The sequence below is a fragment of the Lolium perenne genome, chromosome 3, assembly GCF_019359855.2.
Source record: "Lolium perenne isolate Kyuss_39 chromosome 3, Kyuss_2.0, whole genome shotgun sequence".
Taxonomy (NCBI): Eukaryota; Viridiplantae; Streptophyta; class Magnoliopsida; order Poales; family Poaceae; genus Lolium; species Lolium perenne.
Window position 1 is genome coordinate 304,538,005 of NC_067246.2, and position 64,310 is coordinate 304,602,314.

The 64,310-nt window shown below is 44.3% G+C and overlaps 2 protein-coding genes across 2 annotated transcripts; one reads left to right on the plus strand and one right to left on the minus strand.

Annotated features, from left to right (window-relative positions):
* Window positions 1–14,637: 14,637 nt before the first annotated feature.
* LOC127345311 (uncharacterized) lies at window positions 14,638–15,603 on the minus strand. The gene is made up of 2 exons (XM_051371766.2): window positions 15,026–15,603; window positions 14,638–14,864 (listed from the first exon to the last, which is right to left on the minus strand). Exons 1-2 carry the CDS (start codon window positions 15,506–15,508, stop codon window positions 14,820–14,822), a joined length of 528 nt encoding a protein of 175 aa, XP_051227726.1. The 5' UTR covers window positions 15,509–15,603; the 3' UTR covers window positions 14,638–14,819.
* A 29,571-nt stretch (window positions 15,604–45,174) lies between these two features.
* LOC127345312 (probable glutamate carboxypeptidase LAMP1) lies at window positions 45,175–51,383 on the plus strand. The gene is made up of 12 exons (XM_071828612.1): window positions 45,175–46,309; window positions 46,701–46,768; window positions 47,240–47,321; window positions 47,433–47,525; window positions 47,635–47,787; window positions 49,107–49,172; window positions 49,345–49,432; window positions 49,566–49,649; window positions 50,443–50,531; window positions 50,642–50,758; window positions 50,844–50,984; window positions 51,060–51,383. The coding sequence occupies exons 1-12, from the start codon at window positions 45,290–45,292 to the stop codon at window positions 51,240–51,242; spliced, it is 2,184 nt and encodes a 727-aa protein (XP_071684713.1). The 5' UTR covers window positions 45,175–45,289; the 3' UTR covers window positions 51,243–51,383.
* The last annotated feature ends 12,927 nt before the right edge of the window (window positions 51,384–64,310 follow it).

Genomic DNA, 64,310 nt, shown 5'->3' on the forward strand with positions numbered 1-64,310 from the left:
TCATAAAGCAATAGATTCAAAGTAAAGGCATCGAAGCAACATAAAGGAAGATATAAGTTTCAGCGGTTGCTTTCAACTTTCAACATGCATATCTTATGGATAATTGTCAACACAAAGTAATATGATGAATGCAAATATGCAAGCATGTAAGAATCAATGCACAGTTAACACAAGTGTTTGCTTCTAAGATGGGAGGAAATGGGTAAACTGACTCAACATAAAAGTAAAAGAATGGTCCTTCAAAGAGGAAAGCATCGATTGCTATATTTGTGCTAGAGCTTTGGTTTTGGAAACATATAGAGAGCATAAAAAGTAAAATTTTGAGAGGTGTTTGTTGTTGTCAACGAATGGTAATGGGTACACTAACTACCTCGCCAACCGGACTTCCAAGAGCGGCTCCCATGAATTTTTATTTTTGGGTGGCACTCCTTCCAACCTTTCTTACACAAACCATGGCTAACCGAATCCTTGGGTGCCTGCCAACAATCTCATACTATGAAGGAGTGCCTTTTTATTTTAGTTTTATTATGATGATGACACTCCTCCCAACCTTTGCTTACACAAGCCATGGCTAACCGAATCTTCGGGTGCCGTCCATCAATCACAAACCATGGAGGAGTGTCTATTTAAGTTAATTAATTTAGGACTGGGAATCCCGTTGCCAGCTCTTTTTGCAAAATTATTGGATAAGCGGATGTGCCACTAGTCCATATGAGAGTCCGTCAAAAGTAAATGACAAGGTTGAAAGCTAAACACCACATACTTCCTCATGAGCTATAAAACATTGACACAAATTAAGAAGCATTTTGAATTGTTTAAAGGTAGCACTCAAGCAATTTACTCTGGAATGGCAGGAAATACCACATAGTAGGTAGGTATGGTGGACACAAATGGCATAGTGGTTGGCTCAAGTATTTTGGATGCATGAGAAGTATTCCCTCTCGATACAAGGTTTAGGCTAGCAAGGTTGTTTGAAGCAAACACAAGTATGAACCGGTACAGCAAAACTTACATAAAAACATATTGCAAGCATTATAATACTCTACATTGTCTTCCTTGTTGCTCAAACACTTTTACCAGAAAATATCTAGACCTTAAGAGAGATCAATTATGCAAACCAATTTTAACAAGCTTTACGGTAGTTCTCCACTAATAGGTTTAAACTACATGCAAAAACTTATGATCTACTTGAGAGCTCAAAACAATTGCCAAGTATCAAATTATCCAAGACATATGAGGCATTTTCCTTTTCCAACCAAATAAAGATAAGTATTGTAGCTTCCAACTTTTATCATTGAACATTAAAAGTAAAACGAAGAACAAGTGTTCATATGAAAAAGCGGAGCGTGTATCTCTCCCAAACAAGGATTGCTAGGATCCGCATTTATTCAAACACAAACAAAAATAAAAACGCACAGACGCTCCAAGTAAAGCACATATGATGTGACCGAATAAAAATATAGTTTCAGGGGAGGAACCTGATAAGTTGATGAAGAAGGGGATGCCTTGGGCATCCCCAAGCTTAGACGCTTGAGTCTTCTTGAAATATGCAGGGATGAACCACGGGGGCATCCCCAAGCTTAGACTTTTCACTCTTCTTGATCATATATCATCCTCCTCTCTTGACCCTTGAAAACTTCCTTCACAACAAACTTCTCATAAACTTCATTAGAGGGGTTAGTACTCAAAAAATTTGAATCCACCTTGGTCCTGTAGTGGCACATTGCAAGAACTCAATAAAACATTAGCTACAGCTCTCTACGTCTAGAAAGGCTCACTTAAAGTCCACAAGAGACAATGCAAAAAACAGAGACAGAATCTGCCAAAACAGAACAGCCAGTAAAGACGAATTTTAATAAAATACTTCCGTTGCTCAAATCAGAAAACTCAAAACTATTGAAAGTTGCGTACATATCTGAGGAACACGCACGTAAATTGGCATATTTTTCTGATTTTTCTACAGAGAAAACAGCCCAGATTCGTGACAGATAGAAATCTGTTTCTGCGCAGAAATCCAAATCTAGTATCAACCTTCGATTAGAGGCTTCACTTGGCACAACAAAACACAAAACTAAGATAAGGAGAGGTTGCTACAGTAGTAAACAACTTCCAAGACACAAATATAAAACAAAGTACTGTAGCAAAATAACACATGGGTTATCTCCCAAGAAGTTCTTTCTTTATAGCCATTAAGATGGGCTCAGCAGTTTTAATGATGCACTCGCAAGAAATAGTATTTGAAGCAAAAGAGAGCATCAAAAGGAAAATCCAAAACACATTTAAGCCTAACATGCTTCCTATGCATAGGAATCTTGTAAATAAACAAGTTCATGAAGAGCAAAGTAACAAGCATAAGAAGATAGAACAAGTGTAACTTCAAAATTTTAAGCATATAGAGAGGTGTATTAGTACCATGCAAATTTCTACAACCATATTTTCCTCTCTCATAATAATTTTCAGTAGCTTCATGAACAAACTCAACAATATAACTATCACATGCAGCATACTTTTCATGATCCACAAACATATAATTTTTATCAAGTTCAAGAATAGTGGAATTAAAACTTTCAAACTTACTTTTATTAATAATATAACAAGGTAGTTGATCAATCTCAAGAGATATGGGACTCATAGAATAAGTCAAGAACTCTCCAATCCCATTTTCATTAGTGGTACAATTAATAGTATCAAGTAACACAGGACCATCATCTAGAGCTTTATCATAAACATTTGCCAAGCAAAATTCTTTAGTACCATGCATTTCGACATCAGGCACAAACAAAGCATTATCATAAGATTTATCAAAGTAGCATGGGTTATCATAAATAACAGTAGCATAATTATTCTCACAAGTATTACTCATAGGTACTATTTCAAGAGAATCCACAGGAACATAACATTCAACCTCTTCCGGTAAGCATGGAGGACAATCAAATAGTGTAAGAGATAAAGAGTTACTCTCATTAGAAGGTTGGCATGGGTAGCTAATCCATTCTTCCTCCTTTTGTTCGTCGCTCTCCTCTTCTTTTTCATCCAATGAGCTTTCAGGTTCATCAATTTCCTCCTCTTTTTCATCCAATGAGCTTTCAGGTTCATCAGTTTCTTCTTCCACAGGTTCCTGCAAATTGTGAGTGCATTCTTGTGCATTAATGAGTCTCTCTTTATAATCAATGATATAAGGATTATTACCGAAGCATTCTATGCAACAATTAAGGATAGAAGAGACATAATCTTTAAGGTCCTTACAAACAACACAAGTTTCATAATTCTCAACCATGAAGGATTCGATCTCAGAGGCTCCCATAAACACGACAAATTGTTCTACCTCTTCGAACCCATAATGAATATAGCAATTCCGATTATAGTTCTTAATTAAAAATTCCTCACTAAAGCCACATTGAAATTTAAGATGTTTAGTATCCTGTTGAGAGCAACAGTTTATATCATGGCGTTTAAGCAAGATTTTAGCAATTGTATTCACTTTTTCTATCATAGCACTCATTACTTCACCAGCTCTTGATTTCCTAAAATTATTATAACATTCTATAAGCTCCAAATAGGTTGTAGGTTCTCCCATAACAGCAGTTTTTAATTTTTAGGTTTTTCAAATTTTTATGGATTTTTGGGTATATGAGACAAATAAAACAAGACAAAAATAAACTAAGCAAAAGTAAACTACGCGAACTAATACTAGACAGAAATAAACTAAGCACAAGTAAACTAGGAAAAAGTAAACTAAGCAAAACAAAATAAAATAAAACAGAGAGAGAGGTAGAGTGTACTCCCCAGGTGAACTTATGAGTAGAGCTATGCCTCCCCGGCAACGGCGCCAGAAAATAGTCTTGATGACCCACAAGTATAGGGGATCGCAACAGTCTTCGAGGGAAGTAAAACCCAATTTATTGATTCGACACAAGGGGAGGTAAAGAATACTTATAAGGCTTAACAACTGAGTCGTCAATTCAGCTGCACCTGGAAAAGCACTAGTAACAGGGGTGATGTGAAAGTAGCAGTAATATGAGAGCAATAGTAACAAGAATAACAGCAGCAGTAATAGCAATATGAGAGCAATGGCGCCGGAAAATAGTTGATACTACTTCCAATGACATGTAGAATAAGTATATGATGATGAGAGATGGACCGGGGTTCCCAGCGATCTACACTAGTGGTAACTCTCCAATAAGTGACAAGTGTTGGGTGAACAAATTACAGTTGGGCAATTGATAGGATTCAAAGCATTAAGATAGAACATCAGGCTTATTAATTATGTAGGCATGTTTTCCGTATATAGTCGTACGTGCTCGCAATGAGAAACTTGCACAACATCTTTTGTCCTACCAGCCGGTGGCAGCCGGGCCTCAAGGGAAACTACTGGATATTAAGGTACTCCTTTTAATAGAGCACCGGAGCAAAGCATTAACACACCGTGAAAACATGTGATCCTCACATCACTACCATCCCCTCCGGTTGTCCCGATTTCTGTCACTTCGGGGCCATTGGTTCCGGACAGTGACATGTGCATACAACTTGTAGATACAATCTAAGCAATTCATATAGAGCTTAAATCTAAGATCATGCCACTCGGGCCCTAGTGACAAGCATTAAGAATAACAAGATTGCAGCAACAATAACTTCACAAACTTTATAGATAGACTAATCATAATGTATCATCCATCGGATCCCAACAAACACAACACCGATTACATCAGATGAATCTCAATCATGTAAGGCAGCTCATGAGACCATTGTATTGAAGTACATGGGGGAGAGTATACCGACATAGCTACTGCTAGAACTCGTAGTCCATGGGGGAACTACTCACGGAGCATGGCGGAGGCGGTGGCTTTGATGGAGATGGCTTCCGGGGGCACTTCCCCGTCCCGGCAGGGTGCCGGGACAGAGTTCTGTCCCCCGAATTGGAGTTTCGTGACGGTGGCGGCGCCCCTGGAGTCTTTCTGGAGTTTCGTCAATTGGTGATGCGTTTTTAGGTCGAAAGGGATTTTATAGGCGAAGAGGCGGCGCAGGGGGGCACCTGGGGGCGCCACACCCTAGGCCGGCGCGGCCTAGGCCTGGCCCACGCCGCCATGTGGTGTGGTGGCCCCCTGGCCCCTCTCCGACTCTTCTTCGGTGTTCTGGAGCCTTCCGGAGAAAATAGGAGGTTTGGCGTTGATTTCGTCCAATTCCGAGAATATTGCCCAAACAGCCTTTCTGGAACCAAAAACAGCAGAAAACAGGAACTGGCACTGTGGCATCTTGTTAATAGGTTAGTTCCGGAAAACGCATAAAAACATCATAAAGTGCAAGCAAAACATGTAAGTATTGTCATAAAACAAGCATGGAACGACAGAAATTATGGATACGTCGGGGACGTATCAACGGGTTTCTCCCATACCATTCTTACCAAATTCGTAAACCCTTCCCTATGCAACCATCCAAGTTCAAATTTGAATGGACGTTTGCCAGGAGGTCTAGGTGAGCCAGTGGTAATGAGTATGGGAGCATGATCCGACAAGGATTCAATACGATGTAGAGCACGTACAGAAACCATATGGTATTTCAATTTCCAATATGAATTCGTAAGTACTGTATCTAATTTCTCATAAGTGGGAGGCGTGAGGGAGTTTCCCAAGTGAATTGTCTCCCCACCATTGCAAACTCTCTCAAGTCCAAACTATCAATGACAACATTGAACATGAAAGTCCAATGATGGTCAAACCGGACTATATTCTTTTCGTGAGGAAATAGAAGAAAAATGAAATCTCCTTCAATAAGATTGGATGCGGATTATACTTTGCAAGATTAACCAATTCACGTAGAAAAACATGCTTAAATTCAGCTTGGGCAGCACCATAAACAGTGACCAAACTCCACGTGAAGTTGTCAGTTTTATTAAGGTTATGGAGCTTTATGTGATAGTCTCTCTCTCCCCCCCCCCCCCGCGCAATATGCAACACTTCCATGGAAGAATGTAGAACACCAATTAACATACCCCCAGAACAACCCCGCGGTGGATGGGAACCCCAAGTGAAGTCTATCCCATCAGAAAGGCGATGGAGCAGACTCCTTGAGTAATCCCTTCTACCGGTATGAGAATTAACTTCAATGAAATGATATGGATTGAAACATATTTACTGTCAAGATCTATGAAGATAGATTGAAACACATAATAAGTTTAAGTTAAAGTACATAGAATAAATATTGAAGTAGTTCAATATAAAAATATTAAGAAGGTGTTATTTTCCATGTGGAGGTTTAAAAAGACTTGAGTGTATTTGACACTCGATGAGTAAAAACACATGAGTGCTTTTAGATCACGAATAATATATACAAAATCAGATATCCTGTGCTCTAAAGTGTTAAGAGCATATACCAGAATGATTCATGTAATGATCATAGGACAACAGTAAAAATATCCCTGAGTGCTTTAGAAGACCCAAGGATATATATATATATAGTTTTGTATGGGTAATGACAAACAAATCGTTGTAAGGTGTTGCACCGATATTAGTTTGGTCACATATAAAAAAATTCAATCTCAATTAGGCTAAGTGTTGTTTAAAAGGTATCATAATGAGCTAGAAGAAGTCTATGCTATATTTAGGTGAGTTCTAAATATTGTGATGGATTCTACAAACGAAAGTAGAGTATGTCATTGTTTTGACAATTGATGGCGTGTAACTCACACGTTCGTTGGGAACCCCAAGAGGAAGGTATGATGCGCACAGCAGCAAGTTTTCCCTCAGAAAGAAACCAAGGTTTATCGAACCAGGAGGAGCCAAGAAGCACGTTGAAGGTTGATGGCGGCGGGATGTAGTGCGGCACAACACCAGGGATTCCGGCGCCAACGTGGAACCTGCACAACACAACCAAAGTACTTTGCCCCAACGAAACAGTGAGGTTGTCAATCTCACCGGCTTGCTGTAACAAAGGATTAACCGTATTGTGTGGAAGATGATTGTTTGCGTAAAAACAAGAGAACGATGTGCAGTAGATTGTATTTCAGTATAGAGAATTGGACCGGGGTCCACAGTTCACTAGAGGTGTCTCTCCCATAAGATAAACAGCATGTTGGGTGAACAAATTACAGTTGGGCAATTGACAAATAAAGAGGGCATCACCATGCACATACATATTATGATGAGTATAGTGAGATTTAATTGGGCATTACGACAAAGTACATAGACCGCCATCCAACTGCATCTATGCCTAAAAAGTCCACCTTCAGGTTATCATCCGAACCCCCTCCAGTATTAAGTTGCAAAGCAACAGACAATTGCATTAAGTATGGTGCGTAATGTAATCAACAAATACATCCTTAGACATAGCATCAATGTTTTATCCCTAGTGGCAACAGCACAACACAACCTTAGAACTTGTCATCCTTTGTCCCAGTGTCAATGTAGGCATGAACCCACTATCGAGCATAAATACTCCCTCTTGGAGTTACAAGCATCTACTTGGCCAGAGCATCTACTAGTAACGGAGAGCATGCAAGATCATAAACAACACATAGATATAACTTTGATAATCAACATAACAAGTATTCTCTATTCATCGGATCCCAACAAACGCAACATATAGAATTACAGATAGATGATCTTGATCATGTTAGGCAGCTCACAAGATCCGACAATGAAGCACAATGGGGAGAAGACAACCATCTAGCTACTGCTATGGACCCATAGTCCAGGGGTAGACTACTCACACATCACTCCGGAGGCGACCATGGCGGCGTAGAGTCCTCCGGGAGATGATTCCCCTCTCCGGCAGGGTGCCGGAGGCGATCTCCTGGATCCCCCGAGATGGGATCGGCGGCGGCGGCGTCTCTGGAAGGTTTTCCGTATCGTGGCTCTCGGTACTGGGGGTTTCGCAACGGAGGCTTTAAGTAGGCGGAAGGGCAGGTCGGAGGCGGCACGAGGGCCCCACACCACAGGGCCGCGCGGCCAAGGGGGCCGCGCCGCCCTAGGGTGTGGCCCCTCGTGGCCCCTCTTCGTCTCCTCTTCGGACTTCTGGAAGCTTCGTGGCAAAATAGGACCCCGGGCGTTGATTTCGTCCAATTCCGAGAATATTTCGTTACTAGGATTTCTGAAACCAAAAATAGCGTAAAACAAAGAATCGGCACTTCGGCATCTTGTTAATAGGTTAGTTCCAGAAAATGCACGAATATGACATAAAGTGTGCATAAAACATGTAGATAACATCAATAATGTGGCATGGAACATAAGAAATTATCGATACGTCGGAGACGTATCAACAATGACTAAGGAGTTTTAAGTCACAGAGTTCTTTGAGAACTTGGTGTAATTCCGATAGTGTCAGAACTTTGAAGCTATATTGTGTGTGACAATATTAGTGACATATTTCAGACTGCGGAATTAAGGTTCCACCAGAAGACTGAACATATATGATTAATGTCGACTCATTTGGAAAATGAGTGATGCGTTGAGACGCAAATGAATTGCAAAATACATACGTTTCTGAGCATGTTAGATCCGTTGACTGAAACCTCTCCCGTGAGCAAAACATGATAAGCACCAGAAGGCCAAGGTGTTATATCTTTACAAATGTAAACTAGATTATTGACTCTAGTGCAAGTGAGAGACCGTTGGAGATATGCCCGAGAGGCAATAATAAAATAGTTATTGTTATATCTTAGTGTTCATGATAAATGTTTACACTCCATGCTATAATTGTATTAACCGGAAACATTAAAACATGTGTGTTGTGTAAACAAACAGAGTACCTAGTAAGCGTCTCATTTAACTAGCTTGTTGATTAATAGATGATCATGGTTTCCTGATCATGAACATCAGATGTTATTAATAACAAGATCATATCATTAGGTGAATGATGTGATGGACACACCCATAGTAAGCATAGCATGAGATCAAGTCATTAAGTTCAACTTGCTATAAGCTTTCGATACATAGTTACCTAGTCCTTCGACCATGAGATCATGTAAATCACTTACACCGGAAGGATGCTTTGATTACATCAAACGCCATTGCGTAAATGGGTGGTTATAAAGATGAGATTAAATATTCAGAAAGTGTGAGTTGAGGCATATGGATCAAGAGTGGGATTTGTCCATCCCGATGATGGATGGATATACTCAGGGCCCTCTCGGTGGAATGTCGTCTAATTAGCTTGCAAGCATGTGACTAGGTCACAAGAGATGACATACCACGGTACGAGTAAACAGTACTTGTCGGTAACGAGGTTGAACTAGGTATGGAGATACCGATGATCGAACCTCAGACAAGTAAAGTATCGCGTGACAAAGGGAATCAGTATCGTATGTGGATGGTTCTTTCGATCACGAAGTCATCGTTGAATATGTGGGAGCTATTATGGATCTCCAGATCCCGCTATTAGTTATTGATCAGAGAGGAGTCTCGATCATATCCGCATAGTTCTCGAACCGTAGGGTGACACACTTAAGGTTTGATGTCGTTTTAAGTAGATATGGAATATGGAATGGAGTTCGAATGTTGTTCGGAGTCTCGGATGGGATCCAGGACATCACGAGGAGTTCCGTAATGGTCCGGAGAATAAGATTCATATATAGTAAGTCACTTTCCAAGTTTGAAAATGATCCGGTGCATTTATGGAAGGCGCTAGAATGTTCTAGAACCTTCCAGAAGAAATCACCATGGAAGGTGGAGTCCCGAATGGACTCCACCAACCCTAGCCGGCCAGCCAAAGGGGAAGGTGGACTCCATGGTGGACTCCACCTCCATGGTCGGCCATAGGGGAAGGAAAGGGAGCAATCCCACTTCCCCTAGGTTTTACCCATATGGAAGTTTTTGAGTTGGACTCTTATTCGGATTTTGGGCAAACCCTTGGGGGTTCCACCTATATAAAGAGAGGCGGAGAGAGAGGATGGTTACACCACTTGGCCGCACCACCAAGGGGCTCCCTGGCCGGCGCCCCAAGCCCCCTCTCTCCCAAACCCTAGCTACTCCCTCCTCCTTCTTCTCCCACAGCGCTTGCGGCGAAGCCCTACCGGAGATCTCCACCACCACTGTCACCACGCCGTCGTGCTGGCGGGATTCCGAGGAGGATCTACTACATTCGCTGCCTGCTGGAACGGGGAGAAGGACGTCGTCATCAACACCGAACGTGTGACCGAGTACGGAGGTGCTGCCCGACTGTGGTACCGTCAAGATCTTCTACGCGCTTTTGAAAGCGGCAAGTGATCGACTACATCAACCACGAGATCTAATCTCGTAGGCTTTGGAATCTTCGAGGGTTAGTCTCACATACATCTCGTTGCTACCATATACTAGATTAGATCTTGGCTTGTTATTCGTTCTTGCGGTAGAATTTTTTTGTTTTTTATGCTACGAATCCCTTCAAATCAGTCATTCTCAAGCAACCACTATCATCAAACAGAAACACCATCCCATTTTCTTTACCAGGCAACAAAAAATAGAATTTCATAGAATCCTTCAACTCTAAATGATCTTTGGCGAATCCTTTCACTTCCTGCAGAGAGAGTTTATCCCTCTCTATCTATGACAAAGCTTCATCTCCCCCAACATAATCCATATTTGGCCCAATACGGACAAACTCCCCCCATAGTGAAATCGGACAGTCAAAACCTCGCCCAGGTCCATGATTCAAGTGAAATAACAAGCAATGTGCACACTATAAGCCAATGTTTCTATTCCCAACCAAATCAAGGGCAAACTCACAAGAAAAAAACCATCTTTACAGAGATCCTAACCGCGCTCAAAATTGAGAGAGATGAACCCTAACCCTACTGACGCAAATAAAGGGAAGCGCACATGAAAAGGATGCGGTAAAGGTGCAGATGCTTACCCGCTTCTCCGTCGCGTCGCCGCGTCGTCGGGTTCGTTGCAACGCCGCCGATCAACGCCGGCCGCCATTCTCGTCGCCACAGAGAAGGTGGAAAGCCAGGCCAAGAAGCGGAGACGTCGAGGTGGGCTTCACTAGGCCGGCCCAGTCTTTTATTCAATCGCGCGCCTCCCAGACCCACCGTCCCGACCTTTACTTGCCACGTCACCAATCTCCGTTTGGCTACCATCTCAGTGTTTAATTTGGACCGGGATTTGTTAGTTCAGGGTGCAAACGACAGGAATTTGGACGTGGGGGTTTGATTCGCCGAACCACTACGAATTCAAGGTTTAAAATAGGCTTTTCCCTTTTTCCTACTAGTGGCTCCAAACAACCAAACACCGAGTAATTTTCGGGCAATCGATGCATTATTATGGCCCTTGGCCGCCTTTATATTATGCATGTATTCCCTCTATCCACATAAGAATGACGATAACACATATAGACATACGCATGTCGACGTTTGGAGTATAAAAAAATTGCATGAGATAAGATGCTGTCTTTGACCGCGGAACACGACGCGATCTATCAGTTATGACTAGAATTCTTCATGCGGAGATAAATTAACAAATCAAACGTTCACATCCAAGGACAGCAAATGTCAAGGATGAAGAGCATCTCCAGTTGCGTCCCCCAAACCGTCCCCCAAAGGGATTTGGGGCGCGCCGGACAGAAAAAGCGTTCCAGCCGCGTCCCCCAAAGCCCTTTTTTGTCCGGCGCGCCCCCATTCGGTGTCCGGCGCCCCGAGCCCGTCCCCGTCCCACAGGGGACGCTCCGGGGACGCCGGACACAACGAAATGAGAGGCGAGGAGGCGCGGGGCCGACGCGTCAGCGGCACAATAAATTTTTAACCTAACCGTCGCGAGTGGCGGTGCGGTTCCCGCAGCGACGCAGCGACGGTGCAGTTCCCGCAGCGACGCAGCGACGCGTCCCGTCGCGCCTAGCTCTGCGTGCCGGCGTTAATGAGCGCCACCGCTCCTCCGCCTCCCTCCGGCCTATAAAAAGGGGCGCCTCTCATCGTCCCTCTCACACACAAACCCTAGCGCCTCTCCCAAACCCTAGCCGCCACCATCTCTCAACAAGACTCGACGCTATGTCTGGTAGAGGCGGAGGCCGACCTCGCGGCCGCGGCCGTGGTCGTGGCCGCGGCATAGCTGAACGCTCGCCGTCGCCTTCCACGCCGCCGGCTTCATCATCGTCGGAGATGGACGTGGAGCCGGACGTCCTGTTCGAGTTCGTCCACGTCCTCAAGGGCGACCCGCGCGGCATCCAGAGGCTGCCGGACTCCTTCGCCGAGTACGTCGGCGGCGTACGCCCGCGCACGATGCATCTGCGGGAGCATTCGTGCGGCTACTGCCGGTGGATCGTCAAGGCGATCTACGATGCGCGCGGCAAGATGTACCTCAACATCGGCTGGGAGAAGTTCGCGCGCCACCACAGCCTCCAAGCCGGCTTCATCCTCGTGTTCTCCTACTTCGGCAACAGGGACATGAAAGTCAAGGTCTTCGACGAGAGGCGCTGCCTCCGGGACTACCACGTCGACAGGGACTCCCACGACGATAGCACCGACGAGGAGGACGACTGAATGAGTGTTGTTTCTTCGCAGCGAATACGTGCACGGAGGTTTCTGCCTGTTCGCTTCATCGGTAGAACCAACAAGGGCACCATCCTCCCGCTGGATTTTCCAGTTTAGGTGACTGGGTGTGCCCTCGAGTGTTCTTTCTTAGCAGCGAACACAGGAAACCTTCGATGCACGGCTTAGTTAGGTTTAGTTTCTTTGCAAAATTTTATGTTTGTGTCCACGACGGTTCAAACTATGTATTAGTTTGTGGAAAACCACGTTCCCAATTATGTTTTCGTGTAAACTACGTTCCAAATTATGTATTAGTTTGTGGAAATTGAAATAAAAAGCCAAAAAAAAGTAATTTAAATGTTTGGGGGAGGCGTTTGGGGGACGCGGCTGGGGAGCGACATCCCCCAAACGCGGCACGAACAAAACACGTCCCCCAAACGCTCAATCCGGCGCGGTTTGGGGGACGCTTTGGGGGACGCGACTGGAGATGCTCGAAGCTTTCCCTGGCCCGAGCCAGGCAGCCGGCGCTTTCCAGTCGATCTGACACACACACTTGGCAATGAAATGACCGACAGCGTAAATGCATGGCAAGAATATCTCGCAGACCCGCTCTGATCTGATCGTCCACCTGAACCGAAACAGTCTTTGGGCGACAACGTCACCACGCACACGTGGCCCTCGAAACATGGCACGCTGCAGCCTGAGCGCACCGGACGACTCGCTCACAATGCGCAACAGCTTTCGAGTTCATCCCTATCCCGTCCACCACCTAATCCGTTATCCATCAACAACGGCGTAACCACCTCAGATGGAAGGCCACGTCGCCGGCCGGCCGGCAGCGGCTGCTGACGACGGCGCAGGGGCGCCCGGCCGGGCCGGCTGGCTGACGCCTCCCAGGTGCCCCCCCTGATTTACCGGATTTAAACGCCCACCTACTGCACCAACCCGGCCGCGGCAGCTGCCCGCGCCCGCCGGAGTTGATACACTTGTCCCTGGGATTCCCATCATTGCCCTCGCACATGCCCCTGCTTCCTTCCTTCCCGTCGCGTCCCGCCGTTACTCTACTGCTCCAGCGATGCCACGCAGGAGCGTGCACATGCAATCGCTGACAGTAGACCGGTGCGACACCTGCCAGCGGCCTTCCACGAACACGTCCGTCCACGGTGGAAATTTATGTAGCCGGAGCACTTCGGTTGGAGTAACCGTGGCAGCACGACTGCCCGGCTCCGATGAAGTGCGAACTGTTCGCCGGCGATCGGTTCGGACGCGTCCAGCACCAGGAGCTGTTCGCCGGCTCCATGCTGGTCAATAATTCGGGCTCCATCCATGATCCATTTTCTGCTCCTCGTGGCCATGGTATCCGGCCGGCAGCGCCAGATTACTGTCTGCTAAACAATGCGTACTGTACCAAAGATCGATTTAACAATTCCTAGCACGTACTACGGGGAGCCGTTTCCCATGTGGTCACGGGCGGTGCATACGCCCGTTCTTCCCCCGGTCATGGATCCACGCGACGATCAAGGCGAAGAACCGAGGAATGCTAGTAGCTGGCTAGGCCTGCGCTAGATTTGGCGTCCCGAGATCTAAGCCGTTTTCTTGCTGGCCAACGGTCAACAAACGATGCTACCGCTACTCTGACGGATGCGGTGGCTGGTCCTGTCGCGCCAAACAGACGTCACTTCCGCCGTTACAGTACTCCAGAGGATAGATCATCCTATGACCAGACCAGACCGAGCTACCAGGATATGGCACGGATCGCAAGGCTCAGTCCACTGTTTTGTTTCATCGGCCAGACCTAGTCCGTGGGATCTTCCTTCAGACGAAAGAAATCTCATTGGATGCGCATGGCCAAACGGAAAACGCAAAAAAAAAAAAAAAAATTCAGAGCAGCTGTACTGCAGACAGAACACTGCTCGTTTCTACACTAGTAGGACCGATTCACCAGCGTCCGGGCAGCACGAAGAGGCGGGAGACGCACTGGATTCGGTCGAGTATCCACCAAGATACGACGCAATGGTTTGCCTCATTCTACTCCGAGAAAGGTTCTCATCATCTCACACACTTTGACATGTACACGCAGGATCCATTACCGCGAAAATTATGGCCGCCGGCGCGGCACGCAGGCAGCTTTTACGACGACGACGACGAGCGATTCCCCTCGCCGCGCACCGCGCCGGAGGCGACACGGACGAGAACAAGAAAAGTTTGACTAGGTGGTGGCAGGGAAGGGATTACTGGATGCTAGTTCGCAAACAAAAGGAATAATGGCCACTTCTATCTATCTGCACATGATGAAACCGGCGGGGCCGTCCGCCGGCGGACAGCCGGCCGATCACTTCTCAAAACTGGGCTTCTGGCTCCGGGGGAATCCGTCCCGTCTGTCCCATTATTGCAGCGCCGTGCCGCCGTCCACCGATCCTTCGTCACCACCCTGCCGCGACAGAGAAGACGAAATCAACAAAAAGTCAGTTACAGAGAAGACGAATTTAACGGACAGTCAGTTACAGCAGATTGCAACAAACAAACTTGATAATCGGGTGCCGATAGAATAGGGAGGCAGATCCGTAGGGAGCGGCGGGCGGCGGGGTTTACCAGTTTGTGCGGCGCGAGGAGGATGAAGGAGGTGGGGACGCAGGGCGGCGGGGCCTCGAAAAAGGAGAGCGGGAAGTGCTTGAACACGACGCCGACGTCGAAGTAGATGACGCCGGACGAGGGCACGTCGACGCGGATGCTGAGGACGGCGAACCAGAGGAAGAGGTCCTGCGCGGAGACGCCGGAGAGGTCGCTGATCCGGCCGTAGCTGATCTCGCCGGACACGGTGGCGTTGTACCGCAGGTCGACCTCGGCCTTGGCCGTGCAGGGCGCGTCCAGGGACGCCTCGAAGCGGCCGGTGGCCGGGTCGTGCGAGAACGCGGCGATCCCGGCGGGGAGCAGGCCCCGCGGCAGCCCGTGCGCGGTCAGCACGTCGTGCGCCGCCTCCGCCGCCGCCGTCGGCGCCGACCCCGCCTCGCCGCACCAAACCGCCGCGACGGCCACCGCTACCATCAGCAGCGCCCGCGACGACGCCATCGCCATTACCGGGGAGGTGTGAGGGGGATTAGATGGGACGGGAGGAGAGGGGAGAAGAAGGCAATAATTGAACAAGGCGGGGCTGGAGGATGTGGAGGATGGATGGGTATGGGGCGGGCGTGCGTGCGTGGGGCCGAGCTGGCAGGACGCGTTTAATTTGGCCTGCGCGTTTTAATAATGGTTTCGACAGTAACAACCCGCGGTGCCCGCGGCAGCTGCGATTTTTCCGGTTCGGGCGCGCGGGATTGCTGCTGCCTGTTTCCTGTGTTTAATTCATGCCTTGTGTTTCAGGCAAATCTCCCAACTGTTTTGGTTTTCATCGTTTCGTTGCCATTTTCGAGCTGGATCGCCGAGTAGAGACAAGGTTAACGTGCGTGATCAATGCGGTGGCCAACCTGAGGTCGGGATGGCGTGGAAGCGTGATCAATGAGATGACTAGTCGAGGGCGTGGCGGCCACTCTGAAACGCTGCACCTGCACCGCATGTGACGCATGGCATACAAGATGAGCAACATAATTTTTCATGGCTCTATCCATCCGCGGTCAAACAATCCGATGCGAGATTGACGGGCGCGCGGCCGCGGATCGATCCACACCCAACCTGCGCAGTAATATGGATGGTTGGTTATGGCGTGCGGGTCCCTGGGATCTAGCCACAGTGTGTCACATACACATACAGTGCGTTGCACGACCCAACAGGAAACTCGATCGTGGTAGCAGCGTGCAGCCCTAAAATTCTGCGAGGGTGCCAATGAAAATAATGTGACCGTCACATGGAATGCATGCATGCGGGTCGGAATCTCGGCATCTTTGGATCGGTCAATAATTGATGATTTCTTTTGCTCACAAATAAACCACAAGAAAATACATTTTTGCTCACAAATAATTTGATGATTTCTTTTGGTCAATACATCCACCTCCATGAAGGCACGAAGGCCAGATTGCGTTCAAGAAACTGATTTGACGGATCTTCAGTGTGACGAAGTCACGCGTCTTGTCATCGACGGTAATATCGCCTCCCACTATAAGAATATTTTGCTTTTATGAAATACCAAAGTATCAACCCTCAAATTTAAACTTTGGTAGACTGGGGCTGCCACTAGCCACCTAATCATCCAACGGCAAGTTGGTTCTCAGAAAATAGTTTTAAAGAAAGTGTCGACGATACTAAAAGAACGATAACATAATTTGATATAGTCTTAATGTGTCACGTGACCTCGGCCCTCCATGATGTTGGTTTCACCTTGCCTCTTCTATATGAATTCATACTCACCCTCCACTCTCCGCCTTGTTCGAATTTTAAAAGTTGATGCCCCTGCTAGGTTTCAACTAGCTTCACCATGCTCATCTTTCCAAGTCGATGCCATCGTCGCCACCTCCTATCTTTTCAAATCAACATGGAATCATGGATCATCATGCCCGGTGATAAATCAACAAAACCTAAACAGGCTCAAGTTTGTTCACAACGCCACAACATGTCTAAAAAGGTTTTGAAGGGGTCAAACCCCTTATAGCTTACTCGAAGCTATTGGAATTGATCAACGGTTGTTGTAACAAACTGAGATAAAAAGGGGACTCAAACCCACACATAGGTGTCTAGTCTATAGTTGTTGGTTTCTTTTGCTCGCAAATAAACTAAAATAGAAAAGTCTGCTCTAAGAAAATAACTTGATAAAAAATGTCGGCCATACTAAAAAATAATGATAACACATAATTCAAAGTGTCAGCGACCTCGGTCGCACTTTATGTTCGTTTCACCTCACCTTATCTATATGACGTCTTATTTGGCAATCATTGTCCCATACAAATCTCAAACTTTGTTGACCCCCCCCCCCCCCCCACCCCTCGCCCTCGGTTTTGTCTATATACAACACGCTTGTATTTCCAACTTTATGACATACCATCCTCGCAACCTCCTACCATTTCAGTTCAACATGGGTCATCATCCTCATGTACATTGATAAATCAACAAAACTAGAACATAGTTAGGTCAGTTTACAACATGCCAACATGATTGAAAAGTTTTAAATGGACCCAGAAGCCTAATGCCTTACTAGAATAAAAAAAGAGCGAACTACAATATGTTAAAATCCATATGGCTCATCAAACACCGGTTACCAAAACCGTAGTGAGCACAACTAACAATAAGACTACACTGGAGAGATGAAGACGACAAGCTCCAAAGTTGATAAGGGAGTAGTCCAAGTGCCTTGCGCTGTAGGGCCAGCACCTTCTACCTTATTCCTCTTACTCACAATACACAATGCTACCATAAGCAATATCCTCCATTTTCCTCCTTTTCACAATATATTGTACTGTGGCATCATCATCCTAGTTAATTAGGCAATCTCGTCAAGGGACATAGGTTTACACTTACATGTTTACCGAGCGTCGTATCCTTTTAAAATAACCATGTGGAGATCTAAGAGTATTTGTGGAGTTGCTTTTTAAAATGGTTGAGCAAAAACAATGCACTTGGTTATTGACATTCTTCTTAAGTGGTGAATAGGGTTTTTGCTTGAACACATGCCAGAAATACACATATTTATTTAGTGAAATTTGCATTAAGAATCATGCAAGCCACAACACGGGGCTGGTTGTACTCCCTCCGTTCTTTTTTAATTGACTCGAATTTAGTACAAGTTTGTACTAAATTCGAGTCAATTAAATAGGAACGGAGGGAGTATATCCTAATAGGCAGAGTTCTTCGCCTACCCAGAGGCTAGACATCATCTAGCTTACCAAGATCACTGATCACGCCCTTATTACACCATATGTTGGTGCTCAAATTTGCACCGTATGTTGGTGGAATAGCTCGGCACTCCAGCTCCATCAGGGTAGCTGGATGGTAGGCCGTAGGCGCTTGCGGTGCACAACTGCACATCACGAACCAATGAATGCATCATGTCCCCTCTTAGCAAGTGACTGCGTTTTGTGCATCTGGATTTCGAGAGGCCAGCTCCACCGATCCTACAACAACAACAAGGCATGTGCCCCGTCATATCCACTCTGACATACCATTTGCGTACGTACCTGAGCAAACGATAAATTGTCGTCCAACTCGATGAAACCACAGCGGGCTCCACTACACATGGGATGAGAGTCATGAGTGAGATGGCAGAGCATCATCAAATTCTCCTTGTACAACGGTGAAACACCAGAAATTGTACTGTACCACAAATGAATTGAAGAAAAAATCAGGATGAACCAAGTCTGGTGATTAATGACGTGACATTTGCGCAGCAACGTGGCACAGAGGAGTCGACGTAGCAGTGATTGATCGATCAGTGCTGACATGGCTCGAGCTGGCGTTGGATCTGCAAGTGTCGTTTCGGGTGCCCCTGATGACCACACGCTGTCGGAGGAGCACGATAATATCAGCCGGGCGGGGCCTGGATCGGAACAAATAAGCGTAGTACTCGATCCATCCACACGTACTCTACCTAGCATACGGGATTCACACGCCACCAGGTCGATCGATGGATCCTTCCTTGGGCAAAAGTATCTGGGATCCGTTCTAAAATATCCCGGCCGAGATCTCCGCTGCTAGCTGCGGCTGCGTTTCTGTCTGTCTCCTTCCTTCAGTTCTTCTTTTCCTCCTTCCCTGCCATGATGGCCGTACGTACAGCAAGCACAGAGGCCTAAATATGTGTACATCGCGTACGCTTCAAAGTAGAAAGAACGCTTGCCTCCAGGACAGCTAGAGCAGATGGTAGCTACCTTTTCTTGGACTCCCTGGATGATTTGGAGAAAGGCAGAATGATTGTGCATGCAATGCAGAGGGCTAGCCGCTCGATCCTATAGATGGTGATGGCCCTCGCTGAGCACATCATGCACGGATGCGCCACAACCTGGATATACCTGTATGGCTCGTGGAGAAAGCCTGCCGTGCGTGTTCAGTTTCACAACGTACGGTAGTTTCAGAGGACATGTGCGTGTTGCTCAGTTTTCCTTTTTTCATCAAAGACATCTTATTAATTACAAAAAGTTAAACGTTACACTTGGTCTATACATAACAAAAATGCACACCGCCGCTCAAATTCAAAGTATATAAAGTTAAAATAAAATTACAGGACACATTATAAGTAATCATTAGAGAAACTTCATAGGCGCTTATGGTGATGGGGCCAATCCTAAAAACTACGCGGTCAACCACGTTAGATAAAAAATCACTCGAGGTGTCCTTCATCCGAGTTGACATGTCCATAAACAGTCCGCGGTTCTCCACACTTTGTAGAGACAATCATGAACGGAGCAAAGTTGTGCACCGGTACGTAACTTGCACGAGAGAAAAAAAAAGTATCATTAAAAACCTTTTCGTTTCTACATAGTCATATAGACCAAATTGCTCCCACCATAATAGTTATTTTAAATCTATGATCTACACCATTTAGCCAACTACAGAACATATTAGCAACACTATCTCGCAGGTGTAAGGTAGAACCTACATGGATGTCTGACGATATGGATCTAGCAAATTTGCGTTGAGAATACGTGTTTGATTGTCTCTTCATAGTGAAAAGGCACACTTTATACTTCCGTGTCATTTGCATTTCATAAGGTTATCTTTAGTCAGGATTACAACTCTACAAGGTATCATAAAAAATTAGTCCTTAGCAGAATCTTCATTTTTCAGATTTTTTATTGTTATTATCAACCAACACGTCTGATTGGTTTGTCGATAGTACATGGAATCCGTAGAGAATTTACCACTCTCACATAGATTCTGTTGAAATTCATTCGCCCCTTAAGTTAATTGGACAAAATCCCGACCATGTAGGAAAACATTTAATGATACAAGCCTCGGACCAACAAGATCTCTTCTGAACAACATATTTGATGGTGACTTCAACAGCTTAGGGATTGTTTCGCTTTTGTGACGTACAATATTGTACAAAGCTGAATATTATTCTTAGAGTGTAGCCTTACCGATACACTTATCCTCCTAGAATCTTATTTTCGAGCTATCATTAATCAAGAATGAACCATGTGGAAAGAAGTATTTCTTCGTCGTCATTAAATGCGAGTCTTCTGGTTTCCAATTTTGAAGAAATTGCATGTGTATATTTCATTTTTAGAAGAGTTTGCCACCCCCCATATTTGATAAGGAGCTTGAAAAATCATTTACATAGAAGGGCTCTATTCTTGACCTTAAGGTCAATCATGAATCCCAAGTCTTCCTTAGATTTGTAGGGCGACAAATTACATTCCATCCAGCCAGTCGATATTTCCTTATTTTCAATATCTCCTTGAATTTTTATCAGAAATAATCCAATTTTTGTAACACTTCTTTGTGTTAGCAAGTACCAAGTTTTTTTTCCTGGCCGAGAATTTCGAAACCGGCCCTAAAAATTACTTTACTGCACGAGAAACACTGATACCGTCAATTTTTTTTGACAGGATTTGAATTTGAACTGGAATCTTTGATCAAATATATGTGACGCACTTTGTTTATCAAATAGCTGTCTGTGGCGCGTTGGTTAGAGAAACTTAATCGTTTTGTAGCCTTTCCTTGACATGTTTTCATTCTCATTTGTGAGTATTCGATAATGTATCGGGATGCCTAAATAGCTGGTCGTAAACTAACCTTGACCGTATCTAAATACTTCAGCATAAAGGGCAATCACGTCTTGGGCCACACCAAAACAAAACAATGCTCTTTTGCAGAAATTTATTTTGAGACCTGAAAATTGCTCGAATGCTGATAATATTAATTTCTGATTACTCATCTTTTCAAGATCATGCTTCATAAGGAGGATCGTATCGTCCGCATATTGGAGGATAGATAATTCAACATCCAGCTGGTGTGGAACTACTCCTTCTATTGAGCCATCATTTTTTGCCTGCTCTATGATTATGGCTAACATATCAATCACTATTTAAATAACAGAGTGATAATGGACCCATTTGCCTTGATGATTTTTTTCGTTTGGAAGTATTTGCCTACGTCATCATTGACTTTGATGCCCACACTTAGTCCAAAAAAAAAAAATTATGGATGAGAGGTGGCCGCTCGTTAGAAAAAACTTTCATTCTGATGGTATGTGAAAGAAAGACCACTTGATTTTCTTATAAGCATTCTGAAAGTCAATCTTTAATATTACACCATTAAGTTTTTTCCGATGTAGTTCATGGAACATTTTATGCGGGGTTACTACCCCCTGGGGGATATTTCTTGCTTGTGTAAATAAGTATGAGTTGGACGAACAATATGGTCAGCCATCGAATTAAGCATAATAGCTGCGTTTTTCGTAAATATCTCGTAACATTAAGAAAAAAAAATAGACCTATATATTGTTAAATGATGTGTACTTCATTAAACTCGGTTAACCGGGCTGCAGGTTGATCTTGAAATACTCCCAGCAGATCTTGAAATATTCCAATTCCGTTTGGAACCAAGCACACAGCTTGCGGAATTGATTGGCAGCGATGGGTCGATGGATGGAGTGAAGCGACTACTGGGAGTGGGCACCGCGTACGGCTTGGTTGGTAAAGGTAGGTACCAAACCGCGACGCAAGGACGGGGCGTACGCCCTAGTGTCTCGCCGACCAATGATCGTGTCGAGCTCCATGCGCCGGCGCGCACAGCTAGAGCGCCACGGAGAATTGCAGAAAATGATCGCAAAGGAGTGGCCGGCCAACGCTTTTCTGCATGGGACGCGCGTTCGCCCCACTCGAGCTACGTACGGCCCATGCACCACACCATGCATCTTCCCCATCGCGCAACTAGCTGGTGTGTGAGTGCTAGCTTTGCTTTCCCTTCTCCGCTAGCTCCCAGCTCAATTATCACGGCCACTACACTCCTAGTACTTGGCTTGGAACTTGGAACTAGGAAGAGGCGGCCGGGCCCAGATTCGGTCACGTCTCACCGACCGAGATGCGCTTAGTTTTAGTTTGGCCGCGGTCGATCGAGAGCGCCGTCGCATCTTAGTTAATCTTGGGGTATGATCGATCGGCTGGGGCATGATAGGTGCAACAGATGCTAGCTTGATTGTTAGTACTAGTGCCTCGTTATCGGAGACTTACAATCGCGGAATGGAAATTAGTAGAAGAAAGATTACAAAAACGCCTTAGTAGTTGGAAAGGTAAATTGTTGTCCCTGGGAGAAAGATTGGTACTCATTAATTCGGTACTCACAAATATGGTACTGTATATGTTATCATTCTTCATCCTACCGAAAGGAATTCTGCATAAACTCGATTACTATCGATCCAGATTTTTTTGGCAAGGGGACAGCGAGAAAAAGAAATATCGACTGGTTAAGTGGAGTATAGTTTGTAGTCCCAAAGATCAAGGAGGGCTTGGAGTTCATGACCTGGAGGTCAAGAATTCAGCTCTTCTGGGTAAATGGCTGTTTAAGCTACTTACTGAGGATGGGACTTGGCAAACTATTCTTCGGAGAAAGTATATCGGTTCGAAGACATTATCCCAAGTGGTTTGGAAACCTGGGGATTCTCACTTCTGGGCTGGTCTTATGGCGATAAAAAATGTATTCTTTCGTCATGGTACTTTCTCAATCAGGAATTGAGCACAGATACGGTTCTGGGAAGATGCTTGGCTAGACAATGCACCCTTAAGTGAACAGTATCCTGCTCTCTATAGGATTGCTCGTCGCCAAGGTGATACCATTGCTACTGTAATGGCTACCTCACCTCCGAATGTGACGTTCAGACGGGTTTTACTTGGACAAAGACTTGTGGCATGGAATACCCTAATTCAACGGCTCGGAGATATTCATTTATCACACAGAACCAGGCAATTTAGATGGAACCTTCATGTAGATGGTACCTTTTCCGTAAAATCTTTCTACAATGCGATCCTTCTTTCTGACTTACCAGTTGACAACAATAAGAAGATTTGGAAGATGAAGATACCATTAAAAATTAAATTTTTTGGATGGTATCTTCGTCGTGGGGTTATTTTCACCAAAGACAATCTTGTTAAGCGGAATTGGCATGGAAGTACACGGTGTGTTTTTTTGTCATCAGGACGAAACAATCAAACACTTATTCTTCCAGTGCCAGTTCGCGAGATCTATATGGTCTGTCATCCAAGTAGCATCTACCTTGTATCCTCCGACTAGTGTTGCCAATGTCTTTGGCAATTGGCTTCATGGTATAGATTCAAGGTTTAAGTTGCTTCTTAGGGTGGGGCCGCTAGCAGTTATCTGGGCGCTTTGGCTATGTAGAAATGACAAGATCTTTAATGACAAAAATTGTTCTTTGTTGCAGGTCATCTACAGATGTACAGGTATTCTCCGTTCATGGTTACCTCTATGCAGTGGAGAACCGACAGCTATGTACGGAGGTCTGTACACGGTTGGAGGCTACGGCGAGGGATACTTTTTCCCTACATGGGTGGCAGCATAGTCTACGGATAGATGCCCCACCTACACTTTAGGCGTTATATGATTCATCGTTCCGATATGTATCTCGCCTAGTTTTTATTATTTATCCTTTTGGACTTGAGACAACAAAACGGTTGTGTGCATCCTAGTTATGCAGAGGCTGGATGTAATTGCTTATTAAAGTAATAAAGCATCCTTTATCGAAAAGTACTAGTGCCTTTTGTTGATATTTTACTGTTGATTAACGTGTGGTTGGTTGAATGATGAGTCGACGTGTTTTTGCGCCGGCCGATCGATGTGCCATGCATTGCAATATGGGACGTGGTTTTGTGGATTGTCATCGATCCACGGCCGGGAATAATCCGCCACCTCCTTGCCATCCTCGATCGACCGGTAATCCACGACTATCCATCTTCTTCGATTTTTTTTTTAACACTGTCGCTGATGAATCTGTGACAATATATGCAGTTATGCAGATATGAATCTATGATTTGTTTTTCCGCAGACGAAAACCTGTATCACGCGTGTAGGAAAAAAAAACATGAAGCCAATGTGATTTGACATGCGACACTACTTCCTGGGCCATTAAGCCTCAGGCGGATCTCAGTTTGAAAAGTTCTCTTCAGCCTCTCAGTTTACAGCTCTAACCGAACCGCTCCTCCGCTCTTCGGTTTGAGAGTCGTCTCGATTCTTCCTTCCTTTCCCCCGGCTCGCTCCTCTCGCCTCGCCACCAGCGATGCCGGTCGGTGTGGAGAAGGTTGCGTAGCTCGGGCTGTGAATAGTAGTAGTAGGATTAGATTTAGGTTTGTTGTTCGCTTTATGCGAGGTTTCGTGGTGTATGCCCGCCTTTTCCCCTTCCTTTTTCTTGGTGGATCTCCGGCGATTTGCAGCGGCGCCGGAGCCGGATCTCTCCCTTTCTGTCTCATAGATCCATGGAGGATCTTAAGCAGAGATGGAGACTTCCGAAGCCAATCAAATAAAACCGCCTGCCGTATCCTCTGCTTTGCAGATCGAGAGTTGGAGTGCTGCGCTTTTCCTCTGGCCGGCTGATACGTCCAAAACGTATCTACTTTCCCGAACACTTTTGCTATTGTTTTGCCTCTAATTTGTGTGTTTTGGATGCAACTAACACGGACTAACGCTGTTTTCAGCAGAACTGCTCTGGTGTCTCGTTTTTGTGCAGAAATCCAACTTTCGGGAAAAACCTCGGAATTTATGCAGAAGGCCCTATTTTCCCAGGAAACTAACGGAGCCAGAAGGGCAATTGAAGTGGAGGCCCGAGAGCCCCACACCATAGGGCGGCGCGGCCCAGGGGGGGCCCGCGCGGCCCTGTGGTGTGGCCCCCTCGGCCGGCCTCCGACGCCCTCCTTCGGACTATTTATCGGCCTCGACCTAAAAACGCACGGAGAGAAGTCGAAGTCGCCAGAAACCCTCCAGAACGCCGCCACATCGCGAAACTCCGTCGCGGGAGCCAGAAGTCTCCGTTCTGGCACTCCGCCGGGACGGGGAATTGGAGGAGATCATCGCCGCCATCACCGCCAACGCCTCTACATCAACCAGCCATGTTTCCCCCATCCATGTGTGAGTAATTCCCCCGCTGTAGGCCGAAGGGGATGGTAGGGATTGGATGAGATTAGTCATGTAATAGCATAAGATTGTTAGGGCATAGTGCCTAGTGTCCGTAGTTGGTACTTTGATGATATTGTTGCAACTTGTTATGCTTAATGCTTGTCACTAGGGCCTGAGTGCCATGATCTCAGATCTGAACATGTTATTGTTTCATCAAGATAATCATTGTTTATGGTCTTACCTATAAGTTGTATACACATGTCATTTGTCCGGAACCAATGGCCCCGAAGTGACAAGAATTGGGACAACCGGAGGGGATGGTAGCGATGTGAGGATCACATGTGTTCACGGAGTGTTAATGCTTTGCTCCGGTACTCTATTAAAAGGAGTACCTTAATATCGATAGTTTCCCTTGAGGCCCGGCTGCCACCGCTGGTAGGACAAAAGATGTTGTGCAAGTTTCTCATTGCGAGCACGCACGACTATATATGGAACACATGCCTATTGATTGCTTTGTACTTGGACACCGTTTTATTATTATCTGCAAATGCCCTGCTATGATTGTTACATGAGTTTCTCTCATCCATGCAACGCCCGTTATCCGTCCCCGTGCCTACAGTATTTTAATCCCGCTGTTTACTAAAATCACTACTGCTGTCTCTGTTACTCTGCTGCTGTTATTTCACTACTGCTATCTTGCTATAAAACTGTTACTACGATAAACCCTTGCGAGCAAGTCTGTTTCCAGGTGCAGCTGAATTGACAACTCATTGTTAAGGCTTCCAAGTGTTCTTTGTCTCCCCTTGTGTCGAATCAATAAATTGGGTTTTACTTCCCTCGAAGACTGTTGCGATCCCCTATACTTGTGGGTCATCAAGACTATTTTAAGGCGCCGTTGCAGGGAGCATAGCTTTATTTGGAAGTTCACTTGGATTAATATTGTTCGCTGCAAATTCTCCATCATGGGTAAACCTCGCGATACTAAGATCGCCATATTACCATCCACTACAAGAAAAGGTACAATTTTGAATACCTCTGCTGCTCTTGATTCACCATCTGTGATTGATAAACTTGTTTCACCGCCACATGCTTCGCATGCGGGTACATCTGCTGAATCTGAACACTCTCATAATATTGATAATGTTTCTGCTGTGCTTGATGATAGTGGTTCATTGGGATCTTTTCTAGATGCTACAATTGCTAGGTCTAGACAAATTGAAAATACTGAAACTCCTAATGCTACTACACCCGTTAGTTCACACGAACTTGGTTATTTTAGTGATGATCCCGAGGAAGATTATGTGGAGCTTAATGATGATTTTATTGAAAAATGCAATGCTACTACCGATGCAAGAAAAATTAAAAAGTTGCTTGCAGAACATCTTTGTTAGATATAAAGCTGTCTCCTGATCCTAAGTTTGCCACATCTCCTATAAACATTAGGGATAAAGATTATGATTTTTCTCTTGATCTATCTCATATAGCTATTGTTGAGAAAACACCCTTTTGTGGTACTGAAAAAGAAAGTGCTTGTTGAACACATGACCGAGCTATCTACTCTTAGTAGCTTGTTTTACGATGATGTTAAGATGCGTACTTACTTTGTTGCTAAAATATTTCCATTCTCATTAAAGGATGACGCTAAAACTTGGTATAATAATTTGCCACCTAATTCTATTAAAAGTCCGAAAGAATTGCTTGATGTTTTCTTCCGCAAATACTTTCCTGCTAGTGCTCAACATATTGCTTTGCAGAGAATTTATAATTTTAATCGGGAGATGAAGAGAAATTGCACGAGGCTTGGTCGAGATTCTGCTCTCTTATTAGAGCTCGACCTGAGCATGATTTGGAAAAGCATGATTTACTTGATATATTTTATAGTGGACTAACCATTGAGTCTAGGGCATACCTGGATAGTTGTGCTGGTTGTGTTTTCAGGAAAAGAACTCCAGACGACGCTGAAGAATTATTGGCTAAAATAAGCCGGAATCATGATGATTGGACTACGCTGAACCGACTCCAACTCCAATATTGAAGAAGCGGGGTTTAATTAAATTGAATGATGAAGATATGAGGGAAGCCAAGAAGTCTCTCAAGGAGAAAGGTATTAAATACTGAAGATGTGAAGAATCTACCTCCTATTGAAGATATATGTGAGATAATTCCCCCTTCATCCATGATTGAGGTAAACTCCCTTCAACGCTTTACTAGGGAAGATATTCCGTATTCGAAACCTCCTGCACAATGCTTAGATGAGTTTGATAATTATATTGTTAAGCAAGAAAATTTTAATATGAGAGTAGAGAATCATTTAATGGAAAATTCTCAAGCTATTAGTGAATTGCATGATATTGTGGAGAGAACCTCCAATGATGTTAAGATGCTTGTTAAACATTTTCAAATGATTCAAACTCAAATTGATCAACTCACTAAAGTGCAAAATGACTTGTTAGGGAATAATTCTAAAGAGAAACATGCTTATGAAGTAACAACTAGAGGTGGTGTCTCTACCCGGGATCCTCTATATCCTGAAGGGCATCCCAAAAGAGTTGAACAAGATTCTCAACGCATTGAACCTAGTGCTCATTCTAGGAAGAAAAAGAAGAAGAAACATAAAAATGTTGTAGAATCCTCTGAACCTGTTAATGATCCTAATAGTATTTCTATTTCTGATGCTGAAACTGAAAGTGGTAATGAACATGATAATGATAATGATAATGATAAGAATGATACTCCTGATAAAGAAGAGGTTGAAGAAGAACCTGAAAAGCATGCTAAAAATAAAAAGTACACTAAAGAAGATTTTATTGCTGAGAAACATGGTAATGAAAGAGAACCTTGGGTGCAAAAGCAAATGCCTTTTCCTGCTAAGAAATTAAAATCAAAGGAAGAAGAACACTATAATAAATTTTGCGATTGGATGAAACCTTTATTCTTGCAAATCCCTTTGACTGATGCTATTAAATTGCCTCCTTATTCAAAGTATATGAAAGATATTGTTACTAACAAAAGGAAAATCCCCAATGAGGAAATTTCCACTATGCTTGCTAATTACTCTTTCAATGGCAAAGTTCCGAAGAAGTTGGGCGACCCAGGTATACCTACTATTCCTTGTTCTATCAAGAATAATTATGTTAAAACTGCTCTATGTGACTTGGGAGCCGGTGTTAGTGTTATGCCTTTTTCTCTTTATAAGAGACTTTACTTAGATAAGTTGATACCTACTGATATATCTTTGCAAATGGCTGATAAATCTACTGCTATTCCTGTTGGTATATGTGAGAATGTTCCTGTTCAAGTTACTACTAACTGCTTAATATTAACTGATTTTGTTGTGTTGGAAATGCCTGAAGATGATAATATGTCTATTATTCTTGGGAGACCTTTTCTTAACACCGCAGGAGCTTTACTATGACTACTCCATGGACTACCCACCGGCGAGGAACAACGACCCTCGTTGGGGTTGAACTCCACTTAGGCCAAAAGCCTAAGCTTGGGGGGAGGTATACCGGCATCACTCATTCTTTGCATATTATGGTTGCTGGATACTTGCACATACTTGTTTTGTTCGTTTGAGTGGTTTTCTAATGAGAAGAAGATAATATTTGGGGAAGTGCTGCCTGAAAACAGATTCTGGAACATTACCGTAAAAATTCTCAAAAATAGCCAGAGCGTCATTTTGAGCTGCAAATTTTTGTGTAGGTTCCCCAGGTTGTTATCTAACTTTCATTAGTTGAACACTTTTCGATCTGAGCAACGTAAGATTTTTGTTAAAATCGATTTCTGTACTGCTGTCAGGTTTTGGCAGATTCCTGCCATCTCGCTTTTCTGTGTTTCTTTCAGTTTGCTATTTCTTGATTTCGCTTTGTTTCCTTCCCAAAACACAAAAAGACCAAAAATATTTCTGTTATTTCTCTTCACCATTTGTTTGCTTTAGTTTCTTGCATTTGTTTCACTTTATTTGCTATTGCTAGTTTGCTATAAGAAAACCCAAAAAGATTTTGCTTTGTTTGTTTGTTTCCTCTTGTTCTTATTTGCAATTTGAAAACACCAAAAATATTTGCTGTTCTTCTCTGGTTTGTAAAGTTCTTTATGAATTCAATGGTCTTCGGTGGCTGGAGCGTGATTTTCATTTCATATTATCCAAGCTACACAAGTGAAAAGGCAATAATGACGATCTACGACAATTTGATTGTGGTGAGAGGCTGGTATGAACTCTATTTGTTTTCATTTTTGTACATATACTCATCCATGTGAGCATGCTTAGTTGGTTCATGTGAGGTATATGTTATTTGAGAAAGTCTAGTAGTTCATGATCTCTCATGTTTAGCTCCAATTTATTAATATGAGTAGCATGTCATGTATGTTTGTTTGCATTGTTTTATTCATAAGTAAGTATGGCATTGTGGTATCCTCCTCTGAATAATTCATTTATATCGACTTGGCACATGCTCACGCATGCATATGACTGAACAAAAAGTCAATTAAGCCTCGATGATTTATATTGCTTCAGAGTTCTTGTATCACTTTTATGCCTCCGTTAATTTATTTTGCCGCAAGCATGATTATGACGATTCTTGCTCTCTTGATTTGTCGCTCCCTAGTCTATTGCTAGCCTTCACTTGTACTGAGCGGGAACGCTGCTCGTACTTCCAAACACATGAAAACCAAGTTATTCCAGAGTGTCCACCATAAATACCTATGCATGGCATTTCAAACCATTCCAATTAAATTCTCATGCGCTACCTTTAAAACCTTCAAAATGCTTCTCAATTTGTGTTTATGTTTCATAGCTCATGAGGAAGTATGTGGTGTTTAGCTTTCAACCTTGTCATTTACTTTTGACGGACTCTCATATGGACTAGTGGCACATCCGCTTATCCAATAATTTTGCAAAAAGAGCTGGCAATGGGATTCCCAGTCCCGAATTAATTAACTTAATTAGACACTCCTCCATGGTTTGTGATTGTTGGACGGCACCCGAAGGATTCGGTTAGCCATGGCTTGTGTAAGCAAAGGTTGGGGGGAGTGTCATCATCATAATAAAACCAAAATAAAAAAGGCACTCCTTCATGGTATGAGATTGTTGGCAGGCACCCGAGGATTCGGTTAGCCATGGTTTGTGAAAGAAAGGTTGGAAGGAGTGCCAAATAAATATGCAATAATTCATGGGAGCCGCTCTTGAAAGTCCGGTTGGCGAGGTAGTTAGTGTACCCATTACCATTCGTTGACAACAACAAACACCTCTCAAAATAATTTTACTCCTGTCTTTATAAAAATGAAAAGCTCTAGCGCATGTTAATCCACTGCTTCCCTCTGCGAAGGGTCAATCTTTTACTTTTATGTTGTGTCTCCATTATTTCTTTGAGCACTATCTTGAGAGCACAACTGTCATTCTTAGTATAATATGCTTGTCTCAAAATATGATTGATTGTGGTATAACTTTGATGCATTTATCTTTTGACAATCACTACTTCTAGTCTTTCTATGAACTCCAGAGGTGCCCGGGCATTTATGTTTTGCCAACCAAATACAGGCAAGCGAGATACCACTTTATCATACTCTCTTATGAACATTGCAATCCTGCTTATATACATGATTCATGATGCTTATTATTAATTGTTGGTACCTCTCCATGATTGACATAGCTGTTAGATGATCTTATTTACATGTATCTCATTATGAATTGCTTAAGTATTAGCCATATCATGAGAATATATACATCATATGAGCAAATGTGTTCGTGAAAGTTCTTTTATCGCTCGGTTGTTAATCGAATTGCTTGAGGACAAGCAATAAGCTAAGCTTGGGGGAGTTGATACGTCCAAAACGTATCTACTTTCCCGAACACTTTTGCTATTGTTTTGCCTCTAATTTGTGTGTTTTGGATGCAACTAACACGGACTAACGCTGTTTTCAGCAGAACTGCTCACAGTGTCTCGTTTTTGTGCGAAATCCAACTTTCGGGAAAAACCTCGGAATTTATGCGAAGGCCCTATTTTCCCAGGAAACTAACGGAGCCAGAAGGGCAATTGAAGTGGAGGCCCGAGAGCCCCACACCATAGGGCGGCGCGGCCCGGGGGCCGCGCGGCCACGTGGTGTGGCCCCTCGGCCGGCCTCCGACGCCCTCCTTCGGACTATTTATCGGCCTCGACCTAAAAACGCACGGAGAGAAGTCGAAGTCGCCGAAACCCTCCAGAACGCCGCCACATCGCGAAACTCCGTCGCGGGAGCCGAAGTCTCCGTTACGGCACTCGCCGGGACGGGGAATTGGAGGAGATCATCGCCGCCATCACCGCCAACGCCTCTACATCAACCAGCCATGTTTCCCCCATCCATGTGTGAGTAATTCCCCCGCTGTAGGCCGAAGGGGATGGTAGGGATTGGATGAGATTGGTCATGTAATAGCATAAGATTGTTAGGGCATAGTGCCTAGTGTCCGTAGTTGGTACTTTGATGATATTGTTGCAACTTGTTATGCTTAATGCTTGTCACTAGGGCCCGAGTGCCATGATCTCAGATCTGAACATGTTATTGTTTCATCAAGATAATCATTGTTTATGGTCTTACCTATAAGTTGTATACACATGTCGCTGTCCGGAACCAATGGCCCCGAAGTGACAAGAATTGGGACAACCGGAGGGGATGGTAGCGATGTGAGGATCACATGTGTTCACGGAGTGTTAATGCTTTGCTCCGATACTCTATTAAAAGGAGTACCTTAATATCCAGTAGTTTCCCTTGAGGCCCGGCTGCCACCGGCTGGTAGGACAAAAGATGTTGTGCAAGTTTCTCATTGCGAGCACGCACGACTATATATGGAACACATGCCTATTGACTGCTTTGTACTTGGACACCGTTTTATTATTATCTGCAAATGCCCTGCTATGATTGTTACATGAGTTTCTCTCATCCATGCAACGCCCGTTATCCGTCCCCGTGCCTACAGTATTTTAATCCTGCTGTTTACTAAAATCACTACTGCTGTCTCTGTTACTCTTCTGCTGTTATTTCACTACTGCTACTGCTATAAAGCTGACCTCTTGATAAACCCTTGCGAGCAAGTCTGTTTCCAGGTGCAGCTGAATTGACAACTCCGCTGTTAAGGCTTCCAAGTGTTCTTTGTCTCCCCTTGTGTCGAATCAATAAATTGGGTTTTACTTCCCTCGAAGACTGTTGCGATCCCCTATACTTGTGGGTCATCACCGGCCGTGGCGGCGAGGAGAGGAGATGCTGCTGCTACTCTTCCTTTAGATCGGCGAAGTGGATCTGGAGCTGGTTCGTCCTTGCGTTCAAGCGTGGCGTGGGGCGGCGACTGCGATGCATCTCCGGCAATCTTGCATGGTGCAAGCTGAAGCAGGAGCGGCTTGGAGTCAGCTCCTTCATCAAGCGCTGCCTCCTCTTCTTCGAGCACGGATTTGGTCTTCCTCTGGCTGGTCGTGGTGGCGAGGTGAGGAAGATCCTTTGCTTCGGGAAGTGGTTCGTGATGCATACTGGAGTTCCTCACGCGGTGGACAAGTTTGCCGCTGCGTATCTGTGGCCAAGACGGTGGCCGAAGTTCAACCTCCATGGCGGAGGCCTTCTCAATCAAGCGCCAGTGCTCGGCGACGTGAAGCTGCCAAGTGGTTCGTCCCCGGCTGCCTCTCGTTTGCTGGCGTTTGTGGTTATTTGCCGGAAGGGAGAGTCCGAGCATCAGAGCTCCGATGATCTTGGCATTCACGCTTGGAGATCGCCGGCGAGATGTGGCGGAGGTACCCAAGGACCTGATTGCGTTCTTATTTCTAGTTCTAGGGTGCTTTTTGTAAAATCGAAGGCCCTTTCTTCGAATTCATGGTCTTTTAGGGCAAGAGTTGTAAAGGGCGTTCTTGTAATTTGTACCTGCCACGATGATATATGATTTAGCAGCACTGGGGTCTTTTGACCCCAACCCTTGTTCAAAAAAAAGCCTCAGGCGTCTTCACATGGGCCTCAAGGAGAGTTTTTTTTTTTGAACACTGGTTGGGTCCCGAAGGACCCAGAACTTCTATTGATTAAGCAACAGCGGCGGTACAAAGTTCAGATAAGGACTCAAAAGAAAAGAAAATACAGACCAGTCTTTTGAGATAACAAGGAGGACCCTAAAATAAAAATTATGATTACGATTGGGTCCAAGACGCTGCGTCGATGGGGAAACGTCCCGACCGTCGCCGGGGACGAACCACTTGGGACCGCCGGCTCGTGATACGTCTCCGACGTATCGATAATTTCTTATGTTCCATGCCACATTATTGATGTTATCTACATGTTTTATGCACACTTTATGTCATATTCGTGCATTTTCTGGAACTAACCTATTAACAAGATGCCGAAGTGCCAGTTCTTGTTTCTGCTGTTTTTGGTTTCAGAAATCCTAGTAAGGAAATATTCTCGGAATTGGACGAAATCAAAGCCCAGGGGCCTATTTTCTCACGAAGCTTCCAGAAGTCCGAAGGAGAGACGAAGAGGGGCCACGGAGGGGCCACACCCTAGGGCGGCGCGGCCCCCCCTTGGCCGCGCGGCCCTGTGGTGTGGGGCCCCCGTGCCGCCTCTTGACCTGCCCTTCCGCCTATAAAAAGTCTCCGTGACGAAACCCCCAGTACCGAGAGCCACGATACGGAAAACCTTCCAGAGACGCCGCCAACGCCGATCCCATCTCGGGGGATCCAGGAGATCGCCTCCGGCACCCTGCCGGAGAGGGGAATCATCTCCCGGAGGACTCTACGCCGCCATGGTCGCCTCCGGTGTGATGTGTGAGTAGTCTACCCCTGGACTATGGGTCCATAGCAGTAGCTAGATGGTTGTCTTCTCCCCATTGTGCTATCATTGTCGGATCTTGTGAGCTGCCTAACATGATCAAGATCATCTATCTGTAATTCTATATGTTGCGTTTGTTGGGATCCGATGAATAGAGAATACTTGTTATGTTGATTATCAAAGTTATATCTATGTGTTGTTTATGATCTTGCATGCTCTCCGTTATTAGTAGATGCTCTGGCCAAGTTGATGCTAGTAACTCCAAGAGGGAGTATTTATGCTCGATAGTGGGTTCATGTCTCCGTGAATCTGGAGGGGTGACAAGAACCTCTAAGGTTATGGATGTGCTGTTTGCCACTAGGGATAAAACATTAGTGCTATGTTCAAGGATGTAGTCACTAGTTACATTACGCGCAATACTTAATGCAATTGTCTGTTGTTAGCAACTTAATACTGGAGGGGGTTCGGATGATAACCTGAAGGTGGACTTTCTAGGCATAGATGCAGTTGGATGACGGTCTATGTACTTTGTCGTAATGCCCAATTAAATCTCACTATACTCATCATGATATGTATGTGCATGGTCATGCTCTCTTTATTTGTCAATTGCCCAACTGTAATTTGTTCACCCAACATGCTGTTCGTCTTATGGGAGAGACACCTCTAGTGAACTGTGGACCCCGGTCCAATTCTCTTTACTGAAATACAATCTATTGCAATACTTGTTCTACTGTTTTCTGCAAACAATCATCTTCCACACAATACGGTTAACTCTTTGTTACAGCAAGCCGGTGAGATTGACAACCTCACTGTTTCGTTGGGGCAAAGTACTTTGGTTGTGTTGTGCAGGTTCCACGTTGGCGCCGGAATCACTGGTGTTGCGCCGCACTACATCTCGCCGCCATCAACCGTCAACGTGCTTCTTGACTCCTACTGGTCCGATTAAACCTTGGTTTCTTACTGAGGGAAACTTGCCGCTGTGCGCATCACACCTTCCTCTTGGGGTTCCCAACGGACGTGCCAACCACACGCATCAAGCAAATTTCTGGCGCCGTTGCCGGGGACCTTAAGAAAATTTACACCACAAAGATTTCTATCTCCCACGTCAACTTCACGCCAGCAGCAAATTTCTGGCGCCGTTGCCGGGGAGATCAAGACACGCTGCAAGGGGAGTCTCCACTTCTCAATCTCTTTACTTTGTTTTTGTCTTGCTTAGTTTTATTTACTATTTTGTTTGCTGCACTAAATCAAAAACACAAAAAAATTAGTTACTTGTTTTACTTTACTTAATATCATGCATGTTTTTATTTCACTAGTTAAGCATAATGGAAAACAACAAAAATATGAGAGATCTTTATGAACTTTATCTTGAATTAGGACATGATGTGTTTGAAGAGAGAATTAAAAAACCCATGGAACTTTATATGCATGCTAATGGGAATGTTATTACTATGAATGCTTTGAACACCATTGTTGCTAATGCTATGGAAAATTCTAAGCTTGGGGAAGCTGGCTTTGATGAGCATGATCTTTTTAGTCCCCCAAGCATTGAGGAGAAAATTTTCTGTTATGATTACAATATGCCTCCTATATATGATGATAGCCACTTTGTTGAATTTGCTCCCACTACAACTAATAAAATTGATTATGCTTATGTGGAGAGTAATAATTTTATGCATGAGACTCATGATAAGAATGCTTTATGTGATAGTTATATTGTTGAGTTTGCTCATGATGCTACTGAAAGTTATTATGAGAGAGGAAAATATGGTTGTAGAAATTTTCATGTTACTAAAACACCTCTCTATGTGCTGAAATTTTTGAAGCTACACTTGTTTTATCTTTCTACGCTTGTTGCATTATGCTTCTTGAACTTGTTTATTTACAAGATTCCTCTTCATAGGAAGCATGTTAGACTTAAATGTGTTTTGAATTTGCCTCTTGAAGCTCTCTTTTGCTTCAAATACTATTTCTTGCGAGTGTATCATCAAAACTGCTGAGCCCATCTTAATGGCTATAAAGAAAAGCGCTTATGGGAGACAACCCATGTTTTTTTTACCTACAGTACTTTGTTTTTATTTTGTGTCTTGGAAGTTGTTTACTACTGTAGTAACCTCTCCTTATTTTAGTTTTGTGTTTTGTTGTGCCAAGTTAAGCCGTTGATAGAAAAGTAAGTACTAGATTTGGATTACTGCACAGTTCCAGATTTCTTTGCTGTCACGAATCTGGGTCCACCTCCCTGTAGGTAGCTCAGAAAATTAAGCCAATTTACGTGCATGATCCTCAGATATGTACGCAACTTTCATTCAATTTGAGCATTTTCATTTGAGCAAGTCTCGTGCCATTTTAAAATTCGTCAATACGAACTGTTCTGTTTTGACAGATTCTGCCTTTTATTTCGCATTGCCTCTTTCGCTATGTTGGATGAATTTCTTTGATCCATTAATGTCCAGTAGCATTATGCAATGTCCAGAAGTGTTAAGAATGATTGTGTCACCTCTGAATATGTCAATTTATATTGTGCACTAACCCTCTAATGAGTTGTTTCGAGTTTGGTGTGGAGGAAGTTTTCAAGGATCAAGAGAGGAGTATGATGCAACATGATCAAGGAGAGTGAAAGCTCTAAGCTTGGGGATGCACCCGGTGGTTCACCCCTGCATATTCTAAGAAGACTCAAGCGTCTAAGCTTGGGGATGCCCAAGGCATCCCCTTCTTCATCGACGACATTATCAGGTTCATCCCCTGAAACTATATTTTTATTCCATCACATCTTATGTGCTTTTTCTTGGAGCGTCGGTTTGTTTTTGTTTTTTGTGTTGTTTGAATAAAATGGATCCTAGCATTCACTTTATGGGAGAGAGACACGCTCCGCTGTAGCATATGGACAAGTATGTCCTTGGTTTCTACTCATAGTATTCATGGCGAAGTTTCTCCTTCGTTAAATTGTTATATGGTTGGAATTGGAAAATGATACATGTAGTAATTGCTATAAATGTCTTGGGTAATGTGATACTTGGCAATTGTTGTGCTCATGGTTAAGCTCTTGCATCATATGCTTTGCACCCATTAATGAAGAAATACATAGAGCATGCTAAAATTTGGTTTGCATATTTGGTTTCTCTAAGGTCTAGATAATTTCTAGTATTGAGTTTGAACAACAAGGAAGACGGTGTAGAGTCTTATAATGTTTTCAATATGTCTTTTATGTGAGTTTTGCTGCACCGGTTCATCCTTGTGTTTGTTTCAAATAAGCCTTGCTAGCCTAAACCTTGTATCGAGAGGGAATACTTCTCATGCATCCAAAATACTTGAGCCAACCACTATGCCATTTGTGTCCACCATACCTACCTATACTACATGGTATTTTTCCGCCATTCCAAAGTAAATTGCTTGAGTGCTACCTTTAAAATTCCATCATTCACCTTTGCAATATATAGCTCATGGGACAAATAGCTTAAAAACTATTGTGGTATTGAATATGTAATTATGCACTTTATCTCTTATTAAGTTGCTTGTTGTGCGATAACCATGTTCACTGGGGACGCCATCAACTTTTCATTGTTGAATTTCATGTGAGTTGCTATGCATGTCCGTCTTGTCTGAAGTAAGAGAGATCTACCACCATATGGTTAAGCATGCATATGTTAGAGAAGAACATTGGGCCGCTAACTAAAGCCATGATCCATGGTGGAAGTTTCAGTTTTGGACAATAATCCTCAAATCTCAAATGAGAAAATTATTAATTGTTGTTATATGCTTATGCATAAAAGAGGAGTCCATTATCACATTTGTCTATGTTGTCCCGGTATGGATGTCTAAGTTGAAGAATAATCAATAGCGAGAAATCCAATGCGAGCTTTCTCCTTAGACCTTTGTACAGGCGGCATAGAGGTACCCCTTTGTGACACTTGGTAAAAACAATGCATTGCGATGACCCGGTAGTCCAAGCTAATTAGGACAAGGTGCGGGCACTATTAGTACGCTATGCATGAGGCTTGCAACTTATAAGATATAATTTACATGATGCATATGCTTTATTACTACCGTTGACAAAATTGTTTCATGTTTTCAAAATCAAAGCTCTAGCACAAATATAGCAATCGATGCTTTTCCTCTATGGAGGACTATTCTTTTACTTTCAATGTTGAGTCAGTTCACCTATCTCTCTCCACCTCAAGAAGCAAACACTTGTGTGAACTGTGCATTGATTCCTACATACTTGCTTATTGCACTTATTATATTACTCTATGTTGACAATATCCATGAGATATACATGTTACAAGTTGAAAGCAACCGCTGAAACTTAATCTTCTTTTGTGTTGCTTCAATGCCTTTACTTTGAATTATTGCTTTATGAGTTAACTCTTATGCAAGACTTATTGATGCTTGTCTTGAAGTGCTATTCATGAAAAGTCTTTGCTATATGATTCACTTGTTTACTCATGTCATATACATTGTTTCGATCGCTGCATTCACTACATATGCTTTACAAATAGTATGATCAAGATTATGATGGCATGTCACTCCAGAAATTATACGTGTTATCGTTTTACCTGCTCGGGACGAAGCAGAACTAAGCTTGGGGATGCTGATACGTCTCAGACGTATCGATAATTTCTTATGTTCCATGCCACATTATTGATGTTATCTACATGTTTTATGCACACTTTATGTCATATTCGTGCATTTTACTGGAACTAACCTATTAACAAGATGCCGAAGTGCCGATTCTTTGTTTTCTGCTGTTTTTGGTTTCAGAAATCCTAGTAAGGAAATATTCTCGGAATTGGACGAAATCAAAGCCCGGGGGCCTATTTTCTCACGAAGCTTCCCGAAGTCCGAAGGAGAGACGAAGAGGGGCCACGGAGGGGCCACACCCTAGGGCGGCGCGCCCCCCCTTGGCCGCGCGGCCCTGTGGTGTGGGGCCCCGTGCCGCCTCTTGACCTGCCCTTCCGCCTATAAAAGTCTCCGTGACGAAACCCCAGTGCCGAGAGAGCCACGATACGGAAAACCTTCCCGGAGACGCCGCCAACGCCGATCCCATCTCGGGGGATCCAGGAGATCGCCTCCGGCACCCTGCCGGAGAGGGGAATCATCTCCGGAGGACTCTACGCCGCCATGGTCGCCTCCGGTGTGATGTGTGAGTAGTCTACCCCTGGACTATGGGTCCATAGCAGTAGCTAGATGGTTGTCTTCTCCCCATTGTGCTATCATTGTCGGATCTTGTGAGCTGCCTAACATGATCAAGATCATCTATCTGTAATTCTATATGTTGCGTTTGTTGGGATCCGATGAATAGAGAATACTTGTTATGTTGATTATCAAAGTTATATCTATGTGTTGTTTATGATCTTGCATGCTCTCCGTTATTAGTAGATGCTCTGGCCAAGTTGATGCTAGTAACTCCAAGAGGGAGTATTTATGCTCGATAGTGGGTTCATGTCTCAGTGAATGCGGAGGGGTGACAAGAACCTCTAAGGTTATGGATGTGCTTTGCCACTAGGGATAAAACATTAGTGCTATGTTCAAGGATGTAGTCACTAGTTACATTACGCGCAATACTTAATGCAATTGTACATTGTTAGCAACTTAATGCGGAGGGGTTCGGATGATAACTTTGAAGGTGGACTTTTTAGGCATAGATGCAGTTGGATGACGGTCTATGTACTTTGTCGTAATGCCCAATTAAATCTCACTATACTCATCATGATATGTATGTGCATGGTCATGCTCTCTTTATTTGTCAATTGCCCAACTGTAATTTGTTCACCCAACATGCTGTTCGTCTTATGGGAGAGACACCTCTAGTGAACTGTGGACCCCGGTCCAATTCTCTTTACTGAAATACAATCTACTGCAATACTTGTTCTACTGTTTTCTGCAAACAATCATCTTCCACACAATACGGTTAACTCTTTGTTACAGCAAGCCGGTGAGATTGACAACCTCACTGTTTCGTTGGGGCAAAGTACTTTGGTTGTGTTGTGCATGTTCCACGTTGGCGCCGGAATCACTGGTGTTGCGCCGCACTACATCTCGCCGCCATCAACCTTCAACGTGCTTCTTGACTCCTACTGGTCCGATTAAACCTTGGTTTCTTACTGAGGGAAACTTGCCGCTGTGCGCATCACACCTTCCTCTTGGGGTTCCCAACGGACGTGCCAACCACACGCATCAGCACGCCAGCTCGCCAACTCCAGAAGAAGAGGAAGCCAGAATCCACATCGCAACAGCACTGCCTCCCCGAAGGCATCACGCCGGGAGGAAGAGAAGATGCTTGCAAGCGCAAGCACAACAATCGGCCGCCTTTCGACCAGGGTCACCAACAAAGACGAGAAGACCGCCCTTCGACTGCTGACGCTCGCCGGAATCAGCAGGCGGCGTAGCTCCAAAAAGGAGGCCGCCAATCGACCGCCAATCACCAATGAACACAGCAGGCGGCGTCGCATCAACGGCTCCATCGATGAGAGTGAATTGCAACCAACAGGCCGCCTTTCGGCCAGAAGATTCACCGGGGGGGAGGAACACAGCCCTCCACATAACGCCGGTGATGATTTGCACCGACCCAATCGGCAAGATCTGGAACTCCACCAAGAATCCTCCTCGTCCCCATCCCCACGATGGCGACAGAAGAAGAAGCAGAGCTGCAGATGATCCTCCAAATCAGGGACTCCACCCGATTTATTTGCCGAGCTTCCGCCCAAATCAGACCTGGCAGAAGCCGTCCTCCATGGACAGCAACCCAGAGATGAAGAAGGCCTTATCCAAACGCCGGGGAGGACGCAGGAAGAAAGCTCGAGTCCAGCACAAGGCCGACACCAACTAGAAACTGTAGTCTAGACCTACTCCTACTACTAGTATTTACAGCTCCTTCCTTGCTCCGGCCGGCATCCCCGGCGAAGGAGAAGGGTGAAAGAAGCGAGGCTCCGAAGTCGACTCTCAAAACTCAAGGAGAGTTCATGGAATGATTACAGCCAATTATTTCTTTCCCAGCCAGTACAACCTTTTTTTTTTGTTATTAGACTATTATATCTGTCCAAGTGTCATGTACTGAATTATGCATTCATGGTACGTACGTGGACCTTGCTTTTTTCTTTTTCTTCATGTGGATCGATTGACGTTGGCCGTGTCTCATGTGTCTGCATGTGGCGGTGTGGACTGATGAACCAGTGATTTTTCTTAGTACTAATCTAAGTGGTCATGGATGATGTGAGTCTAGTACGTTAACAATAGTTGCTTGTGTACTGCACTCATCGATGGGGTTGAGTAGGGACTGAATTCTAAACTTTTTTTGAAAAAAATAATATATTAACAATTACACCTAACCTTACTTAAAAAAGGAATAAGAAAAAAAAATCCCGCGACGGTGATAGAAAACTTGTAGCTGCAACACAAATCACTGCTAAGAGAACACCCGAAGTTCGTGCTCTCGAAGTATGCCTTACAACCAATTATGGCGCGACTTTAGTTTTTCAACCTGAGGCAAATACGTCAGCTCAAAACAATGCATTCAACAAGGTTATTGTCAGACAACCAATTGAGACAAGACCTTAGATTGTTACCCTAAAAATAAGACTATGTAGTCCTCTTGTGCTGCCGCCTCCCCTTGCCGATGCCGCTGCAAAGACTCATGCCACCATTACTAGACCTCATAGGCTCATACCTCAGCCATCATGACATTGTCATGCACTATCTTCTCCATGAAAATGGAAAACCAACACGTCTCATGATGGCAACCGACAACAAAACTTCGTGTCACTACCTCCTGAAACCGCCACTACTAGGAAAATACCTTACCACTGACGGACCTATTTTTGCTACCGCTGGCACACCACCCTGGTACGCCAATGGTAACCAGTCACCAGTGAACATGTGCAACCTAGTGCGTTAGTGGCGCATCCTAGTGCTCCAGCTATACATACATTGTTTTGCCGAATATCTAATCTCGTTTTTGCTAATCCTGCATCCACTCAGGAATCTTATGGGAGGGCAATTTGGCTCTGTGAGGGAAGTCCATCATCTTGAGAACCAGATTCACAATACCCCCAAAAGCATCAGGCTCAGAAAGGTACAAACAATGAACATACATGACCATTACTTAGGTAGAAGCAATGCCTTCTTGGTGATTATTTCAGTATAGATAAGGGTTTGGTCATTAATTCGTTCAGAATCGTCTCTTGACCAAAATCGATCACGCAACTTGAAAACAAGGTAAACTTTAAACATAATGATTCTTGAACTTCAGCTGAACTAATTAAATCAAATATTTTGTGGCTATTTATGAGAATATGAGAAGGACAATCCCGGTGAAACTGCGGTGGTTAGGGAATTCAGGCGGTGTGGAACCCTGACCGATTTTAACCGAACTCGCTCTAAATTTGGACCGTGACTAATCCGCACAAGTCCAATCCCGGCCGACCAACGGGTTTCGGGATCTAGGCCGGGATGGGACGAAACGAACTAATGCTAAACAAAGCACATCAGCACACAAACTTAAACAAAGCACATCAGCAAACAAACTGAAACGAAAACGAATGAAAGTACCCACCATAACCCGGATCTTAAAATAACTTACGATAAGTGGCCCTAAAAAGGCCCACTGAGAAGCAATCCACGTATTCGCGCACTTAGAGCATCTCCAGCAGGCGCTATATTGGCGCGCTAAACCTCAGATTCTGCGCGCTGTAAACCGTTGCCGCGCGCCGGAGCGATTTCTCCCCCGCCGGGTGCGCCATTTTGCAGCGCGCGTTGGCGCGGTAAAATAGCACCTCCGCCGGACGCGCCATTTTGCAGCGCGCGGGCGCGGCGCAAACAACAAACACACACACGTATGCATCAAACAATATATAAAAATTCACAAATAAATTGTACCATCCAAATACAATACATTGTTCACAACAATACTTCACACCAAATACAACACGTCCAACATACAACAATACAACATGGTTTTCAGACAATACAACACATAGTTTTCAAACAAATACAACAAATATGCAACTATTGTTGTCCATTCCAATTCCACCATTCTTCCATGAGATCTTTTTGAAGCTCATCATGTGTGTCGTTGCACCGAATGGCATGGTATGAGGCAATGAATCGGGCAATCCTATGTGCGGATCTCCTCACTTGCACGGGAACCCCCATCAAGTCGTAGTGGGTACGATCCACATCTTTTCCGCGATCATCCTCTATAATCATGTTGTGCATGATTACACACGCGGTGATGATATACCAAAGGCATTCTTGATCCCAAAATCTAGCCGGTCCTCTAACAATGGTAAATTGGGCTTGCAAAATCCCAAATGCTCTCTCTACATCTTTCCTAGCCGCCGCTTGTGCATTGTGGAATTGGGTTTGCTTCTTACCTCTTGGTTGAATAATTGGATTCACAAATGTTTGCCACCTTGGATATATGCCGTCGGCGAGGAAGTAGCCATAGTTGTACTTGTGGCCATTTGCTTCAAACTCCACCAATGGACCTTCCCGCATTGCAAGTCTTGTCATTAGTGGTGACCGTTGAAGAACATTGATGTCATTGCAAGATCCGGGCATTCCAAAGAAAGCATGCCATATCCAAGTCTCTTGGTCGGCCACCGCTTCAAGTACTATGGTGGCATCCTTCTTGTAGCCTTTGAATTATCCATGTCATGCCGTTGGACAATTCTTCCAACTCCAATGCATACAATCAATGGAACCAAGCATACCGGGAAACCCCCAGTTGGCGTTGATCTCCAAAAGTCTTGCCGTGTCTTGAGCATTGGGGGCTCTCAAGTATGTGGAGCCAAAGACATTGACAATTGCAACGACAAAGCGCTTCACACACAAGATAGAAGTGCTCTCTCCCATGGCCAAATGATCATCAATAAGATCCGCCGGTATACCATATGCCAACATACGCAAGGCGGCGGTCACCTTTTGATATGTGCTATGACCAAGTTCTCCGGCGGCATTCCTCCTTTGCTCAAAGAAGCGATCATATTTGGTGACCTCCGTTGCAATGTGCTTGAACAAGTTGAGACTCATCCGGAAACGCCGCCGAAAATAGCTTTCGGGGAAAATCGGATTCTCATTGAAATACGACCGCATCAACTTCTCATGCCCTTCAATCCTTTCTCTCCACAACTTTTGTCTACCGAACACCGATCCACCAAATTTTGGCCTCTTAACGGCGCGGTATGCTAATAGTATCGATATGTTCTCCTCTTCTTCTTGGTCGAACTCGTCATCCGATGAATCATATGATGAACTCTACAAACATATGTATAAAATTACTTCACCATGAACTATTGTAGATAATTGGCGAGTAATAGAGGCCGGCCGGCGGAGGTTCATACCTTGCGAGCAAATGGGCGAGCACCATGGGCGCGCCATGTTGCTAGCAAGCTCGAGGACGACGAGGACGACATGTCGACGCCTGCGCGGAGGAGAACGCGACGGCGGCGCGAAGGGGGCCGCGGAGAAGGAGCGCCGACTACAACTCGTTGCTGGCGGCGGTGCGAGCAAATTCTGATGCGGCGGAAGCGTCCGCCGTTGCCCGAGGAAGGAGGTGCGGGCGGCCATGAGATCTACGACAACGGCGGCGCTGAAAGTATGGCGGCGGTGGCGGAGTCGACCGGCGGCGGCTGGATTTCGCGCCGGCGGTAGGTGGGGAAATGAGGGCGCGGGGGAGGGGAAATTTCCAGCCGTTGGCTTTTTCGCGCTTGGACGAGCGTTGCCGCGCGCTGTAGCCGACGTGCCAGATATGTCGCTCAGGTTTGTGCAAAACACCGCGCGCCCTAAATTTTTTACAGCGCCGCGCTGTTTACCGCGCCTGCTGGAACGCCACATTCCCTCCCACGCGTGCTATATCGGACGCTTTTATGCCGCGCGTCTGTTGGAGATGCTCTTAGACACCCACGAAAAAAAGCATCTCACGTCACGCCAGCGAAGGATAACTTAAAGTAACGTAAACCTCACGAGGGGACCCACCTGTCAGTGAGAGTAGGGAAACCCTGTCGGTCCGTTGCCTCCGCCTCGTCCCTCCTCTCCAGCCGTTACTGTACTGCCCACTCTGCTCCGGCTCTCCCGCCGCAACACCCGCCGGCGCCGGACGCCGCCATGCTGCCTCCCCACGTCGAAGACGACCACTTCGCGCGGACACCGCTCATCGCCCGCCCCCTTCCTCTTCCTCGCCGGGCCGCCGCGAGGCTCCACCCGCTCCCTCTCCTCGTCGCCGCCGCGGCCTTCGCCACCTACTACCACCTCCTCGTCGCGCCCGCGCCGTCGTACTACCACTCCCTCTTCCTCTCCCTGGGTTCCAACGAGACCGCCGCCGCGCACCTGCGCGCGCTCACCGCCCGTCCCCACCTCGCGGGCACCGAGGCCAACGCCCTCGCCGCCGACCACGTCGTCTCGACGCTCTCCTCCCTCTGCTCCTTCCCCACCCGCGTCACGCCCTACTCCGTCCTCCTCTCCTACCCCGCCCACCGCTCCCTCTCCCTCTCCGCGCCAGGCCGCGCCGCCACCGCCTTCGCGCTGGTGCAGGACGCCTACGCCGGCGACCCCTACGCCGCGGCCTCGGCGGAGGCCGTCCCCACCTTCCTCGCGTACGCCGCGTCCGGCTCGGCCGCCGCCGAGGCCGTCTACGCCAACTACGGCCGCGCCGAGGACTACGCCTACCTCGCCTCCCGCGGCGTGAACGTCACGGGGAAGGTCGCAGTCGCGCGCTACGGCGAGGTGTTTCGTGGCGACAAAGTGAAAAACGCCCGTGTCGCTGGCGCCGCGGCGGCGCTCATATACACTGATTTCAAGGACTACACGGCGCCGGGGAAGGCCTTTCCTGATGGGCCGTGGATGCCGCCGACCGGCGTGCAGGTCGGGAGCGCGTTCAAGGGGGTGGGGGACCCCACGACGCCGATGTGGGCGTCGTCGGAAGGGTGCGAGCGCGTGAGCATCGCGGAGGCGATGGCCACGGACGACATGCCCGGGATACCGGCGCTGCCGGTGTCGGGGAGGGACGGGGAGGAGATACTGCAGCTCATCGGCGGAGATGTCGCTCCAGAGGATTGGCAAGGCGGCGAGGGCGCGCCGGTTTACCGTCTCGGACCCGGGCCGGCGGTGCTCAATCTGACCTATACAGTGAGTTGCTGTGGAGATGAGATCTGCTTTTGCTATTTATGGTTCAACTTCCTGAGATCAGGTGACATGCCTTAGGCATGTCACGCATGAACAGTGCGGTGACATGCACCGTAGGCCGTAGGATTGAAAATGAACGCACACGATCAAACACTGTAGCGCGCAACTGTAGATTGTCCTGTAGCGCATGCACTGTAGCAATGTCCTGTGCCAATATCCTGTAGCAAATGCACTGTAGATGGTCCCTGTAGCAGTGATATCCTACCATCTAATCTTGATCCGACGGTGAGAAAAGGGGTGCATGTCACCGCACTGTTCATGCGTGACATGCCTAATGCATGTCACCTGATCTCATTCCCCTCAGTGATACCCTCTTCTTTGTTTCTTTGTACAGGGGAATGAGACGATGGCAACTATTCAGAATGTTATTGCAGTGATTGAGGGAAAAGAAGAACCTGATAGGTAAATCAAACTCTCCACGTTTCTCCTTATTTTTGGGCCAAATATCCCCAGATGGCGAACCCGCTCATCATTCACAATATATACACTTCGGTGCCTCAGCAAACCCCTTGTGTCGTCAACATTTTGCCCTCTGAGCTCTAGTAGTAGTAACTGGTGACAGTCCACATCCGTGCCATAGGCTATGGGGTAGTGTGTATCCTGGATACAAGTTCAGTAGATCTGTAACGACAGTTTTCATTCGAATTGACTACAAATTCAGATTTTGTTGCTCAAACAAACACCTAATTGGTTTATTACTCCCAACAAACAACTCAGATACATTTCATTAGTTCAGTTAATTCAGTGCTCGATTACAGATTTCTCGGATTACAGTTTTGAAACAGACAACCACCTTGGTTTAGATTCTGATATGTGCATCAGATTTTGTAAGTAATAAATAGTTATTTAACACAGTAAACCATGCACATACAGGTATGTTATCCTTGGCAACCATCGTGATGCATGGACATTTGGGGCAGCTGACCCTAGCAGTGGAACGGCAGCCTTGCTTGAGGTATGTCAATATGTCATATATACTCGGTTGCTCGATGTCACCCCTTCTGTTTTAGTCTACTTATTATGATTGGAACCGACACATTGGATTGTTTCCTGCCATTGAATGTAGCTAGCTCAAAGGTTCTCTAAGCTGCAAAGCAAGGGTTGGAGACCTCGACGGACCATCATCTTGTGTAACTGGGATGCCGAAGAGTACGGATTGGTCTCTCTCTCCCTCTATCTTTGAATCTTATGAAGCAGTTCACATGTCTTTATACTAACTTCTTCTCTCTTTTTTGCCAATGAATACTAACTTCTTAAAAAAAGTGCAGATTGGATCCACTGAATGGGTTGAAGAGAACAGGGCAATCTTAACTTCGAGAACTGTTGCTTACCTGAATGTTGATATTGGGGTGTGTAATTCTGGACTTGACGTACTAGCCACTCCTCAACTTGATGAGTTGCTTAAGCAAGCGAGTAAACAGGTACCTAGTTTAAAATAAACATGTCTTTTCTGTTCAGTAGCAAAGATTCTGTACGATAATGTCAGTCAGACTCAACCTGCCCAGGGCTGCTTGCTTCCATGGTGCGGCCATAGTATTTCTTCTTCCTTTTTGGGGGGATGTTAGCACTTATCAATTTAGGTTGAAAGGTATGGAGGTAATTGTGGCAAGCCGATGGCCTGTTTTGTTCATAACCAAACTTTACCAGATATGGACACACCCTGAGTTAGGCATTTAATTGGTACACCGCGTTACATGCGGCAAAACTCCATTTATAACATTTGTGCCACATGTCAATAACATAGACTAACCAAAATGGTTTAAATTTTGATGACATAACTTTAGGTAAGTTTGGCAAAAAAAAAATTGATAAGCTTAGCATATAAACCAATTTGCCCTATGTTTTGACATATTTAGAGCCTGTGCAACGTTGGTCGAAACTCTAGACCAAGGATTGTTAGACTAGACTCTTACCCTTGGAGCACCCATGAGCTAAGAAAAATTTCCACACGTCAAAAAAAAGGAAAAAAAAAATTCCAGGAACAGGCTTTAACTATGCACTAGGAAGCGCGGATACGACAGTTTTCCGGTGTATACGGATACGGCCCAATACATATCCCGTACGTATCACCCAGTTTTACAATAAAAATAAAGAGAAAATAGCAATATGTGTGGGATATCTCAGTGATGCGTTCAGGATACCGGAACTTAGCAGACCCGCTCGAAAAATACCCTCAGCCAACGCCCACTTCTTGCACGACCCCTCCCTCTAGCTCACCCAGACTAAGGCACCGTTGCTGCGCCGTTCTCGACGGTGTCGCTGAAGGACGAGGCGTCGGTCAGCAGTTTCGCAGCACCCCATTGATTGCTCACTTATCTCTCTTAGATTTGAGTGCTTACTGTGCATTTCCATTTTTCTAACAATCAAGTATTAGAATTCCTTTTATTGCGGGAAGTTATTAGAATTCCTTAATTAGCCCTTTCTATTGGTGAACTGGTATTAATTCAGTAAAAAATCATTACTTTCTGTATTTTTAATAATTTAGATATGTATACCCCCTATCTGTCGCTAGGCACCAACAGAATGTCGTAACTCGTACTACATCGGTACATGGACAAAAATTATGAGCAACCTGAATTATGCCAAATGGACAGTCGAGCAACTAATTTACAATCAGTAAACTATTTTCTCTCTAGCCTCTGGTCAGCTTGTTGTGTCATTGCTTATAATTGGTACATTTGTAAGACGGAATAGTTTACTGTGTAATGAATATTATGTGTTTTCTTTCTGTTCGAGGAAGGTTCAAAATCCCGATAACGGAACAGAAAGTCTGTATGACATGTGGATGGCTTCTGACAGTTCTTTGGTAAGCACTTTATGTTTAGGTAAAGATCGTCACACAGTTCGTTCTCTCAGTATTCTGAGCGCTTGGCATGCAAAAGTAAATATTATGAATAGTTTAGACATGGTTCTATTTCATATGTCCTAAGTTCAGGCATGTGATATACTGGATGCAAGTTTAAATTTTTTGATGACAGATTGGTAGGTTAGGAAGCGGAGGATCAGATCATTTTGCCTTTGTTCAACATATTGGCATTCCTTCAGTTAGTATGTCTGTTGGGTCAGGTTTGTTCTAAGTTGTTTTTTATCTTCCTATGTGCATTTAGCTATGTTCCTTGAGATAATTTGTCTTTTGCACTGTTGAATGATTGTATTTTTTTTTTGATCGAATCAAATAACAGTGCTACTTGTTTTGCAGATTATGCTGTGTACCATAGCCTGTACGATGACTTCACATGGATGGAAAAGTATGGAGATCCCATGTTCCGCAGGCATGTCGCAGGTATCCCATATGTTCTACCGACAGGGGTTGTCACATGCTAAAATTGGTACCGGTCCCAAGACCGATGAGCGTGATAAGGTTGGGGGTACGACTCTGAGGAGCGAGGGTATTCTGGCCATGGTGCAGTGGATGAGAGTGATAGAAGTGAGAGACAACTAGTAAAGAGCTACTCCCAGTCTCTCACTTCTATCACTCTATGGGACGCTAGTATTCTACAGTGAGAGACTGGGAGTAGCTCATAGAGTTGTAAATACAATCTAGAATTGATAATAAGCTAGTATTCTATCATCTCAATTGATAATAAGGTAGTATTCTATCAATTCTCAATTGATAATAAGCACAATCTAGAATACTAACTCTTTACTAGTTTATTCATCTCAATTCTCACTAGCTTCCCTAGTGGACCCCCCCCCCCCCCCCCCCCCGCGCGCGGCTCTTAGAATGTTTCATACTACCAGTATCTATTTAGCATTTTTTACCATATATTCGATAAAATTCTTCAGTTTACTCCCATCGGTACTCATTTGATCTTTTTTAGCCCCTTCTACAGTGTTGGTCAAGCTCCGCTACTGCTAGTGGACATATGTTGAGTTGCTTCTTATAGCTATAAATGAAGTACATATTTATAAATGTGGGGGAAATAAAATACTGCATTATCTATCTGTCATATCTACTTTAACTTGAGTTGATCATCAAAAAATTGTTGCGGTAAATATTGTTGCATTGTAGAGTACTTGCACGCATGCATAAGCTCAGTGGCCAAACCTCAAGTTAACACCATCTCTCCTTATAGTGGCAAGCATGTGGGGGCTTCTTGCGTTGAGGCTTTCAGATGATGAGATCCTACCCTTCAACTACGGCTCTTATGTTGCAGAGCTTGAGGTAACATGTCCTTCAGATCTCTCCCATAAATTATGAACCAACTATTTTTGGAAATGATCATCTTCAGTATTTAAATTTGGAGGATCTTGACAGTAGCGCTTGCTTGGCAGAAAGGTGCCGTGGGTATAAACAAGAGTGTACTAGGAATGCCTGTCAGCTTATCTCCCCTCCAAAAGTCAATCAAAGAGTTCGACAAGGCAGTTCTAAAAGTGGATTCTGAACTTAAGGTATATGGTTCTTCCAATTGCTGTATGTTGTTGTTCGTTCATAGTTTTTAACTTTGAGATTTGTAAGTTATTTTCTCGTGATCAGGCTCTACAAACGTGGAATGTTTGGTCGCCTTGGAGAAACAATCCATTGAGAGTAAGAGATCTCAATGACCGGTTGATGATGACCGAACGGGCGTTCACAGAGCGGGAAGGACAGTCCGGGAGACCTTGGCGCAAACACATGGTAAGTTGTTTTGGTTTTGGAGAAGCATGCCACTGGTTTATATATCTTTGTGCTCATGGAAAAGTAATCAAGCAGATTTATGGACCTTCACTGCACAACGATTATGGGGCGGAAGTCTATCCGGGTGTTGATGATGCCATCCAGACAGCGAAGAGAACAAATACTTCGTTGTCCTGGCAGTCTGTACAACATGAGATTCACAGGATTGCTAGAGTCATCAGCCAGGCGGCGTTAGTCCTAAGTGGAGGTTTAACATGAATCCTTCTGCTGTCCTGATTCATTTAAAGACCAAGTTTGTAAAAATAAGGTTGTGGACAACCCTGGCGAGATGGATACTGAATAACAATGTCTGTGTCTGTATTGATTCACCAAGGTACAATGATTACAATGTATATAGAAGAGGGAGGAGATCCTAACGGGATGGCCATGGCAGAGGCGCGGGCAGGTGCATGCTTGGCGACAGACTAGGTATACCCTGAAGACTAGGAAAATGTAGTTACAGAACTAATGTTACAATGTACACATTCAACACACCCCCCCCCCCCCCCCCCCCATCATCCGATCCCTTTCTTAAAGGAAAGAATTATTACTACTTTCACATGGAGTGAAAGGGACGCTGTTCAGAAAGCAGGAAAAAAACGCCTTTCTACGTCTGCGGTGGAGGGAAACGTATGAGATGAGGGATTTGGACTTGCTACACTTACCAGATGTGGCTCCGGAGCAAATTGAGGCTAGAGCGAAATCCCTGAAATATTGAAGACGGGAGGCCCTTGGTGAATATGTTAGCTTAATGTGAGCTTGTCGGCACGTGGAGAACACGAGCTGCTCCAAGAGTGACACGATGCTGACAGAAGTGCAAGTCGATCTCAATATGCTTCGTTTGCTAGTCTTGGACTGGATTAATAGACGGGTTGGTTGCGCCGATGTTGTCGCAATACACAAGTGAAGCTTTGGTCGTTGGTTGGTGAAGTTTTTGAGGAGCTGTTGAAGCCAAAACAGACTCGGCCACGCAGTTGGCCACCGCACGGTATTCTCCCTCAACGCGAGACTGTGTGCTGCCTTTTTGATGACCATGAAACCAAGTTCTTGCCGAGGAAGGTGCCAAATCCTGACGTCGATTTGTGGGTATCAAGTCGAATTAACAAAGATTTTGCTTCAAAACCCTTTCCTTTAATTAGCTAGCCTAGTTTTTTTCTAAGCTCTGATTTCTGAAGCCTGGTTTAGCTTGATTGGATACCACTTTATTTAAATTAAATTTCTTTTTTCAAAAATATAATTTACCAATTTTTTCATGACTCTGAGGTTCAACCCAATTCATCATTTCTTTCCTTTCTTTCCTTCCGATACTAAGTAAAAGGATTGAAAAAGGTCAAATTTGGGGCATCTCCCCAATCCGCGTTGGAGTATGCAATCAACTATTGCGATGAGTTCGTGTGGAGTTGCAACCCTAGATTTGAGGTGCCCGTAACATAGCGAAGAATTCATTTGATGAGCTGAAAATGAGCTTCCCACGGATCGTGCATAAACAAGAACACTTGTTGGACGACATATGACTGATTTGGCCTTGTTAGGGCTAGGTACTAAAGTGCGCCCAACAAGCTCCAAGAGAAGGATTGGATACGGGTTTGTCGGCTTGGCTAGATAATTTAGAGGTGGTGTCAATAAGTGTGGAGATAGGGTTACAATTGAGCATATGGGCGTGATCGAGTATTTATAGGACGTACAGGTGCTGCAAAAGGAACATACCCTGGGATCTACATGCACATTGATTCCTAAAAAATGGTGAATATCTCCTAAGTCACTCGTGGAAAACTCAGGGGATGGATAATGTGGTGGAGGGTGGTGCTATTGTTGGCGGTGAGGATGATGTCATCTACATGTAGAAGAACATAAGCCTTAGCAGTAGGAGTGCCTAGGATGAAAAGAGATGAATCACTCTCCGATGACATAAATCCTAGTGTCTCGAGGTAGGAGGTAAAGCGAAGAAACCAAGTGCAGGTGGCTTGTTTTAGGCCATAGCAAGAATTTTTGGGCTGACAAACATGAGTAGGTTGAGCGGAGTTCACAAAACCTCAGGACTGCTCGCAGTATACTGTCTCGGCAAGTTCTCCATGTAAAATTGCATTTTTGACGTCCAACTAGTGTATAGGCCATGATTGTGATGTGGCAAGACTAAGAACAACACGAATAGTCGTGGGTTTCACCACTGGACTAAAAGTTTCACCATAGCCCACACGCTGGCTTCTTAAGTAAAATCATGAACCACCTATTGAACTTTGTACGTTGCCAAGTATCCATCGGAATTCAGCTTGTGGTGAAAGATCCATTTCCTGGTCACGACATTGACACCTGCAAGGACGAGGCACTAAACACCATGTGTCATTCCGAATTAGAGCATTAAATCATCTAACGTAGCATCATGCCAATGAGGGTCTTTTAGTGTTGCACGGTACGAAAGAGGGAATAGGGGAAATGTCATAAGAAATGGCAAGATTAAAATGTTGGTTAGGCATGAAGAAACCATATTTTTCACAGGTAATCATGCGGTGTGCATTGTCAGGTGCATCTATGGAAATAGATATGAGTGGTGTAGACAATGGTCGAGGGGTGATACGTCTCCAACGTATCTATAATTTCTGATGTTCCATGCTTGTTTTATGACAATACCTACATGTTTTGTTCACACTCTATATCGTTTTGATGCATTTTCCGGAACTAACCTATTGACGAGATGCCGAAGAGCCAGTTGCTGTTTTCTGCTGTTTTTGGTTTCAGAAATCCTACAAAGGAAATATTCTCGGAATCGGACGAAATCAACGCCAAATATCTTATTTTTCCTGGAAGCTTCCAGAGCACCGAAGAGGGGCTAGAGGGGAGCCAGGGGGCCCCACCCCACAGGGCGGCGCGGCCAAGGGGGGAGGCGCCCCACAGGGCGGCGCGGCCAAGGGGGGGGGGGGCGCCCCTACTGTGAGGGGGCCCCGTGGCCCTTCCGACTCCGACTCTTCGCCTATATAAGCCTCCCTGACCTAAATCTTCGATACGAATAAGCCACGATACGAGAAAAGTTCCAGAGCCGCCGCCATCACGAAACTCCAATTCGGGGGACAGAAGTCTCTGTTCCGGCACCCTGCCGGGACGGGGAAGTGCCCCCGGAAGGCATCTCCACCGCCATCTTCACCGCCATCGCTGTCTCCATGATGAGGAGGGAGTAGTTCTCCCCCAAGGCTGAGGGCTCTACTGTAGCTATGTGGTTCATCTCTCTCTTTGTGATCTAGTTGAATATCATCTATGTGCTACTCTAGTGATGTTATTAAAGTAGTCTATTCCTCCTCCATGATGTAATGTTGACAGTGTGTGCATCATGTAGTACTTGGTATAAGCTATGCTTGTGATCTCTTGTAGATTATGAAGTTAACTATTACTATGATAGTATTGATGCGATCTATTCCCCCTTTCATAGCTGATGGTGACAGTGTGCATGCTATGTTAGTACTCGGTCTAAATTGCAACGGTCTATTATGCACTCTAAAGGTTACTTAAATATGAACTCCGGATGTTGTGGAGCTTATTAACTCCGGCATTGAGGTGCTCTTGTAGCCCTACACAATGAATGGTGTTTGTTATCCAATAAGAGAGTGTAGAGTAGTTTCAGTTATGTGATCAATGTTGAGAGTGTCCAGTAGTGAAAGTAGGATCCCTAGGCCTTGTTTCCAAATATCGAATCTCCGTTTATTTACTGTTTCACTGCATGTTTACTCGCTGCCATATTTATTTCAGATTGTTATTACTACTCATATTCATCCATATTACTTGTATTTCACTATCTCTTCACCGAACTAGTGCACCAATACATCTGACAAGTGTATTAGGTGTGTTGGGGACACAAGAGACTTCTTGTATCATGATTGCAGGGTTGCTTGAGAGGGATATCTTTGACCTCTTCCTCCCTGAGTTCGATAAACCTTGGGTGATTCACTTAAGGGAAACTTGCTGCTGTTCTACAAACCTCTGCTCTTGGAGGCCCAACAACATCTCTGAGGAATAGAAGCGTGCGTAGACATCAAGCTATTTTCTGGCGCCGTTGCCGGGGAGGTAAGGTAAAAGGTATTCACATCCTCCGACTACTAAGCTATTTCCTAGCATTGTTGCCGGTGTGTGAGTGCTCGAAGCTATTTCCTTTAGATCCTGCAATTGCATCTTTTTGTTTCTTGTTCACTAGTTAGGCATAATGGAAAATAACAGTGAGCTTTTTAATCTCTTTCCTGAGTTAAGACATAAATTGTGTGATGCAAAAATTAAAAAACCTATGGAACCTTATTTGCATGCTAGTAGCAATGTTATTAGTATGAACACCATTGTTGATAATGCTATGGAAGAATTTAAGCTTGGGGAAGCTGGTTTTGATGAGCATGATATTTTTAGTCCCCCAAGTTTTGAGGAGAAAATTTACTTTGATGATACTTTACCTCATATATATGATGATTACAATGATGACTATCATCCACCTACTATTGAGGAGAAAATTAATTATGATTATACTATGCCTCCTATATTTGATGATTATGGTGATAATGATAGCTACCTTGTTGAATTTGCTCCCACTACAATTAATAGTAATGACTATGCTTATGTGGAAAGTTATTATTTTATGCATGAGACTCATGATAAGAATGCTTTATGTGATAGTTATATTGTTGAGTTTGTTCATGATACTACTGAAAGTTATTATGAGAGAGGGAAACATGGTTATATGCATCTTAATAATATTAAGTTTCCCCTCTTTATGTTGAGAATTTTGAAGTTACTCGTGTTTTATCTTCCTATGCTTGTCACTTTGCTCCTCATGAATTTATTTGTGTACAAGATTCCTTTTCATAGGAAGTGGGTTAGGCTTAAATTTGTTTTGAATTTGCTTTTTGATGCTCTCTTTTGCTTCAACTCCTATTTCTTGCGAGTGCATCATTGAATTTATTGAGCCCATCTTAAGGGCTATAAAGAAAGCACTTCTTGGAAGATAACCCATGTGTTTATTTCACTACAGCAATTTTTGTTTTATATTTGAGTCTTGGAAGTTGTTACTACTGTTGCAACCTCTCCTTATCTTTATTTTATTGCATTGTTGTGCGAAGTAAAGTCTTTGATAGTAAAGATGATACTAGATTTGGATTACTGCGCAGAAACAGATTTCTTGCTGTCACGAATTTGGCAGGGTTCTCTGTAGGTAACTCAGAAAAATCTGCCAATTTACGTGCCTTATCCTCAGATATGTACGCAACTTTCATTCAATTTGAGCATTTTCATCTGAGCAAGTTTAGTGCCCCAGAAAAATTCGTCTTTACGGACTGTTCTGTTTTGACAGATTCTGTCTTTTATTTCACATTGCCTCTTTTGCTATGTTGAATGGATTTCTTTGTTCCATTAACTTTCAGTAGCTTTGAGCAATATCCAGAAGTGTTAAGAATGATTGTGTCACCTCTGAACATGTGAATTTTTGATTATGCTCTAACCCTCTAATGAGAATACTTCGAGTTTGGTGTGGCAGAAGTTTTCAAGGGTCAAGAGAGGAGGATGATATATGATCAAGAAGATTGAAAAGTCTAAGCTTGGGGATGCCCCCGTGGTTCATCCCTGCATATTTCAAGAAGACTCAAGCGTCTAAGCTTGGGGATGCCCAAGGCATCCCCTTCTTCATCAACAATTTATCAGGTTCTTCTATTGAAACTATATTTTTATTCGGTCACATCTTATTGAAGGAGATATGCCCTAGAGGCAATAATAAAGTGGTTATTATTATATATCTTTATGTTTATGATAAATGTTTATATGTCATGCTATAATTGTATTAACCGAAACATTAGTACATGTGTGATATGTAGACAACAAAGAGTCCCTAGTATGCCTCTTAAACTAGCTTGTTGATTAATGGATGATTAGTTTCATAATCATGAACATTGGATGTTATTAACAACAAGGTTATGTCATTGTATGAATGATGTAATGGACACACCCAATTAAGCGTAGCATAAGATCACGTCATTAAGTTATTTGCTATTAGCTTTCGATACATAGTTACCTAGTCCTTATGACCATGAGATCATGTAAATCACTTATACCGGAAAGGTACTTTGATTACACCAAACGCCACTGCGTAAATGGGTGGTTATAAAGGTGGGATTAAGTATCCGGAAAGTATAAGTTGAGGCATATGGATCAACAGTGGGATTTGTCCATCCCGATGACGGATAGATATACTCTGGGCCCTCTCGGTGGAATGTCGTCTAATGTCTTGCAAGCATATGAATAAGTTCATAAGAGACCACATACCACGGTACGAGTAAAGAGTACTTGTCAGGAGACGAGGTTGAACAAGGTATAGAGTGATATCGATGATCAAACCTCGGACAAGTAAAATCTCGCGTGACAAAGGGAATTGGTATCGTATGTGAATGGTTCATTCGATCACTAAAGTCATCGTTGAATATGTGGGAGCCATTATGGATCTCCAGATCCCGCTATTGGTTATTGGTCGGAGTGAGTACTCAACCATGTCCGCATAGTTCACGAACCGTAGGGTGACACACTTAAAGTTGGATGTTGAAATGGTAGAACTTGAATATGGAATGGAGTTCGAATATTTGTTCGGAGTCCCGGATGAGATCCCGGACATCACGAGGAGTCCCGGAATGGTCCGGAGAATAAGATTCATATATAGGAAGTCATTTTATGTGATTTAAAATGATCCGGAATGTTCTATGGAAGGTTCTAGAAGGTTCTAGAAAAGTCCGGAAGAAACCACCAAGGAAGGCGGAGTCCCGGTGGGACTCCACCTCCCATGGCCGGCCAACCCTAAGGGGGAGGAGTCCCAAGTGGACTCCCCAAGGGGGGGCGGCCACCCCCTCCCAAGGAAGGTGGGATTCCCACCTCTAGTGGGAGTCCTAGCTTGGGTAGGTTTCATGTGTTATGGAAGGTTTTGGTTTGGGGTCTTATTCGAAGACTTGTAGACCAACTCTTGGGTGTTCCACCTATATAATGAGGGCCAAGGGGAGGGGGCCGGCCACCCCAACAACACCAAGGTGGCCGCACCACCTAGATGGCCGGCGCCCCCCTCTCCCAAACCCTAGCGGCCTCTCTCCTCCACCACATCCCGCACGCTTAGCGAAGCTCCGCCGGATTTCTCCACCACCACCGACACCACGCCGTCGTGCTGTCGGATTCAAGAGGAGCTACTACTTCCGCTGCCCGCTGGAACGGGAGGTGGACGTCGTCTTCATCAACAACCGAACGTGTGACCGAGTACGGAGGTGCTGCCCGTTCGTGGCGCCGTGATCAAGATCTTCTACGCGCTTTTGCAAGCGGCAAGTGAACGTCTACCGCAGCAACAAGAGCCTCATCTTGTAGGCTTTGGAATCTCTTCAAGGGTGAGACTCGATAATCCCCTCGTTGCTACCATCTTCTAGATTGCATCTTGGCTTGGATTGCGTGTTCGCGGTAGGAAATTTTTTGTTTTCTATGCAACGTTATCCTACAGTGGTATCAGAGCCGTGTCTATGCATAGATGGTTGCACGAGTAGAACACAATGGTTTTGTGGGCGTTGATGCTCTTGTTATCTTTAGTTTGAGTACTTTGCATCTTTGTGGCATAGTGGGATGAAGCGGCTCGGACTAACTTTACATAACCGCGTTCATGAGACTTGTTCCTCGTTCGACATGCAACTTGTATTGCATAAGAGGCTTTGCGGGTGTCTGTCTCTCCTACTATAGTGAAGATTCAATTTACTCTTCTATTGAAAACATTAGTATTAACGTTGTGGTTCATGTTCGTAGGTAGATTAGATATCTCTCGAAAACCCTAAACCACGTAAAATATGCAAACCAAATTAGAGACGTCTAACTTGTTTTTGCAGGGTTTGGTGATGTGATATGGCCATAATGTGATGATGAATATGTATGAGATGATCATTATTGTATTGTGGCAACCGGCAGGAGCCTTATGGTTGTCTTTAAATTTCATGTTGAGTAGTATTTCAAAGTAGTTGTAATAGTTGCTACATGGAGGACAATCATGAAGACGGCGCCATTGACCTTGACGCTACACCGACGATGATGGAGATCATGCCCGAAGATGATGGAGATCATGTCCGTGCTTTGGAGATGAAGATCAAAGGCGCAAAGACAAAAGGGCCATATCATATCACATATGAACTGCATGTGATGTTAATCCTTTTATGCATCTTATTTTGCTTAGATCGCGACGGTAGCATTATAAGATGATCCCTCACTAAAATCTCAAGATAATAAAGTGTTCATCCTTAGTAGCACCGTTGCCAAGACTTGTCGTTTCGAAGCATCTCGTGATGATCGGGTGTGATAGAATCAACAAGTGCATACAACGGGTGCAAGACAGTTTTGCACATGCGGATACTAAGGTGGCCTTGATGAGCCTAGCATGTACAGACATGGTCTCGGAACACGTGATACCGAAAGGTAGAGCATGAATCATATGGTTGATATGATGAACACTTTGAGTGTTCGCCATTGAAATCACACCTTGTCTCGTGATGATCGGACTTAGGTGCAGTGGATTTGGTTCGTGTGATCACTAAGACAATGCGAGGGATATTGTTTTGAGTGGGAGTTCACCTAGATTTTTAATTATGTTGAATTAAAATTTGAACTCAATTTGTCATAAACTTAGTCTAAACTTTTGCAAATATATGTTGTAGAGATGGCGTCCCCAATCAATTTTAACCAGTTCCTAGAGAAAGAAAAACTTAAGAGCAACGGTAGCAACTTCACCGACTGGTTCCGTCATGTGAGGATCTTCCTCTCTGGCGGAAATCTGCAATATGTGCTTGATGCACCGCTAGGTGACCCTCCTGCAGAAACTGAAACCGATGAAGTAAAAGCTGTTTACGAGACTCGGAAAACTCGGTACTCTCAAGTTCAGTGTGCCATCATGTGCAGTCTGGAATCCGATCTTCAAAAACGTTTTGAGCACCACGATCCTCATGAGTTGATGAAAGAGCTGAAAGCTATTTTTGAGACTCATGCGGCCGTGGAATGATATGAAGCATCGAAACATTTCTTCAGCTGTATGATGGAAGAAGGCAGCTCCGTTAGTGAGCACATGCTCGCCATGACCGGGCATGCGAAGAAACTCAGTGACTTGGGAATAGTGATTCCTAATAGACTGGGGATTAATCGTGTCCTTCAATCACTGCCACCAAGTTACTGTAGGATAACGTTGCATAGAAAACAAAAATTTTCCTACCGCGAACACGCAATCCAAGCCAAGATGCAATCTAGAAGACGGTAGCAACGAGGGGGTATCGAGTCTCACCCTTGAAGAGATTCCAAAGCCTACAAGATGAGGCTCTTGTTGCTGCGGTAGACGATCACTTGCCGCTTGCAAAAGCGCGTAGAAGATCTTGATCACGATCGGTTCCGGCGCCACGAACGGGCAGCACCTCCGTACTCGGTCACACGTTCGGTTGTTGATGAAGACGACGTCCACCTCCCCGTTCCAGCGGGCAGCGGAAGTAGTAGCTCCTCTTGAATCCGACAGCACGACGGCGTGGTGTCGGTGGCGGTGTAGAAGTCCGGCGGAGCTTCGCTAAGCTACGCGGGAAATATGAAGTGGAGGAGCAAAGCTAGGGTTTGGGAGGGGGTGGCCGGCCACTCAAGGGGGGCGGCCAAGCTATGGTCTTGGGGTGGCCGGCCCCCTCCCTTGGCCCCTCATTATATAGGTGGATCCCAAGTGTTGGTGTCCAAGTCTTCGAATAAGACCCGAAACCAAAACCTTCCATAGGAGGGGGCAAACCTAGCCCAACTAGGACTCCCACCCAAAGGTGGGATTCCCACCTCCCATGTGGGGGGTGGCCGGCCCCCTATGGTGGAGTCCACTTGGGACTCCACCCCCACTAGGGCTGGCCGGCCATGGAGGTGGAGTCCCTTGTGGACTCCACCTTCCTTGGTGGTTTCTTCTGGACTTTTCTAGAACCTTCTAGAACCTTCCATAGAACCTTCCGTGACATTTTATTTCACATAAAATGACATCCTATATATGAATCTTATTCTCCGGACCATTCCGGAACTCCTCGTGATGTCCGGGATCTCATCCGAGACTCCGAACAAATATTCGAACTCCATTCCATAATTCAAGTGCTATCATTTCAACATCCAACTTTAAGTGTGTCACCCTACGGTTCGAGAACTATGCGGACATGGTTGAGTACTCACTCCGACCAATAACCAATAGCGGGATCTGGAGATCCATAATGGCTCCCACATATTCAACGATGACTTTAGTGATCGAATGAACCATTCACATAAATTACCAATTCCCTTTGTCTCACGATATTTTACTTGTCCGAGGTTTGATCTTCGGTATCACTCTATACCTTGTTCAACCTCGTCTCCTGACAAGTACTCTTTACTCGTACCGTGGTATGTGGTCTCTTATGAACTCTTTCATATGCTTGCAAGACATTAGACGACATTCCACCGAGAGGGCCCAGAGTATATCTATCCGTCATCGGGATGGACAAATCCCACTGTTGATCCATATGCCTCAACTCATACTTTAGGATACTTAATCCCACCTTTATAGCCACCCATTTACGCAGTGGTGTTTGGTGTAATCAAAGTACCTTTCCGGTATAAGTGATTTACATGATCTCATGGTCATAAGGACTAGGTAACTATGTAACGAAAGCTTATAGCAAATAACTTAATGACGAGATCTTATGCTACGCTTAATTAGGTGTATCCATTATATCATTCACACAATGACATAACCTTGTTATTAATAACATCCAATGTTCATGATTATGAAACTAATCATCCATTAATCAACAAGCTAGTTTAAGAGGCATACTAGGGACTTCTTGTTTGTCTACATATCACACATGTACTAATGTTTCGGTTAATACAATTCTAGCATGATATATAAACATTTATCATAAACATAAAGATATAAATAATAACCACTTTATTATTGCCTCTAGGGCATATCTCCTTCAGTCTCCCACTTGCACTAGAGTCAATAATCTAGTTTACATTTGTAAAGATATAACACCTTGGCCTTCCGGTGTTTTATCATGTATTGCTCACGGGAGAGGTTTTTAGTCAACGGATCTGACACGCTCAGAAACGTATGTATTTTGTAATTCATTTGCGTCTCAACGCATCACTCATTTCCAAATGAGTCGGCATTAAATATGTTTGGTCTTCTGGTGGAACCTTAATTCCGCGGTCTGAAATATGTCACTAATATTGTCATATACAATATAGCTTCAAAGTTCTGATTCCGTCGGAACTACACCATGTTCTCAAAGAACCTCTTGACTTAACATCCTTTGTCATTGTCAAAACAATGACATACTCTGCCTTCTTTTGTAGAATCCGTCACAATATTTAGAACTCTTCTAAATCTAGCATAGACAACTTCTAGCTCATTATGCTACCTTTTAAACAACACTTAGTCTAATTTGAGATTGAAATTATATTTTATATGTGACAAAACCAATATCGGTGTAACACCTTACAGCGATTTGTTTGTCATTTCTTCATACAAATATATATATATATCCTTAGTTCTTCTAAAGTACTCAAGGATATTCTTACTGTCGTCCAATGATCATCATATGAATCATTCTGGTATATGCTCATAACACTTTATAGCACATGATATCTGATTGTGTACATTTTATTCGTGATCTAAAATCACTCATGTGTTTTTACTCATCGAGTGTCAGATACACTCAAGTCTTGTTAAACCTTCACATTACAAGAACATTTCCTTAATATTTCTATATTGAACTACTTCAATATTCATCATATGTACTTTGACTTAAACTTATTTATGTGTTTCAATCTATCTTCATAGATCTTGACACTAAATTTGTTTCAGTCCATATCCTTTTAATCAAGTATATAATTACATCATTTATAACCAACTATATGTCACCTACATAAAGTATTATAAATGTGTCTTAGCGCTCCCACTTAATTTCTTGCAAATGCAAGCCTCTTCATCATTTCTGATGAAATCAAAAACTCTTTGACTATTTCATCTGGTGAAGATTCAAACTCCGCGATACTCACTTCATCAAGTTGAAGTTTTTATACCTATCTAATATACCACGGACCAGCAAAACTCTTGGTTGTATCTTGTATACACCTTTAATACACACTTCTGATAAGTAATGTATTTTGCCATCCTACTAACATATCTTCATAAAGGAAATATGTAGTGATTACTAGAATAATCCATATAGACTTTAAGCATTGCTACGGAAGATCTAATCTTGTCGTAGTCAATTCTTTGAACTTTGTCGTAAACAACTTTTCGACAAGTCAAGCTTCTTCAAGGATATTTCATCCAAGTCCATCAATTTTATAGATCTATTTACTTTCAAAAAGTATTCATCTATCTTGGATTTCATGGCGTATAGCCATTTTTAACGGAGTCAGGGCCCATCATAACTTCTTTGTTTGTAGTTGGTTTATCATTGTTCAAAATCAATCCTTTGTCCACAAATCATTTATTTGATCACAAAGTAAACCATACCTACAAGGTTCAATATGTACTTCGATCTCCATGGCTAAAACACTTTGTAGTCATGAGAGCCATGATCGTCGTGGCTGCTTCTGAAACCAATTCCGATGCTGCGCTACTCTGATCATTATGCTCAGGTTCATAAACCTTATCAAATTATAATGTCCTCCCACTCAAATACTTCACTCGAAACAATTTCTCGGAAATAAGAAACATTGACAAACACTTTTGTCTTTGTCTCGTGGGAAGAATTCCCAATTAAATCTCTGGGATAACCAACAAAGACATTCATCCGATTTTGGTTGACTATTAGGGTTTATACCCATGCCATAACTTGTATGGTGTCATTTGAACGGATCATGATGATGCTCTATTCAGTGTAAAAGCGGTAGTCACTAAAGCATAATCCACAAAAATATAATGGCATCAATATTTTATCTCATCATTGATCCAACAAAATTTGGATATATCTCTTGGATACTTCATCATCACTATGATACTCCAAGAAACGTAAGTTGTAAAACAATTTCATAACTCTCTTAGATGTTTCGCTAAAACTCGTAATTCAAATATTTCCACCATGATCCAATCATAGATATTTGATTTCTATTACGATGATTTCCACTTCATACTGAAATTTATTTGAATCCATTCAAATGTTTCAAACTTTTCCTTATTGAATATATCCACATACATACTCAATTCATTGTTTGAAAGTTTTCATGAAGTAGAAGAATCTCCCGCACACAACTATGCTCAGTGAACCA

What these genes read in the sequence shown, in the direction of transcription:
- LOC127345311 (XM_051371766.2), bottom strand. Translation starts at nt 15,508, where the DNA reads ATGGCGATGGCGTCGTCGCGGGCGCTGCTGATGGTAGCGGTGGCCGTC. An exon ending in TCCTCGCGCCGCACAAACTG is followed by an intron (nt 14,865 to 15,025) that starts GTAAACCCCGCC and finishes CTGTCGCGGCAG; the next exon opens with GGTGGTGACGAAGGATCGGT.
- LOC127345312 (XM_071828612.1), top strand. Translation starts at nt 45,290, where the DNA reads ATGCTGCCTCCCCACGTCGAAGACGACCACTTCGCGCGGACACCGCTC. An exon ending in GGAAAAGAAGAACCTGATAG is followed by an intron (nt 46,769 to 47,239) that starts GTAAATCAAACT and finishes ATGCACATACAG; the next exon opens with GTATGTTATCCTTGGCAACC. An exon ending in AAGTGGATTCTGAACTTAAG is followed by an intron (nt 50,759 to 50,843) that starts GTATATGGTTCT and finishes TCTCGTGATCAG; the next exon opens with GCTCTACAAACGTGGAATGT.